The sequence below is a fragment of the Silene latifolia genome, chromosome 11 (genome assembly GCF_048544455.1).
Source record: "Silene latifolia isolate original U9 population chromosome 11, ASM4854445v1, whole genome shotgun sequence".
Lineage (NCBI taxonomy): Eukaryota > Viridiplantae > Streptophyta > Magnoliopsida > Caryophyllales > Caryophyllaceae > Silene > Silene latifolia.
In genome coordinates, this window is record NC_133536.1 from 37,525,434 (window position 1) to 37,597,522 (window position 72,089).

Genomic DNA, 72,089 nt, shown 5'->3' on the forward strand with positions numbered 1-72,089 from the left:
AGTCCTGTTTCCTGGCAGATTTATCAGACCGTGACCTATTATTGTCACGGCGTCTTTCACCAGACCGTGACCGATTATTGTCACGGCGTCCTTCATCCGGGTAGTCCTCCCGGCGGCTCTTCTTTTCTGAGGGTTTGGCCTCGCTAGGGCCTACCCAGGTTTTGTGATAGTCCTCCACTTTAAAGGCTTGATCAGCCAACTGTCTGGCGGCGTCAAAGGTCAGGCCGCCGCATTTGATGAGCTCGTTTTTTAGGTCTCCCCTTGGGAGGCCTTTCATCGCCGCGAAGGTCGCCGATTCATTGCTCACTCACGAATTTGCTGAACCTTGGCGTCGAACCTCTTCACATAACTTCGGAGAGACTCGCCTCCCTCCTGTCTGATAGTCAGGAGGCCCGACGTCTCCACGGCCCTCCTCTTGTTGCAGGAATACTGGGCTAGGAACGCGTCCTTTAGGTCGGCGTAACAGTATACCGACCCGTCGGGTAGCCCCTTGTACCAACTCTGTGCCATCCCATGCAGTGTCGTTGGGAAGATTCGGCACCAAACCTCATCAGGTTGCTCCCATACTGACATGTGAGACTCGTAAGCCTCGACGTGGTCGGTCGGGTCACCTTCCCCTTTGTATGCTATAGGTGGTAACTTCAGCTTAGTCGGCACCGGGGTATCTAGGACGTAGGCGCGGAAGGGGCTGTCTGACCACATGTCGGACGACATGCGGCGATCGGCTCCTCGCATTCCTAGTCCGGCTTCTCTCCTCGTAGCGAGAAGGACTTCTCCTCCGACTCTGGTGAGTCGGGCTTCTTCTCCAACTCTGACGAGTTGGGCTTCTTTCGCTCCTCCGGGGTGTGCCTCGTTCGTGCCGCGGCGACGCAGTCTTCTCACGAGTGCGAGAAGGACTTAGGTCTACCACGACCACTTTGGGCTCCCCCGGTGTCTTGACAGGGTCAGCTTCTCCTAATGCTCCGTTCAAGTTTCTTGGGGTCACATTTTGGGCCCTGGTCTCCTGGACGGTTTCCGCCGCTCTTGTCGGCGTGACAGTGTGAGCCGGCGTACTCCCAATTAGGTCCAGGAGCATCTTCGGTTTATTGCGTCAACCACATGTCCCATGATGGTGACCTGGTCGGCAGGCAGCGGAGTGTCTGGTATTATTGGCATCCCGTACTCCGGTTGAATCACTTGACCGGCGGAGGGTTGCACAACTCCAGATTTGTGGACGGTATCATCTTGGTAGAATTCGGTTTCGTCAGTCACGAATACCTCTTGTTGTTTCGACATCTTCTTAGCTTTTGGGGGTGGGTTTTTTGTGTTTATTATTATTTTTTTGTTTGGGAATGAATGTGACTAGCTTCTAGTGTCTCTCCCCACAGACGGCGCCAATTGTTCCGGGTGTAATTCCAGAGCAAGTATTGTTACCACCCGTGGCTTGTAGAATGATGTCTTGAGTTGGATCCCTCTTGTCTCTATCGTTCCTCTCGGCCTCTCCTGCAACAACGAACGAACTGAGGGCTTGGCTTTGTGCCAAGCGTACTCACTCCGACGCTCAAGTCAGTGAACTTAGAGGGATAAGTTGTTATTACTTGGCTAAGGATATATTGTAGAGAGATAAGGAAGATATTACCAGATGAATAGTGATTCTTAGGTTAATTTATGGATCCTTTCCTCAATGAAGGTTGAGGAGTATTTATAGGCTTTCACCTTTTGTCACGTAGTGGCCAAGTGGCCAAGTGGCTAGCAGGTGGAAAGACCATTCTACCCTCGGCCGATGGACCTATGGCAGGCCGGCCGAGGGTCTTGGATATGAGTGCGCGGATATGTGTCCCGGCTGGCTGGTTGCCAGGCCGAGACCCTAGGTGACAGGCCGATGGGTTGCATCGGCTAGACTGTCTAAGTCGTTGACTTTGCTGTGGATATCCTTGACCTTGCTCAATATGTTGACTTGGTCAGCGGTGCAGAATATGCCCCATCAGTATCATTACTCAGATGAAATTATTGTTTAAGGAAACAATTAAATTTGAATGAATTATTATAAATACGATTTATAAATTGGTAAATTATTTTGGTACAAGTAATTATGAATTACTAAGTCGATTTTTGCATATGACGTATTTTTATTAATACGTTGATTTTTAATATGTTAAAAATACATAACAAATTTATGTAACATATGACATGTGACATATTGACAAATTGACAAAAATAATATGGAATCCATATTATCTAATGTACCGAAATTAAGAGGGGTTTTAAGCTAAATATTGTGTTTACATTATAAGTGGAAAACATAATGATTACTTGCTTTAGTAGCCATGCAACCCTAGTTTACCTTGTGAAGATACACAAGTGCATGCATTGGCTCCCTTAATGCCCCCTACCACCCGGTTTTTGAGAGAGGAAAAACCATTTGGTTTTTCCTCTTATTTTATCTAATATACACAAAATGTTTTGTGTGATTAATTCATTCTTCATTATTCTAATACTTTGAGTTTTAGAGAGATAAAAAGCTCCCATTCTTCCTTCTCCCAAAACCGAAAATATTAAGTGTTTTATAATATTTTGGGTCAATTTTCTACAAAATTAATATTATCTAGTATTCATAGTATTAATTTTAATTAAGAGTAAGCTTTGGGTATAAATCCTTGGGAGAGATCCTACACTTGGGTCTTTGTTCATCCAAAAGAGAAAGCTCAAGAACAAGAGAGAAAGGTGATCTCTCTTGTGCCTATTAAACCGAAAATCACAATGTAAGAACAATGTTTCTTCCTTATTTTGTTTTAATGTTTGCATGCATAAGATCAATCATTAATTTTATGACAAATTAAATTAAAACATATATGAATATGTAAGTATATAGATCTACTTTTCCTTCAATAACATGATCCATTTGTCTTAGTAAGGCATTTTGCAAATATGGTTTGAACAGTCATCTGATCCGTCCTATATCCGGGTTAATCGGAGTCGGGATCGTCCTAGACTAATGCTGGAAGGGAACAGGCCCTGTACCAGACGGCTATATGAGGCGCGAGCCAGCCGGCGGTGTAAGGGGCCTCCCTCTGGTTTTGAAAATGAGAAATGGGGAGCCTATTTAGGCGCGGGTTAGCCCACGGTTTATGTGCCGTGTTCTGACCTTTTAAAAAACGTTATAAAACGTGTTGCAAATGGGTATTTGAACCCGGTTTGATTTGAAAGGGTCATTTAGACCGCATTTGTTGATTTGAAGAACTAGACTCGAATAATCATCATTATTTGATAATATTCAGCGTCGGGTTCGATTTGACAAACTTGACATGAATAGTTTTGAAAAATGATTATGGACTAATTGTTTTAAGTCCATTTGAATGTAATTAGTCGATACTCGTCATCGTACCCGGGTTAAAATCCGGCATGGTATGTAGCACGAAGGATGATTTTGTGTTGGTGACTAACATGTTTGTTTGGAAATGTAAAGAAATGAAATAAAAGGCTTTAAAATACCTTCTAAATGTCATTAACCAAATATTATCACCGAAACACGGATTTAACCGTCATGGTATGAGGAACCAAGGGTGAAAAATGCTTTATGGTTAAAACATGTAAAATGAAACAAAAAAGTTTCGAAAATACTTGAAATTGTAAAAACCGATTACAAATATGAAAAATGGATTAAGGGAAATGACGAGAACAAACATGGTTGATTTCTGGTTTGAATACCCCATTTAGGCGCGGGCCAGTTGGCGACCTAAGGCGGTTCTGCCTCAGACCAAAAATCAGTTTTGGCTCGTTTATTCCATGTTTTGGTTCATGTTATGCATGTTTTAGCATGTTAGAGTCATGAAACAAATGAAAACATAATGAAAGTGGATTTTTACACCCTCATACTTACATGTTTGGTTATGGCGAGTGACCGACGTAAGTGTAATAACTCGTTTGATCGGAAAAAACTCGGTTTAAAACCGTTTTGATAAGTAAAAGAGTGTTTTAAAAGTTTAGTGATGGTGTAGTGGTCAAAATGGTGGTCAAGTGGTTTAATGCATGATGACGGTACCAAACAATGTGTAAGGCTCGTGTTTACGATCGGTAGGTCGTAAATACGCGTCGGATTGTGACTTAAGAAGTCGAGTCGAGAATTTTAAGGGAGAAAAGAGGGGGGTGGACACTCGCGTAACTCTCAAATGGGTGGCATTTGAGGGGTATTTATAGGAGAATGAGTGGTTGTGTGAGTTTTGAGCGACGTGGCCACCTGGGATGCTCAAAGAGGCGCGAACCACGTCGCGGGTCTTCGAGCTGTGTTGTCGCTTTCACAACAAACGTAATCATGATTTGTTCTATCCTAGGTTTTGTAGTCACATGTTTGGTACTTGACCATTCATGAATCCGAGATAACTTAAGGTAGAAGGTTTGAAATGTTTGGTTTTTGTGGTTGACTCGGTTTGACTCGTTGTTGGAGTCGGGATTTGAATTTTTGAGTCGGTTTTTGGTCCGGTGCCGGTTTTGACTCTAGTTAGTGTCATTGCGACCCCGTCGCCGTGCATTAAACACTCCAGGTATTTTTGAAATGTTTTTAAATGTTTTATTTTCGAAATCGTTTTAAGTTTTCCGACGTAAAGTTGTACACAAACTGTCGATCAAACGCCGCGATTCCAAAACATGTTGTAGTCCGATAATCATCGGGTGTTTGTTGGAGTCTCGGCAGATATCGGGTATCTACAATGTGACACATGTTAATGTGTAAAAATTGAATGAAAAGAGTGACGTGTATAACGTGTTTCGAGAGTGATTATTATGTGTTAGTGTTTGTAAGGGGCATTAGCCCCATCCTTTGGCATTTTAATACTGCATATATGTTGGGATTCACTAGTACTATAGTTAGGGTGTGATTAGTAATGGTTGTTAGTAGAGTAGTCGCTAGTATAAGAGTAGTACTTCTTAGTCGGAAGTTGCAAGCCGAAAGAAGTCATTTGGAGGAGTGCGAGTCAGCACTAGGCCGAGTGACAGAGCACTCGATCGAGTGGACCGGTCACTCGATCGAGTGGACCAATCCAGAGTTTGGAACATATCTGGAGTTGGGCACTCGACCGAGTGAAAGGACTTCGTACTCGACCGAGTGCCATTTCCTGGGCTGTAAATTTCGCGAGATTTGTATTATTTATGTTTGTCGTGAATATATAGAATTTATATTCATATCATATTTGTAAATGTGTATCATGATGAGTCGGTAAATTATATATTATGTGGTATCTTGTATTTATTGTTTTTGTCATGTATATTGGAAGACATGACGGTTTATGGTTGGTTACTACTTGTTGAGGAGACGTGAGACGGTTGGGAGACCGTCTCACGCTCGGGTCGCCTCTTGGAGCTTTCCACTCCAAGAGGGATGTGCACATTAATGACTTTAGTACGGAGGGACTTGTGTGGTTGAGGCATGACGTCTGGAAGGGGTTTCGGTTGGCTTCCAAATCCGGTACGTCTGGGCGTGTCCCGGTACCTATTTGTGAGGTGAGGTGTTTGTCGTGGGCGTGTCCCGGGTACCTGTGGTTGTGGGTACGTCTAGGCGTGTCCCGGTACCGGCATGGTGATTGTATAATCGTGTCTCATTCATATCATTGGCATGTTACATATTTATTTATCACATTGTGTCTTATGTTTAATTATTGAAACTGACGTGTTGTGTGTCCGTGTAATTGTCACCTATTTCCGGGGTGGCATGTGTCGATCCATATTATATTTCGGATCATATGGGGAGCAGGTTGAGTACAGGTTGATTTGGTGTCACACGGGAGACGGGACGCACTTTGGGCTTGGAATCGAGTACTTGGATAGTTGATAGATAACATAGATGGTAGTCAAGTTGTATAGTTAACTTTTATTTTATTCATTCTTTATTTTGTAAATCATTAAACTTGTTATTTATATAAAGAGTTTCTTAATTGTAATTTCGATTTCATTGCATCGGGAAACCGAGATGATAACATCTCCCAATTATCTTGGTCGGGTAAGAAGGGGGTGTTACTCGGACTCGGATTGAGCGAGTTGCCCTTTGACTCGACATTCCTTGACTGGCTATTTTGTGTCGTTGGGAGGTACATACATTTCATGGAAATCGAAGAAGCAAAATACAGTCACTAAGTCGTTAGCGAAGGCGGAATATCGCGCGATGTCAACGCTGACAAGTGAGCTAATTTGGCTCAAAAGTTTTTTTTACTTGCACTTGGTATTGTTCATGACCGACCAATGAAAATGTTTTGCGATATTGCAAAGACTCCTGTCTTCCATGATCGTACCAAGCATATTGAGATAGACTGTCATTTCATCCGCAAGCATTTATAAGGCAAGTTGGGCATCAGATTGCCTAGTGCTCCAACTTGAACGGGAGTGTGAGAATATATTTAGCATATCATATAATTCATAATATATTTTTTATAATGTAGTGTCCCAAAATTGTAATATTGTATTTAGGAAACTATAGTTGGTAGTAGAGGTGATCATAGGCCGGGCCGGGCCAAGTTTGGGCCGGGGCTAAGCATTAAATTAAGCCCAAGTGTGCGGGTCGGGTCGGGCCGCGCTACAAGTGCGGGCCTATTTTGTCAGCCCAAACCCGGCCTATGCGGGCTTTCGGACCGATTCGGGCTAAATATTTTTTCTCTTGAAATAAGTTTAAAAATCTCATTATGAAGTTATATACTTTGTGTATTTGTTATCAAAATTTGCTTATAGAATTATGTGATTTTTTCGAGTATTATCAATTAAGAAGTAGTAACCTAATGTAGCTTTTATGAACCTACTGCTTAAGGTGACTCATACAAACTAATAGCAAAATTTTTAGTAGTGTAATAATATATTTTAGTGCGGTGCCCACCGTATGTTGTTGTAGTGTTGTAATTGATTTGATATTTGTTGCTCTTTAGGCTCAAAAACATTGACTTAGCACACCAATAATCAGGGGCGAAGGCAGGATTTAATATATGGGGTAGCGAAAATTTTTGTAACATTTCTTCGATCTCTTAGGAAATACACAAATGAACGTATTTTTGTTAGAATAATTGTATTTTTCAATTTCAGAAAATGAATTGTGTTCGCACTTATGCTTTGGGTTTTTTTTTATTGCGCCTGGACCCTAAGACCCTACTAGTTTAGCGCTTATAGTGACCGACCGTTATATACGTGAACAATTCGCATACCATTAAGTGTTACTAACAAAGGTGACAACTTGTATAACCAAAAAATTTATACTTCGTACATCATTTGTCTCAATCGACTGGGAGGGTTTTAAAATATCACTCACAAAATTAAACATGTAAATTAATGATTGAAACGGGGGAGTACCAATTAATAATTTGTGAAATAATATATTTGTATATAATAGATAGTACTCACACTAAGTATAAATTATTGGTAATAAAACAATATATAAAATCATGAAAACAAGAACGCAATTGCAACAATATCCCTCAATAACCCAAAAAAAATGAAAAATTGCTTCCAAGGAGGGTCGAACTCGAGTGGTCATGAAGAAAGCCATAAAGCCACAAGCAGAAGACTATACCACTGAACCACTTAGATGATGATGCTAAAATATCAGTCCTATTTAATTTTATACTTGTACTGCACTGGGGGTAGCGAGAGTCATCTTCTTACTTTTGTTTTTCTGGTTTTTCTGGGTTTGGGGTAGCAACCGCTACCCCTTGCTACTCACTAGCTTCGCCTCTACCAATAATGGTTAACAATTTATCGGCACTAGTGTGATACAAAATCATTAGCTCATTTTTTATCATATATAAATATTGGTAAAGGAAAATACTAAACCTTATCAAACTAATATATGTAAACAAGTGACTACGGCTGATTTACAATACAATAATTGATTGGTTAGTTATTTTACTAAATGCTTATTAACATTCGTAAATTTTGCATATGTTCGGGCCGGGCCGGACCAAAATTCGAGCCGTAAAGGCGGCCCAAACCCGGCCCTATTATATTGAATCGGCCCATGGGCTTCGGGCCGTGGGCTTTTTGAGCCTAAAATCGAGGCCTAAGCCCGGGGAAAAATCTGACTGGGCTAGGTCGGGCTAGCGGGCCCGTGCCATATGATCAGCTCTGGTTGTTAGGGTTTTGATATCCTCGGTATATATGTATGCCTCCAGCATCTGTATTATTCATTATTCATAAAATATAACACAAAACTTCTCCATCTCTTCTGTTTCGTTTATCAGAATCCCATTCCTTCCCCCTTATTTCTCTTTCCGGTTGACTTTCCCCGGTATGAACCAAACACCATAATGCTTAAAGACTTCCGCTGTAATTCATTTGAGTTTGGTTTAGGAATTATGTAAACCTTTTTTTTAAGTTAACATTTAACTATCAGTTGAGACAATGTTTAATTTTTTTTCACTGTCAAGGGTTACTCCGTAATGGTAATACACTCCATTATCTTTGATTCCCGTGTTTAGGTACTTGGATAATTGAGGGTGTTACAGGTACTTCCTTCCACATTTCCTAGATTGATAAATTAACAAAGATGTTCCACTTTCCCTGTTAGTGTATCATTTGTGGTTCTTATAGTTTGTGACTCCATATTCTCTTTTTTTACTTTCATTTTCCTTCACATATTCTAATTACTCTTATTATCTACCTAAAAGCAATATGTAGATGAAGTATCTTTTCGAATTGACCATTCTACTCGATCATAAAACTTAACAATCCAATATAAGAGCCATGACACCCCTTTGTCCACCTTTACTATTTTTCATGGCATGGAAAGTTTATGATGCAACAATAATATATCATAGGTTAATCTTTGTGGAACAAATGCACTTTGGTTACAACATATAATGGTTGATATAATTGATTTCAACCTATTTGTAACACCCTTATTTACCTAGGAGCCTTTAACAAGACCTTTCAGAGAAAATATGAGGGTTACCATCTCGGTTGCCCGAGGTAGTATATATCAAATCAACCATAATAGTACAAATTAAATAACATTATTAATGACAATGCAGAAGTACTGATTACAAAATCCAAATATTAAATAGTCCAACAACGGAAGTGTCAAAGTCTTACTATAACAATCACTAAGTGAGACTCGATAGCAACACGCGTCCTCCATATCCCAAAGCCATCCATAACAACATATGATCACCTGTCAAGACTCACTGCTCACCATTTGCCGGAAATATCAAATCGATCATCACGGAAGTTTAAAAGAGATTAACACAACAAAGGCACACTGGTCATTCACTAATCAATATAAGTAAACATACTCACAACATTGGATAACAAACATCTCATTGCCAACACCACCAAAACCATCCCAACCCCATCAAATCCACATCTCGCGTTGCCTGCTACGATCACAAGTTACACCCATTCGCGGTGCCGGCTACAATCACATGTTATACCCGCATTCTCATCATCATGCTATGCCTTCTACAATCACAGGTTGCTTTCGCCTTTTCGCGGTGCCTACTACGTTCACAGGTTCTCGCAACCCTAACCATTGATGTGCACATCCCCTTGTGGGTGGGAGAGCCACAAGTGACGATCCCAGGTGGAGTCAATCTCCGATTGACTCCTCAATCATCAATCAACCACAATTCGTATTATCAATAATCAACATTAAATACAATATCATCATTAACGATCCATCATAGCAATATCAAGTAAGAATACATGTACACCAATAAGTAAGTAAGGAAACCCTACCTTTAGTGAAACTCGATCGAACAACGCAACAATCAGAAACGGACCTCTACGAACTCATCACCTACAAAACTTAATTGTATACAATCACTATTGATGCTATAAAATTACTCAATACACTAATCTCCCAAAATACCTGTAACACCCAGGATTTGTAGGAGCGTTGTTGACTGACCATGTTGACTAAACAGACCTTAGGAATGATTGGTGAGAGATCAGACTGGTGATAGGAGACATTTTGATTAGTTACTCGACCTAGCGGAGGCCACTCGGCCGAGTATCACCAATACTTGACCGAGTGGAGTCTACTCGGCCGAGTGTTCTTATACTCGACCGAGTATGACGGCTGTCGACGCGTTATTATAAATGCGAGTTCGCGAGATTCATTTCTATTTTTCTCATTTCCTCGACAGTTTCTCTTTCTCTAACCCTAGACCATCACCCTACTCAATCACTCCATAGCCTCATACCTCTAAGGAGTTAGCCTAACCCCTACCATGGGAACGTCGGGACTCGCGGAGCAAGGAGATCGTGAATGGTGGTTGTCTATGTCGTCACCAATGGGCAAGGTTAGGTAAGTTGCTGCCTTGTGTCCTTTTTGTGTGATTATTTGAGTATAGTTGTGTAATAGGATATGGTTACCATTGTTAGGGTGCTTAATGGAGTTGTGCGGGGCTATAGATGGCAGTCTTTCATGCTTTGTTATGAGGTAGGGTCTCCCTACTCAGTCTACTGTTAATTGAATTGAATTTTATGATTGTATTGTGAATCATGACTATCCGCTGATCATCGGAGAATAGTGGTTGTGGTAATGTTGACGTTGTCGTGTGACAGCTGCGGTGTTGTGATTGAGATTGTGGTGGAGTCACTTGCGGGAGTGGCTCCACACCCTAGTTCGCCCTCCGTGGAACCCGCCACCGGAGGGGATGTGCACATTAAGGGACAGGGACTGTTAGTCGCTCGTTGAGGAGCTGGACTAGGTGGGGATAGGCTGCGGTCACCCACTGGCGGCGAGGATTACCTGTTGCGATGGGTAATCTGGCAGGGCTACGCACTTCGTGTGTAGTCGGTGTGTGTACGAGGTGGTGAGTTGGGATAGTGATTGATCAGCTATTTACTTTATTGTCTTATCTTTTATTTGATTGGTCAGTACTGACCCCGTGTTGTTTTGTGGTATCTGCGGTGATCCATTCGGGGATGGTGAGCAGTTGGCTTAGCAGGTATTGTTGATTACCGCTGCTGGGATTGGAGGGATCGAGTCATCACGCTACTGGTCTAGAGATGTAGAATCACAAGTGTTGTAATTGAACTGTGTTCTAGGGAGCTTGAATAGATTGGTATTGTAACAGATTCTCTAATGATATAATATTGTCCTTGTATTGTCTAATTTGATCTACCTCCTCGGGAAACCGAGATGGTGACACCGTCATATACTGGAATGGTCCTTGGTAAGGCGTTCTGGTGTACGGGGGTGTTACAAAGTGGTATCAGAGCCGACGATTTTGGAACCTAAACTAACGAAATTAAAGAACATAGGGTGTCAATTAAAATGAACCTGGTGTATGTACGGTGGGAGCCCCAGCCGATGCTAGATTTTGGGTGAGTAGGCGCCCTCATTTCAAAATCATGGCCCCATCGGACTTAAGCCAGACACGGGAAAAGGGTAGCTAGTGTGAGTCGGGGGTTGCTAAGTGTTGCGTGTTGTGTGCATCCATTGTGTGTGTATCTATTACTAGTGTGATATGTGTTAGTTAAATGTGTAGAAAAGTGGAAGTGAATATGGAATTATTGCAATGTGTGATCTATGACAACTTAATCAATTTGTTTCGTTTGGGACGTGTTAGGTGTGGAATTATTGTTTTACAAATGTGAATAAGGTGTATGTTTGGTGATTAGCAGAAGTGGAAATGATGTGATATAGAACTAAACCTGGTAATTATCGTAATTAGATTGTGACATGTGCCTTATGGGTACAGTAAAATAGTTTCTTGGTATAGTGAGGGATAAAGTGAAAGTAATGACTGTTTGGAGATGAATGTGCAAATATACGTGTTGTTGTGTGTTTACGTAGTAGGAATCAGCTTTAATTGTGACGAGCCGGAATCCCGGAACTCCGAACGATGTTATTTGGTTTTGCAGGAACAGTGAAAAGTTACTTATTTCGAAAATTAGATTGAGTAGATGCGAGTACTCGACCGAGTGGACCAAACTCGGCCGAGTGTCAGGTTACATAACCAAGTGCCATTTTGTTAGAATAATAATCTATTCTGGTCCTCAAAACTCGACCGAGTAAGAATGGTACTCGACCGAGTATTGCACACTCGGCCGAGTATCGTAAGCACTCGATCGAGTAGTGAACACTCGGCCGAGTATTCCCAACACTCGACCGAGTGTTGCTGTAGCAGGCCAATTGCGGGTTATACAAAAACCCTAAATTCGTGCCTTTCTTTCTTATTTCCGCCTCCCATCTTCATCTTTTCTTCTCTCTAAAACTCCATACTCCTCTTCTTTCAAGTTTTTGGGTGAAATCTTGGTGCCACACTTGTCCTTAGTTGCCAAAATCAGTGTAAGGTAAGATTTAAACTCAAAATTCCTTATTGTTTTCAAAGACTTTGTGTATCAACATGCTATATTTCGATTTCTTGTTAAAAACAATCTGAATCTTGTCCTAAACTATTTGATTTTCGAATGTGAACACATATAGAACTTGGGTACATCTTTGGCTGATTGATTTCATGATGTAAAATTCACTTTCTGAATTCTAGGGTTAGCAAAACGAAATTCTTCTTATTGTTGATGAATATTTCCTGATTTGAAGCAATTTGAAAACTTAAAACTAGGTGAATTGTAAAATACATGGTGATTTCTGATAGTTTATCTTCCAAAGCTTATTCCAAAATCGATATACAAGTAGAACAGTCCGTCTTTTGTGTTAAGAACTTTCAAGTGTCAATCCTTTGTTAAAAATGTTTTTCTTGCAGTATGGTGAAAACTAGAGGTTTACCCAACAAGAGACCTCGCGCGGAGGTCCAACTCGAGGTTGGGCAAGGTAGCAGTGGACCGGTTGTACCGCCGGTGGTGGCTCATCCATCAGTAATTTTCGCTAACTTTGATCATCGTAAGGCTTTCGTGGCTCTTATGCATCGTCCTTTTCGCCCCACCCGTTGTGTCAACCCTAGTATTCTTGAGACTCTGGGGATTAAGAAAGACATAGTTCACATTTTCAAAATTTTGGGCATGGAGGGGTTGTATCACTTGAGAAAGAAATCATACCCTCACTTGACCCTAGAGTTTTTGAGTTCTTTTGTGTATGATAAGAAGGGAAAGACCGTCTCTTTTCGTCTCATGAATAAGGATCATGAGCTTACCATGGATGAGTTGGTGATCATTTAGGTTTAGAGGTGAGGAGGATGACTACCTTAGTGACGTGGCCAAGAACAAGTGGCGCACCTCGGTACCTACCTTATTTGGTACCGGAGACCCGCCCCTACCGTCGGTGCCATGTTGATTAATGATATTCAAAGACGTTTCCCTTCGTATGTTTCTAAGGATGTTGACACATGTCTGCTTTACTCGAGAGAGGACGTGAGTAAGCTCAACTCTCACGAGGTCATGCTTCTTGTGTCCTACCTTAACCTCCACCGCGGGAAACCGTTTTACTACAAAGTGCCCCCGGTATAGTGTGCTCTAGTCCGGAGCGCATGGCACGATCCGAGACCCGATTTATTGCTTGCGGGGCCATAGTGACCCGCCTAGCTCAGCGTCTGGCCGACTTTGAGGCCCCACCTCCTGAGGGGAATGAGTATGTTGAGGTTGTACCTACCATGGACGCCCAGTATTGGCGTCAGAACCGATGGTTGAGGAAGATGGATGATGGGTCGTATGCTTGGAGGGTGAGAGGGACTATGTGGATGGTGCTTCCTGACCACTCATCTCCCCGTTGTTGATCATTTGGCCGAGTGGGAGCCTTGTGGCATCCCTAGACACCGAGCCCCAAGATTACCCGATTGACCCGCGGATCCTTCCGGACTTACCCGAGCCTGGCCACCGTGCCTCGAGGGGCAGCGAGGCACCTCCCCCACCTAGGGAGCGTCGTGGAGTTAGGCAGCCTAGGGGAGACCCAGTTGTGTCTGAGCCCTCTTACTCTGTCCCTGACTCTTACCCTTACCACCCCTACCAGTTCTCGCCGTACCCTACGGTGCATGACCCTAGGATGCAGCCTCATGAACTGGCTGAGCGGATCTCTTCTACTTTGGTGCTCCGCAACCTTCACGAGATGACCCTTAGTCAGGGCATCGGGACTGATTTGGCACAGCCTGTTTGGTGGAGAGGACCAGGAGTGGATACGGGAGTGTTCCACAGTTATGGGGTGGACCCGAGTTTCTGGAGACCTCCAGAGGAGACCGAGTTTGGCTACCTCGCGGGACCGTGGGGAGCCAACTCCGGCAGTCAGCTGGGAGGGGACTACTCAGCAGCAGCAGGTTTTCCAGGTGCAGGGAGTTCAGGTGCAGGTACCTCTGGCGCAGGTGGCGGTGATGACATGGAGGAAGGTCCTCATTGCTGATCTTGGATGTTACTCTTATTTAGTTGATTTCTTGGATGTTAGATTTATTTAGTGGTGATGGATTTGTTTTGTGGTGTCGGATTTATTATCTCTTCTTTAGATGTTGCTTTCGGTATTTGGTATTTTTCGTCGGATGACTGTATCTGGCCATAAGGCCGTTAGTTAGCTAATTATCGTAGGCAGATGTGTGAAATGTCGACTCTGGTTGGGATTTGTTATGTTTGTTACTGCTGCGGAAAGTATTGTGCAGGTTAATTGTGAATACTCTATGTTAAATCGTTAAAACGCCCTCTGGATATAAAAACTCGGCCGAGTATACGCCGTACTCGACCGAGTAGAGCTCACTCGGCCGAGTAAACAAATTCACTCGACCGAGTATTGCTCACTCGACCGAGTAGCCCTCATACTCGGCCGAATGTTGAGGTAACAGAAGGCACAGGTGAAGTTTATATGATAACTGTAGAGAGGAGTGGTCCATGTCTTATCACGTTATTTTTTTATACCATAATAATCCACATAGGTGAATGATAGTTATACCATGGATACGTGATTGAGAATGTTTTGTGTTACGACGTTGCTTGGATTGTCAGGAACTTAAGTGGTTTCAGGGAGGAAGACTCGAACCATTGAAATTATGTGAAAGGTAACACCTTACGCAACCAGCGTAGTGGTTGTAATAAGTTTTATATGGAGATATGTTTAGTTACAGTGATAATTACCTTAACGACTTTCGCGTCACACTGCCATTTCTCATTAATTATACGGACCGTGTCATACATTATTGGGTTGCTGTAATGTTTTGGTCCTTATGAGTCACGAGTATGTAGTGTCATAATCTGGGGTATGCTACAAGGGTCTATGAGTAATGTCACCGTCATGGGGTGCGCGTTAGCTTTAGTTAATAGTGAACTTCGGGGACGAAGTTCCTTTAAGAGGGGAAGAGTAATGTCGCAGAATTAAGTATTTAACTATGTAAGATGTGTGTTTAGTTATACCTAGATTTTGGAATCACATGTATGTAGTTAACATTCGAAATTTATGTTCATGTTTCCTTGAAGCGATAGCTTATGTCGATGTTTCCTTGAAGCGATAGCTATGTGGTATTCGAGTAATATAAAGATTATACTATACACGGGGGTCTCAACTCAAGTGTTATGACAAGTATTTTATTTATGAAAAATGTATCTTAATTATGTATAAGTAGTTAATTTTATGAAATATTTAGAATCATATGTATGCTAGGTATGCTCACATTCGGGATTACTGGTTTACAATTATGTTTTCTTTAAGCTGCATCTATGTTGTATTCAATTAATATGAAAAGTTTGATGGCGCAAGGGTATCAAGTAATATGAAGATTCGATTCAATTGATGATAAATGATATACGTGTTCGGAATGTGGTCATGGTGTATTTATGTGCTTCGCAATGGTGTATCGCCTTGCATTCGTGTATTTAATATATACGTATGGAACGTGGTAGTACAAGTGTGCATGGGTTTTCTTACATTGTGTAAAGTGTTGCAATTGCATATTTGTGTAGGTATAGGATGAATACTGTTGTGTGAATAGGTTAATGTTTGCGAAGGTAGCTGTGTTAGGTGATTGTTGTGGAGTAAGATGGCTAATGGTAATGTATGGATAGTGTGAATTTGTGTACCTTTGTGAAGGTGGTTAAGGTCATGGTACGTATTCTTGCGGGGAGTGTTGTGCGGGCTGAACTTCGGGGACGAAGTTCTTTTAAGGGGGGAAGACTGTAACACCCAGGATTTGTAGGAGCGTTGTTGACTGACCATGTTGACTAAACAGACCTTAGGAATGATTGGTGAGAGATCAGACTGGTGATAGGAGACATTTTGATTAGTTACTCGACCTAGCGGAGGCCACTCGGCCGAGTATCACCAATACTCGACCGAGTGGAGTCTACTCGGCCGAGTGTTCTTATACTCGACAGAGTATGACTGCTGTCGACGCGTTATTATAAATGCGAGTTCGCGAGATTCATTTCTATTTTTCTCATTTCCTCGACAGTTTCTCTTTCTCTAACCCTAGACCATCACCCTACTCAATCACTCCATAGCCTCATACCTCTAAGGAGTTAGCCTAACCCCTACCATGGGAACGTCGGGACTCGCGGAGCAAGGAGATCGTGAATGGTGGTTGTCTATGTCGTCACCAATGGGCAAGGTTAGGTAAGTTGCTGCCTTGTGTCCTTTTTGTGTGATTATTTGAGTATAGTTGTGTAATAGGATATGGTTACCATTGTTAGGGTGCTTAATGGAGTTGTGCGGGGCTATAGATGGCAGTCTTTCATGCTTTGTTATGAGGTAGGGTCTCCTTACTCAGTCTACTGTTAATTGAATTGAATTTTATGATTGTATTGTGAATCATGGCTATCCGCTGATCATCGGAGAATAGTGGTTGTGGTAATGTTGACGTTGTCGTGTGACAACTGCGGTGTTGTGATTGAGATTGTGGTGGAGTCACTTGCGGGAGTGGCTCCACACCCTAGTTCGCCCTCCGTGGAACCCGCCACGGGAGGGGATGTGCACATTAAAGGACAGGGACTGTTAGTCGCTCGTTGAGGAGCTGGACTAGGTGGGGATAGGCTGCGGTCACCCACTGGCGGCGAGGATTACCTGTTGCGATGGGTAATCTGGCAGGGCTACGCACTTCGTGTGTAGTCGGTGTGTGTACGAGGTGGTGAGTTGGGATAGTGATTGATCAGCTATTTACTTTATTGTCTTATCTTTTATTTGATTAGTCAGTACTGACCCCGTGTTGTTTTGTGGTATCTGCGGTGATCCATTCGGGGATGGTGAGCAGTTGGCTTAGCAGGTATTGTTGATTACCGCTGCTGGGATTGGAGGGATCGAGTCATCACGCTACTGGTCTAGAGATGTAGAATCACAAGTGTTGTAATTGAACTGTGTTCTAGGGAGCTTGAATAGATTGGTATTGTAACAGATTCTCTAATGATATAATATTGTCCTTGTATTGTCTAATTTGATCTACCTCCTCGGGAAACCGAGATGGTGACACCGTCATATACTGGAATGGTCCTTGGTAAGGCGTTCTGGTGTACGGGGGTGTTACAATACCGACCTCTAGGGTTAGTCTCAACGGAATAGGTAAACAATAATAGATTCTGAACTTGTACAACGGAGATGCCCTAAAAGATGAAGATCTAATTAATACTCATACAATTGCAAGGATTTCTCACAAAGGTGATTATGGAGGTGTTTAAAAATGTTTAAGGAAAGAAATGAGTGATTAGGAACTGTTTAAGCATAAATAGAAACCTTTACCCTAATCACGAAATAAAACATCGGAACTGCTGAACCGGGTCACTCGGCGGAGTGATCAAGTCCAGTTGATCAAGTGACAACTACTCCACACCGAGTAACGACCATTCTAGAACACCCTGACACAACTCCCAACCTACTCGGTCCACCCACTTGATCAAGTGCCCCCACTCAACCGAGTGGTAATACGGAGTATTACACTATTAGCTAAGAGTTTTAAAATTAAATAATTAAATTTAATTCATTGCGTAGTGGAATAGGTATGTAATATATTGGAAACTCTAGCTTATCCTTGTATGAGCACAATAAGAGTGTGGTTCAAACATTCGGGCATCCTTGCTACATTCATAACGTTCAGGATATAATCTCAGACTACTGTGTTTCCTAGAATTCTCCAATATCGCGGGTAAAAGAATGCATTGAAACTAAACCTGGTAACATTGACCAGACCTGAATGACTCGACTCGACTCGAATAACCCGACCCGACACCCAAACTCAAGACCTGAACTTGACCCGAGCTCGAATTGATCCGACTCAGTATAACTCGACCCGAATGTCAAAATGTTGCAAACTAATTATTATCCATAAATAACTTGATAACATTTGACCCGTAAATGTGCTGAAACCGAAACACTCAACCCGACCCGACTCAAATTCTTGCAAACAAGAATTGACCTGACCCAAACTCGACCTGATTGACCCGTTTGCCAGGTCTAAATTAAACCACCCGACCTTAGAGACTTATGTAGTTTTATGTGCCAACGCATAGATCTAAAAGCGACTCGTAAAACCATATACTTTTTAGAAACCATAGAGTTATGTTTTTAAAGTTACAAAACTATAAATTATTATTTGAGTCTGTTGTAAATATGAAACCTAATCAAAATATTTAATATCTATACATACAAGTTAACAATAAGCATTTAATTCAATAGTGTTATATAGGTTTTGTATCTGTTTTTATATTTATAATAATGGTTTTAAAAGAAACTTAACATGTTTAATTTTTGTATTTTCTTTAATGTTAATAGATAATTACGGTAATAAAGTTCACTAAAATTTCTTTGTTTTTCCGGGAGTAAAAGATCATTAAAAAATGATAAAAAGTACTCTCTTCGGCCCAATTTTTATTTACATATTTTATTTATCGGTATTTCTTTTATTTATTTAAGAGTAAATTGATAACTTATACCTGATATAATTTCACTTTTCAAATTTTATACCTAAGATAATTTTTTATCAAAACTTATACCGAACATCCTAATTTCTTCCAAACATAATACCAAGTTGCACCTCCGGCAAAAAAAATCACCGGATTTCGACTAAATTTAATTTTTAATCATAAAATATATTATTGTTTGCCAAAATTGTCCCTAGACAATATTAACCAACATTGTTTCAACCTTGAACGCCCCAACACCAACATATCATTACCGCCCATTACCACCATCATCTAACGCCACCACTGTCATCTACCATCACCACCGAATATCACCTCCATCTAACACCTCCACCAACACTGGATTTGACCCACCACTTAACACCAACACCGCCACAAGCATTGCCCTACACCAACACTACCACAAGCACACCCAAAACTTTCAGATCTGACCCACCATTTACAAACTCACCGCAAAACTTCCAAGTCGTGGACGGAGGTTCAGGGCAGCTCGGTATTGCGCCGAGTGGTGGCTGTTGGAGGTGGCTAAATAAGTGAGTAGGTGGTGATGAATGGTGACCGATTCTGGATTGATGGCGAGTAGAGGGAAGGCGCCGCTGACGAGGTGGGTAGAGAGGTCGCTGGCAAGGATTCCTAGGTGGTGGTGGTGGCGGTGGCTGAGTCTTGATGGTTAATGTGGAGGGAATGTGAGATTACTGGTTGTTGGTTAAAAATGGTGGGGGGTGGGTGTTGATGGGTTAAGTGGTAAGGGTAAAACGGTCACTTTGTTATTTTTTTTTGCCGGAAGTGCAACTTGGTATTATGTTTGGAAGAAATTAGGATGTTCGGTATAAGTTTTGAAATTTTTTTATTTAAGTTATAAAATTTGAAAAGTGGAATTATATCGGGTATAAGTTATCAATTTACCCTTTATTTAACTTTTTATATTGAGAATAATTTTTTAAAAAAAGGTAATTTGATCTTCTAGTACACTTGTCACATAATAGCAAGTTAAATAAAGGGTAAATTGATAACTTGACACATGGTGAGTGGTGAGTGGTGACCCTCACTCCCCTTACTCTTTGTGCCGGATTCAAAGGTAAATAAATGTCCGGAAATTAGGTGAAGGTTAAGAAATAGGTGACTTTTCAGTTTTCACCCGTTCCTTGTTCTTCCCTCTCCAACTACTCTCCTTTCAACCCCACTTCCCAGTCTCCATTCTCTCCTCACCACCCTCTTCTAAACGCAGCGTTTAAGGTGACTAATCAATCCTTCCTTACACTGTAAACCCTAACCCCTCTTTTCTCTCTATTATTTCATGTCTTACTAATTTCAATTTATTTAGGAATTAAAGGTCGTAACTCTCTTATTTACGTGATCAAAGTGGAATTATTTAATAATTTCATTAATGCACCTAATTACCATCGTTAATTCCGTTTATATTTTATTAATTTTTTTTTTGTGTGCAAACTTTGTTGATTTTAGAGGGATAATATGAAGCGTGGAGCTGCTGAAGTTTGTACAGGTACACTGTTTTTTAATTTGCATTTTATTATTCGTATGAATTATTGATCAAAATCAAACCTTTCATTTGTAATACATTTGTTGGGTGATGTTGAATTGTTAGTTCGTTTGATTTTATTTTAGAGGGAAGGTGTTTGTAGATTACTAAAATGGATAGTTGAACCGAGTCGGGTTCGAGATTGTTTAGCTTGTGTGTGTTTCAATAATTCCTGATTGGATTCGATGGAAACTGCATGCTTTTTTTTTGGGATGGTTGAGGGTAATTAGGGGAATGTTTTTGAGTTTGTTCATTTTTGATTAATGGTTTTGAGTTGCATATGTGGGTATATATCTTATCTTATATAGTCTCATTTGTGGAACATTGGCGAGGTTTTGGGAGGACTTTGGATGTTTTGCTCGTCAAGGGTATTGTAACTATGATGTGAAGAGACAGCGGTTGGAGCAACCGTGCTGGATGATTTTATTACTCCCTCCATTCAAGTTGAAATTCCCCATTTGCCTTTTTGACCCTATTCATGAGTGAAGATTTTTCATAATTCTTGTCAATATATAAGAAAAAAAGTAGTCATATGGGATCTAGTCTGGTTTTTCTTCACGAGTACAACAAGAGTCAAACTTTAATCATTTCTTATAATGTGAAATTAAAGATATTAACCTTGTCTTTTGTGCAAAAAGAAATTGGGTATTTGGACTTGACTGGAGGGAGTAACACGTTTTCTACGAGGTCTAGACTATAGAACTTGATTTTTTTTTTGTTTTTTAAACGGATTGATGATGAATGGGTTTAGATTCTGTCAGTGTACAATGTGAGGTCATTTAACACGATCCCTCGTAAGGAATAATTACCAGTATAGAGAGAGAGAGGACAATTCATAATGGAAATAAGTATCAACATTGACTCGAAGTTGAAAGTGTAGAATACACTCAGAATCTCAGCCTCATATGGGTGGCTGTGCTTTTGATTTGCTATGTAATTACAATCAATTAGTACCCGTAAGGATGACTTTTACCGTGTAGTTATTCGTGAACGCATTAAAGCTACTTATCGTAATCTTTTATGTTACTGAAGGTTTCTACATTCTTTGATTTTGATTCGACCTTGACGCCGATGAACATCCTGTACAAATTAGCGGTTGGGTATCAATATTTTTGTGTGTATGCTACTAGCTGACACTCACTCTATATCTTGATTGTAATGTATAGTGACCTTATGCACTGGACTTTCAACAGATTATTACTCTCCCAGTCTTAAAAGGCAGAAGTTGCCCAATGGAGGAAAAGATTCCAGAGTCACTGACTATTCAGACCCATTTGCATTTACAAATTTACTGCAATGTCTGGACACTGGTAAATATGGAAGTGTAACGAAAGAGGTGCATGCCTTGATTGCGCGCCAGATGCAATTGTCCAATGCTTTGTTCTTATTGTATCCTGAGCTGGAGAATGATCCTGGTCCGGAGGATGCTGAGGCCAAATCAGTTGCTCCAGCAACTGATCATGTGTTCATTATTGACTCTGATGAAGAGGATGATGCAAAAACGCCACCTGTATATCAATTTCAAGGGATCTCCTTCCCGAGACCCACTGTTGAACTCATTACAGATCACTTGCTGGTGAGGTTTTTTTGTCCTTTATGTTCAGTATCTGGAATCTGGATTACACTACACTAATGCCTTTTAACAGTTTGCAGGTGCATTGTAAATTTTACTATCATGATTAATTGCTTACTGTCTGTATACCCTTTGTGTGAGCTTGTGACTTCTCTTGAAAAGAGCTTACAAAGCTAACATGTATTTATTTTCTCTCTTGTTCCACGCTCTTAAATTTTCTACCTTATTTTGCATTGTCGTGTTTTATTTGTGAAAGTTTTTAAGGTTCATATTGCCATGACCTTTTTAACTGTACACGGTTCAATCTTAATACACTTTTCATTACGCGTTTTAGCTAGGAAATAATATGGCATTTAATCATGAAATGCCAGCTTGTTGGTAATTTATTTATGCTTGTACAAGGCAAATCTGTCGTGTATGAATAAAAATGTCTCATTTGTCAATAAATTGCACATGATATATATCCATATCCAATCTGTTCATACACCATATCTGTGTAGAAAATCTGGGAGCTTTTGGTGTGGATTTGTCATTAGCACCGTGTGCTGCCTACTAATCAGGTCCTAATTATGTTTTCATTTCGCTGGCTATCACATTCTAACTTCGTAACACAGATGGAATTTGTATGAGCTGTTAATATGTTGATGAATATGGTTACGTGCTCAACTCTAGATGTGGTTTCATAATTGTGCGGGGTAGCCAAAGCATTTTATTTTCTTATCTCTTCTGATATTTGTCATTGCAGGTTGATCGTGGAAAGGAAAGTAATGTTGTCAAGGCTGAGGCTGAAGAAGTTCACAAGGCTAAAGACAAAGGTGTCTACGTTGGTGTTGAGGATGAATTAAGTGATGAAGATCCTGAGTCTTCTGCCGAAGATGACGGCTTATCAGATATATGGAAGGAGATGAATTTTGCATTAGAAACTTCCAAGGTACTATTCCAAAGTTGGTGTTAGTTGAAACCTTTTTTTCTTGTGTATTTGTGTTTGTTGTCATCATTGCTTAGCTTCTTTTGGTATTGTACCTATAAGCAACTCCTTCTAGTTTGCTACTGATTTATGTTACCTATGTCAATGGATGGCGCTTATACATCTTCACCATTAAGTTTGGTTGGCTCCTGTTTCCAGGTGTGCATTGAATGCCTATAATCAGTTTAGGCAGAAACAGATGGGAAAGTTAGATGCTGCGGATGTATTCGGTGTGATTGATATTTTGCCATTCGTCATTCAAAATTGTCTTCTATTTTCCTACCACATGGTTGCTATTTAAGTTCCCATTTCTAATGGAGCCAAAGACTCATTATTCTGCTCTAGAATATGATTAGCAAAATTACAAACTGAACTACCTACTCTTCATTTTACTGTACAATAAGTCATTGGATTCAGTTATAGGTGCAATGCTTTTATATTATGGATCATATCAGAACAGCTTTTTGTGTTGACAACACAGAGGCAAGCCTGCTTACATCCACACTTCTCTTACCCCAACATTTACGGAGGCTCTTGAGACACTGGTGTTATGTTGGCGTTTTGGCCACTTTTAAACTTAAAGATAGATTGGTGTTACTCATAAAGTCAAAGCATACTCTATTTTGCATTCTACTTTTAGTTCATGTTCCAGGGTCTGATATAATGTTATTGCTACAGATGCTGTTTTGTGTTTGATTTATAGGGATGGAGGGGGGGTTTGTAAAAGGAAACTGTTCATTACTGTGATAAACAAACATGGAAATGATTTAGTCAGAGCATGTTGGCAATGTCGTTATTCTTGTTCCTGCTATTGAGAACTGTCTACATCTTTTACCCTAAGGCCTTATTTGGATACCAAAAATGGAGGGAAAGGAAGGGAAGGGGGAAAGGAAGAAGGGAAAGGGAGGGAAGGGGAGGGTAATGGAGGAATGGAATTTTATCTGCAAATCTTTCTTTTGTTGGTGAGAAATAATTTGCCTTGTAGGAGGGATCCATTTTCCTTACCCTCCAAATCTCTCCGCATCCATTTTGCTACCCAAACAATGGAATGGTCTCCCTCCAAATCCCTTTCCCCCTTTATTTTAAATTCGCTTATCAAAACAAGGCCTAAAGCTACTATATTTAGTGGTTCGTATGGTCCGAATGCTGTTTCATGAATGTTGTAGTCGGTATATAATTATTTCAGTTGTTGGAATCAGTCTCATTGAAACCAATTACCTATCACAAATGCTCCCCATAATAACATTGTTATATATTTATCAGTCTCTGGTCTCCTAGTGGAACTACAGAAGTTAAGTTTATTCTCATCCTGTTTGTTTTGCTTGTTTTCTTGTATCTCATTAGACAACTCCTTGTTATCTTTCTTGTCCGGAATTCGCAGCTATGATTGAAGTTATAATTGGAAAAATTTAGCTGCTCAATATGTTGCATTTTGTAGGAGGCTCCAGTTGATAGATCATCTGATGATTCAGAGGAAGATGAGGGATGTGATCATTCATTTGTCCTTAAAGATGATATTGGCTATGTCTGCCGTGTTTGTGGAGTCATTCAGAGGGCAATTGAGACTATATTTGATTTCCAGTACATAAAGGTCTTACTTATTCCTCTCTTTGTTGTACAATTTTCTATTAGCATTCTATATGTGTGAAAGTCAGGTATTTTCTATACTTGAAAGGGATATGTTGATGACTTGATGTAAATTTGAGGTCTGATCTAGGCTTTTGACATTACAATGTGAGTTGCATGCCCAAATGTTCTTTTTTTTACTTATATACATACTACTTCGTATATGTCCATATTTCCGATGGGGCCAAAGACTCGTTACTCTTTGGTTCTGGATTATGATGGAATAAATCAAAATGACTCACCAAAATTGTTGCTCTTCTTTCTTTTGTGAAGTAGCGGTCCTTTGATGCAGTTATCGACGCAATTCCTATCTCGAGTCATTCGGAAACGGCCTCTTTGTGTCCCTAACACAAGGGTAAGGCTGCGTACATCTGACCCCCTTACCCCGCAATTTGCGGGAGTCATTGGGGGCTTGAGGCACTGGGATGTTGTTATTATTGTTGTTGTTGGTGGTGGCGGCGGTGGTGGTGGTTGCTCGTCTATTCTATAAAATAATTCTTATGGTTTAAAATGAAATTTCAAGACTGCGACTGTCATACATGGGTGAGGAAGTGTCACTTTGTGTGCTAAGTTTAATATTTTGAAGATCTTTAAATCAGGACGCACGTAAAGTTTTTAACGTATTGAAACGTAGGACTGAAAGGACTGAAACTTATCCAAAATCTTGTTGTCAGGCGTACATATATGGCATATGTGTTTGAGTTATTCCATTTCTGCATTGTACTTGGGTCTTCTTGGTCTTAAAGTGACGCCGTGGGCCTTGTGGCTCTTAAAGACTTGTTACTTGTTAGATTACATTGTAATTTATGCACAGAATCTTTTGTGAGACAGTCTCACCTGTGAGATGAACCCATTAACCACATAACCCCAGATAAGATTCAGTGTGCTCCTATCAAAGTATGGATTCGTGTCTCAAACTCGTTACTCATGTTGTCAGCCTATATCTGTCCTTACTCCTTGCACATTTTTGAGCTGCAAATTTTGCGACTTCTTTCAACATTTAAATACAAATTTACAACTCTTAAGTTTTTTTGATCCCAGGCTGCTCGTATAAGAAGTTCACGACCTGGGTCTCGGTATGACAGAGAGTTGGAGAACTCTGAGGGCAATCTGGATGGTCTGAAGTTGTCTGGGCATGATTTGGCTGTTACTGAAATCTCTCCGCATCCTAGACACAAGAAACAGATGAAGCCTCACCAATTGGAGGGTTTTAACTTCTTATTAAGCAACTTGATAACCGAAAATCCTGGAGGCTGTATATTAGCTCATGCTCCAGGCTCTGGAAAGACTTTCATGATCATTAGTTTTATGCAGAGTTTCCTTGCCCATTACCCAGATGCTCGGCCGTTGGTTGTACTTCCAAAAGGGATTCTTCCAACATGGAAAAGGGAATTCCAGAGATGGCAAGTAGAGGACATTTCTCTGCTCGACTTCTACTCTATGAAAGCAGAAAATAGACATCAACAAAGTGAAGTTTTAAAGCAATGGGTAGACAAGAAAAGCATACTCTTTCTGGGATACAAGCAATTTTCTACTATTGTCTCGGGTGATCGAACTTGCAAAATGACTGCATATTGCCGCGAGGTTTTGCTTAAATGCCCAACCATTCTCATCTTGGACGAAGGTCACAACCCTAGAAATGATGACACTGACATGTTGAACACCCTTGCAGCGGTCCAAACACCTAGGAAGGTAGTGTTGTCCGGTACATTGTATCAAAACCATGTCAAAGAAGTCTTCACTATCTTAAATTTGGTTAGGCCGAAGTTTCTCAAGATAGACACTTCTAGAGCCATCAAGAAACGTATCCTGAGTCGTGTGGCATTTAATGGTTTCAAGAAGAATATGAAAGGGAATGCAGAAAGTAATTTTTATGATCTTGTCGAGCACACCCTTCAACAAGATGCTGATTTCAAAAGAAAGGAGGCTGTGATTAAGGACCTGAGGGAGATGACTAGTAGGGTCCTTCACTACTACAGAGGAGATTTTTTGGATGACCTTCCTGGCCTCTTGGACTTCACAGTTCTTCTTCAATTAAGGCCCCAACAAAAGCGGGACGTTCAGGAGCTGAAAAGGACAGAAAAGGCCATATTCAGGAAGAGTTCTGTGGGTTGCGCAGTCTACACTCACCCGACGCTGAAGCAATTTCTGGACAAAAAAGTTGGGCTTGAAAAAAATTCTCTACCAAGCGATAGCAGGGTTGATGAGCTCATTGAAACGATAGATTATCGTGATGGGGTTAAAGCAAAGTTCTTTTACAATGTGCTGTCTCTTTGTGAAAGTACTGGTGAGAAGTTATTGGTGTTTAGCCAGTATCTATTACCATTAAAGTTTCTTGAAAGACTGGCTGTGTGTAGAAAGGGGTATCGTGTTGGACGAGAGATATTTATGATTACTGGCGATACCTCAGCTGAGCAGCGGGAGACGTCCATGGAGAAGTTCAACACGTCTGATGATGCAAGAGTCTTTTTCGGGTCCATCAAAGCTTGTGGAGAAGGCATATCCTTGGTGGGAGCCTCCAGGGTGATAATACTAGATGTGCATCTTAACCCGTCTGTCTCACGGCAAGCAATAGGGCGTGCTTTTAGGCCTGGCCAAGATAAGAAGGTTTACGTCTACCGACTCGTTGCTGCAGACTCACCAGAAGAAAAAGACCACCTCACATGTTTTAAGAAGGAACAGATTGCTAAACGGTGGTTTGAATGGAACGAGTACAGCGGGAAGCAGGACTTTGACTTGGAGGATGTGGATCCTAAAGATTCTGGTGATAGGTTTCTCGAGAGTGAACTGTTAGCTAATGACATCCACTCGTTACATACAAGGTCAGTTCACTTTTCGATCTTGTATTAATCTTTGTTTTCCTTTCCTGCCCCTTTCTTATTTTCTCCGTATATTAATGCAATTTTCTCATTATCTGCAGGTAAGTATCAGTTCTAGTAGAACAAGGAATGCAGTAATGCAATTTTCACAATATGCCTGCATTCGAATGCAACTTGTTTGTAGCAGGAGACTTTTGTGAAGTAGTTTTTGTACATGTCTGACTAGTCCAGTGCGGAACTTTGGCGTATTGTAATCATACATTTTGCGACATGAACTCTTGGACCAGTAAAATGGATTGTGTATATTTTTAATAGTACTCAGTGTTGCCTGAATTTCATTTCCGGATTTAAGATTTTCGGGAAATATCCTCAAAGTCTGGTTGTAATGTTGTTGAGAGTTGAGACACCCTCACATCCACCTTTGCTCCTCAACTTCACCATCGAGTAATACAACATTATTGTATGTCCCGCTGCTATCCTGTAACGTGTAAACTACCCAACGTGGCTTTAAGGACCGCAACACCCCCAATTAATTTGATGTTTTCGGTGTCCTGTTCAACCGTTAAGGGTTCACCAAATACATGGAATACATAGTCGAAGGTATCTTGCACACAAATCCAGCGTCCCACCCGAGCAACAGGTTATAATATAGAGCATGTTGAAACAAGGTAAGGTCGGGAGCTGCGCCTCCAGCAAGGTAATTCCAGTAACCTTTGAAAAAACATACTCTTACGGACACGTCACTGGAACAATCTGACTTGCTGTTCCGTTCACAAGCAGTACTGATAATTTGACTAAGTTTAATAAGCAATGAAAATCAAGAAAAGGGATACTTCTCTTCCCTTTTTAGTACTGGTTCTCTAAACTCAACACCATCCACCATCCATCTAATATTCGCTCGTTTAGTCCCACCGCCCCATCTAATATTCTCGTTAAGAGGAGCAGCTGATGCAAAACTTTTTAACTCTTCATTCACCATCTTATAGTTTTCCTCCGTCTCATCTTCAATGCCACATTCGTTGCTTCCTCAACTTTGTCGTCGAAGTTTTCCCATTTTTTAGTTCATTTAGTTTTCTTATCTAATGACCAGTGTTTCAATTCGTTCCGAATAAGAGCACTTTTTCTAACTAATGTGAAGACAGGTGATCCATAAAAGTAGTTGCCCAACTCTGTTGAATTCATTCCAAACACTCCATATGCTTAAAGTTCCAAGATTTAAGCATATGGTTTCTTGGACGACTTTTTTACAAGATGGAAGTCGAACTCAATGGGTGCATGGTCAGAAATCCGAATTGAAAAACGCTTTAATCTCATTTCAGGAAAATGAGAAAACCAATCCCTTGAACCATACGCTTTATCTACTCTTTGGTAATCTCATTTCTTACCCTTGCAATTGTTACACACTTACTTACACCGGTGAACCCGAGGCCCCTTAAATGCAATGTTCACTAAATCATGATCCAATTTCCAAAGTTTAAAATTTTGTGAACCCTTGATGTATGTATCCCTTATTCAAACTTGAATTTGTGACTATTGGTATCACTACTTGTGTAGCTTGACATTCTTTCTGTTTGGTAGCGGCGTTAATTTTGCGGTATTACGTACAGTGAGTATGAACTGGTAGAGCTTGGTTCTGCATCTATATCAGCAGCAGCGATAAATTGTGGTCTACTGACCACTGGTACTGGTACAGTGGTACATTCTACCTTCAAAGCTACAGCAAAAGATTGTTGAGGTGCTCCAGTTGAGACTTTCCTTGCCCAATTGACGATTCGTAAGGTTCTGTTCACCTGTTTTCATTTATAACCCTATCATCCTTAGTCTTTGTTTCAGAAAATGCGGATCTTCGTGGGTCCTAATACTGTAGGACTCCAATTTGTCACCTAGCTATATTGCTGGTTCAATGTGGACCTGATACTGGTAGATGGAATTGCCAACAGTCTAGTTACGTTGTGACGTTTGGCCGTGGATTCTTAGGATGAACTAGGAACTCGAAAAAACAAAAGAACAAAACACATTTGAGATCCCCAAATAGCAATACTGATCTTTAACATAAGATAGAGTGATATATACAATATGATAGTGATGCATTACATGGTTTGCAATACTGCGGCTTTAACTTGAATCTCTCTTTCTATTGCCTTATTTGAGTAGCTACCGAATATGGGCACAAGTACGGTAGCCATCAAATCTGCTGGATGATGTTCACAATCCTACCTCTGTGTTCCTTACGAATGTTGATACCTCCATTAAACTGGTTACCAGGTCCATAATTAACATTCCTTCCAGAATTAACACTGCTAATTTCAGCTGCGCCTCCGTTATAATTAACCTGTTGCCCAATCTGAATAATACTACTACTCCCAGCTTGCTCGTTTTCAATAAATGGTTTCGGATTATTCAAAACTTTAACTTCCCAACGACACATCCCTTTACATATCCATCTCTCAAGCGCGTTGCTTAAGTAATCCCATTTCACCTTTCCCTCGTAGCTACTCATGAGGTAGTAACTCAGATTCTGTTGGCTTGGTCGGAGATACACCTTAGGAAATCCTTTCTCGGTCTCCTCCAATCTCCACGACCTATTCAGATCTTCCTTGAATTTGTCGGTTTGGATTAACCTGCTTGTCACCCCTTCCGCAGCCAGATACGTGTTGTATATGCTTACAAGTCGGACCCGTTTTTCCGGGTCTTTTCCCTTGATTATCCATTGAGCAGTTTCAGGGGGTGTAGGATTTTGATTGATTTTCGGTCATCGCATGCTACTAAGTAATTGCCAGACTCGTCCTTGACCTTCACTGCCAACTTTTTCTTATTTTTCAGACTCTGCATCTCATTTAGTTAAAATCCAATAAACTTTTATTATGAGATTGTTTAATTTGATCATCTACTTAACAAGTTGGAACCCATGATTAATTATACTCCGTATTATATTATTGAGGATTTGAGCATCTATACTTTTGGATTAGTAGTGTTTTTCCTTTTTAAAAGGCAGGATGAATATATTCTGTTTGCTTAATGTTGTGATAGCTGTAAAATACTTTGTTAAGCTAGCAAGTAACAACAAGAGCAAGGTAGTTATTATGTTGACGGAATTTGAACCGTGTACTACCACTCAATAACTTTGCTTGCATCAACGGTTTATTTTGATGATCATTTTTTTTATCAATCTTGCTTTGAATAACTCTATTATTCGAAAATGCCGATCTTCATGGGTGCAAATACTGTACGACTCCAATTTATCACCCCGCTGAAAACTGCGAGAAATTAATCAAGGGTGCCAGGCATGAAGATATATCCTGGCGGTGTTAATTAGTTCTTCTGAATTTTCTGATACAGAAAGTGATGGATCATTAATTGATGATCCTCTTGATTAATATTGAGTTAATTAGTTGTATCGATTCTATAATTATCGCTTCTCGCTGATTTCTGCTGCTGCGAGGCTGATTTGTGCCTCTGTCAGCAGCGCTGATTGATGAAGACATCTACCGAGTATTTTGTGGCACATTGCAGTTGTAACTTGTAATCTAAGCGCATCATTCCTGTACAATCTAAGTGCATCGTTTCTGAAGACATCCAATTGTATAATTTCTTCACTATACTTCAGCCCAAAATCATCGACACAAAAAGTGTCCACATTCTGATGACATCGAACTAAGAGTATAATTTCAGAAGTGTGATCGTAATTCAATCAAACATGACTTCTTCCCTTCAAAACCGGACTGAACATTAAGCATAATTACACTTACTACAAGTGAAAGTGATAGAGCAAGCATTCATCTACAGAAGTCTTGGGACTGGCAACTTAATAACACGGCCAAGTAGTTCTAGTTAAAGACATTCAACACAAAGCTTTAAGTGTGCTGTCTTTTACCATAAAGCCAGTCGGCGTCTTCCCCTTTGACCCCCCATAATAATTTCTCAGATTTTTCAGAAGGGTGATGAACCATATCACCACAGTATCGACAACCACCAACATACGCATTACCTGAAACACAAGCAAGTCAAACGGGTTAGAATGAGAACAGAGAAGACAGACGGACAGTGATGATCATTTGCACAGCAATCTGATAAGAGAAAAAAGATAAGTGGAGTAAGGACTCACGCCAATGAGGTAGCGTTTCACTAGGCCCCAAGGACACACAGAGATCAATAACGAGAGCCTTATACATCCTCATTTGAACAAAGAAAGTTTCAACTTGAGCATCTGGACAGTCTTTTGGCTTAGCTTTGAAATTGAAGTGAAGCATCGGACCACGGGAAATTGTTGCTCCATATACAGGTCCAGGCTCTACCAGCTCATACTTTTTACCACCCTCCTGAATGATAAACCCAATTAAAAAGATTACAACTGTCAGAGAAAATCATGTAAGATAAAGGTAATTTTGTTAGTAGCGCTAAAATTGGATAGAGAATGAAAACATGCCTGTTTATTCAAGTATTTTAAGGCAGCCTCCGCATACAAACGAACTTGAAATTCAATACGGCCGCCATCTAACCTGCAAGAAGTAGTTGATAGCATCAAACAGTAACATTTCGACATCGCCTGACTCACAATTATCAAAAAGGTAAACATAATAATAACTTGGATTACTTGTTGTACATACCATGGTTTTCGATAATCCTCCTCTTCACCTTCCATATCATCCTCATCTTCAGATTCTGCATCATCATCTTCAGACTCTAAATCATCATCATCATCATCTGACTCTACATCGTCATCTTCAGACTTGACATCATTTGCTGCATCTTTGGGTTTTACATCATTTGCTGCATCTTTGGGTTTTACATCATTTGCTGCATCTTTGGGTTTTACATCATTTGCATCTTCGGACTTCACATGATTCTCATCTTCAGGCTGCGTTCTGTTGATAAAGGAAGGATGATAACGCGCTAAATTAACAGTGTACACCAGTGTTTCCGTGCAAGAGTATGAAACGAACTTTGTCCACACTGATATTAATACTAGCATGTTACAGATTACCACGCCCATGTTTAGACAGAACCATTGAGGTGGTTTCCAAATTAAGACTTGAGTAAACAACACCATTAACAACAAGATATAATTTATAAACGTCGGTCCCATACACTACTATTGGTTCAATCACTGCCGCCTGATCGAACAATAACATGAATATTTCGTCTATATGCAATTCATAATCAGTAATCTTAATCTTGATTAGTCTTCACATACATACACAAGACACTTCAATATACTGTATAAGAAAGGGTAATTTTGGCTATTTTGCAACAACAAAAATCGAAAAGTACTACTGGATGAAACGACATAAGGAGCTACAAAATTGACAGAAAACCTGGAATCGTTTGCTGTAGGAACCATCTCAAAACTGGAATTCTCTTTATCCATAGTACGGAGTATCTGTGAAACCTTAAGGACTTTTAATACGGAGTCCAAAGGAATGGTCTGCAACCAATGCAACAACAGTACAACACCCGTCAAACGGATCTTTCGGTTTGGGTTGGATTTGGAGTTGGAGAATTAGGTCTGGACGAAAAATTTCTTCATCCAGGCCCCTTTTCAACAATTTTTTTTTTAAAAAAAATTATTAATTTCCGTCTTAAACTAGTTTTCGGTGCGTCGATCGATAATCGCTAATTAAAATAAGTTTCAATAAATTAAAAAATTAAAATAAAACGAACTATCCCCGAACGGGGTTTATTAGTAATTATTAATTATTTTTTTACGAAAACAAAACAAGACGGAAAAAATATAAGGGGGAGTGTGAGGGAGGGGTAGTTTTGGAAGTTCATTAAAATTGTCGACGATAATTAGTAAATTGTCGACGACCTTTAGCAGGCAGGAAATTTCGGGCTATTCACTTTATTAAATCCTAGTTTTTGTGGCACTTTAGTGGATAACTAGTATTGGCACCCTACTTCGCTCGGGTTACCTCAACTCAACATTATTTTTTTTTCATTAAATAAAATTAATTAAAGTTGCATTACCCACAAATTTATCATTAATATATTTTTTTATAACATATCCTAAAATTACGATGAAATACATTTTGAGACAAATTCACTACTCCCGCTATTAATATTTTACTCTTATTACTGAAACAATACTAATAACATTTCACTACTTGTCCGTAATCATTGTTACTTTCACAACTCCTGCCGTAATTATTGTTATTGTCACTACTGTCGCATTAATATTTATTATTTCACTATTTTCGTTGTTTTTCTACCACTTTCATTAATCTCGTTGATAATATTGTTACTTTTACTGTTCAAATGAGTAATTACTATCATATAAATATATCCAATGTTACTACAATTCTTTTTTTACTGACGGATTTACTTTTACTACTTAGATAGACATGCAATTTAAAGATAATTATATATTTATATAAATATATTATATATATGCATTAAATCGAAATTGACCATCTCCTAGTGTTTTATAAACATTTAGGAAAATTACCAAGCATCTTCTTTCTTTTAGTCTCTTTGAAATTGATCATCGTAATTAATTATTTTATTTTAAGGAAATTGACCATCTTAATTAATTATTTTATTTTAAGGAAATTGACCATGTTTAGGAAAATTACCAAGCTTCTATATAATTTAGTTTTAACCCAAACTATATAATATTTGCATTATGATCCCTTAATCGGGTCCATCACACGGTACTATTGATTTAAAACTATATAGTATAATTCAAACTATATAATATTTGTTGTTTTTGATATACTAACCTCGGGCAACCGAGATGGTAACAGCCTGTGGACAGCGGGGGTGCCCACGGGGGCGCTTGGGAGGAAAGAGGAACAAGCGTTTGCATTTTTGTATGGAGTCGCCACCAATTTTTATGGGAAATTGGAACCGTTCGAATACCTCGTGTCATGTCAAGACACAAAGTAGTGACATGAACACTAAGCAATCGTTACCCTTAGCATTCTATGTCTAGAATGACTCTCGTGGATGCCGATGAACACGGGTGCTCACGGAGATCTGGAGTAAGGGGTGAGGGTACGTATTAGGAAGCTCTTTTGATCGAACACCTAATCCCGCCCGCCTCGATAGCGGCCTCTACTAATGATTAGGGAAGTTATTCGTACTCGATATATCGTCGATTGTATGCATGCAATGCAACATCCAAGTTTTAATCCTAACATGTGAAGATTAGACTAAGTCGGTTGACAATTAGTTTAACATACAATTAAGGTCGAAGTAGGATTTAAGATTGATTATACGTGAAAACATACAAATGATACAAGAAATATGATAAATACAATAAAATTACAATAATGAAAATTACAATAATTACATCAGGATAGGAGGTTTATGTCGAAAATACCTTTAAAACGGATAATTTGAGAAAACGAATAAAAGAGTAAATCAACGAACACAACAGGAGGTGATAATACGGATAATAATTAATTAAACGTAAGCTAAATAAACTAAGTCAAGCAACAACAGAGTTCAGGGACATAATTCAACCCGGAACAGGCGCAGCAGAGCTGCGTCCTTTGGAATAGGCGCAGTGATTGCTGCGTCTGTTCCTGACCTGAATTCTGGGTGTGAAGCCGGAATTGCGTGTTGTTAATACTCGTCGGTAAATTTAATGATTGATTAAATTATATACTCGGATGAAAGTGATTAATAGGTTAATTACATATGATTAATGGTCATAAAAGCAATAAAACATGGATAAGACGGAGATAAGACGGATTATTTACATGAAAGAATGATTGATTAGTGACATGAGTGAATGAAATAAACTAAACATGATGAATTAATGACAAATTAATGACGAATATGACAATAAACAGATGAAAATTTATCAAAGGATCGAATCACAGAAACTCAATTTAAACAAATCGAATTTCTACAACCCGGATTGAATTTAATGACGAAAACCCGCAAATATCGATTACTTGGGATTTAAGTCGAATTTTATGATGAATTAAACATGTTAGAGGTGAATAATAATATACATGTGAAATATTATACTATTATGACGAAGAATTAACAAAAGAAAACGACGGAAACAAATAAGAAAGAACGAACTATAGAGGACGAAGGAAGAAGAAAGGAAGCAGGAACTGCGGCAGCCTCACGAAGAGACGCAGCAGGTGCTGCGCTCCTTCGAAGAGGCGCAGCAGTTGCTGGGTCCTTTCTCGACGGTCATCTCCTGGAAATCCGTAAAAAGAGGTTTTGAACATGGTTTTAGAAATCGGTTTTAATGAGGTATTTTCGACGTAAATCTTACATTGATGATTACGAAAAGTAAATACAATAAATAAACAAGGATTATACATCCTCAGACTTCCATGTTGACGAAACGAGAAGGATTAAGATATCGATTAGTGATGCTCGACGCGAATGCAAAGAAAGTGCCCTCGTAAGAGGAAAACGATTAATTAATTAAGTTGATTGATGTGAAGTTGGTCAAATTGGTCGGTCATGCAAACGAGGCTGGTACTTAGAAGGATCCGAGCTTACGTGGTCGAAAGTTCAAGCACGTAGACGCCAAAAAGTAAGAACAAAGGTCTAGAATGCAAAGGGAGAAGAGAAGGGCGGACACTCGCGTGAGAAATATGAGGAGCGAAGGCTCCTATTAGTACTAATCACATGAAGGAATTAGGGTTTCGGAGACTCTTTGGAAGTGAATCTCGGAAAGATATGAAAAAGATACGAAAACTACGCAGAATAGGACCTGGGAAGAGGCGCAGCGATCCATCGCGTGTCTCTTGGAAGAGGCGCAGACTGCGCGCTGTCGTGTTCCCAAGTGGTTTCCTCCTGCGGAAGAAAGATTTCCGTGTTTAAGTTATGGTAGGACGGAATAATTTGGTTTTCCTTAATATCTTATGTGAATATTTCGGGAAATTGTTTACCAAAGGATGAAAATTATGAAATATGGAATAGAAATATCCGGAACATTCCAGAACATTCTGACTCGGGATTTAACGGTTATCAGAAAATGGAGACGGTTTTAGGCCCGAACTCCAAATGTACTCTAATTACTGTCAAAACGACCGTATCGACACGTAGATGACAACTAAGAGGTAGACATTAATATTTGAGCAATCACTTGACGATAATCTTACGAATTGTCACAAATCGTTCCGCGTACCAAACATGCGGCCCAATCATCACCGGGTGGTTTGCGAGAGGTGCAGAAATGAGGTATCTACAGAGCCCCCACTTTGACTGAGGCTTGGACAAGGCGAATGTAACACCCCGTGTTTTTAATCGCATATTTACATAATTAATTACGATATTATAATCTTAGAAGAGAAACTTGAAATTTCTTTCAATACCTTTTTAGCCTTCGAAACAATCATTATATAAGTTACGACATTTCAACCGCGCGTAACTTTAATCCATCTTCGTATTTTGGCCCCTATTTGCTCATCCGGACTCCGATTGAGGTGAAACAAAAGCCTAAATTTATTATTTTTCCGAGCCCGACACCATGGTAATATTTTCATTAGCCATTAACAACTTCAAAATCTCAAACCTGCTCGGTTGTGCAAAGAGCCTTCATAAAATCATGGTGTTCATAATCAATTCTATGATGACCTTGCAAACAAACAAAGGTTTTGTTTTTACCTCCCATATTTAAAAAATGGCAGCAGCTTGTGACTATTTCTTCCACCCTAATACATCCATTCTTATGAGGAGTCTAATCCTTCATGAGCTTTTGTTTCTTTCTTCACCCTTGTGCATGGACTAGACCTCACTCTTACACAAACCATGACCATTGTCCTTTGTGATGGTTTCCACTAGCATGCAAATGATCCGTGAACTTATACACATGGAGTGAGTATTTTGACATCCTATTTAAAGCACCTAAGTTCACACCTTGCTCCACTTAGTTGCATACTCACATCTTCCATATCCCACAAAGCCTAAGTTAAAACTTGTATACTTTTCATTCCCTTTTTCTTTCCTAACACTTCCTTGATTATAATTACTAGATTAATTAAGTAGATAATTTATTACTAACTTGTTTGTTATTTTGTTGTTATCATGGAATCAAATTAGAGGAGGAAGAGGAGGAGCCTGTTGATCTAAGCATCTTTGATTACATTCAAGACCCGGACAACCTTTAAGGTAACCTAACCTAACCCTCTGCCTCGTAATTGTAGAATACTAGTAATCTAGTCAGGAGGCAAATAGACATATCTTGGTAGGATAAGTCTTTCTAACTAGTGTCATATATGTATTTTAGTGCAACATAGTATTGCTTGTTACATGCATGTTGTTGTCCACCTTAAATAAATGACTTAAATAAATTATTATGTGGAAAATTGACAATGTGCCAATCATGTCTATAAGATTTATAATTGTGTCATCACCTCACATGAGGAATATACCTTTGAATAATTCTTTTTTTATATGCACTCACATGTTGGATCCACTAAAACAAAGTCAAAATGAAAATTTGTATGCATATGCTAACTTGTATGAAAAATGATGAAACTTCTTATTTGCACTCATTTCGTCTCATGCATGATATAGAGTTGAAATTTTTATATGTTTTACCTTCTGATTTATAGGATTTTTAGGCGTAGACCTTGCATCGATACGATTTTTATTTTATTTTATAAAATTCCTACAAGCCTGAATAATGTACGAAATTCAGTAATTTATATACCCTTTTAAAAATCATAAAAAAATTACAGGAGTTCAATTATATTATGGGGAATAACCCTGCAAAATCTTGTAATAAAATACTTAGTTTATGACCCTTTTCGAAAATAAACAAAAAGGCCGCTCTATGGTCTAATACGATTTTAATACCTTAAATTTATTTGGTGAAGCTACTTTATAAAAATAAAGTTTTATTCAAGTGTAATACAGTAAGGAGAATATACAAATACCTTATTAAAAAAATTATACTAAAATATTCTTTTTAAACTAAAACTACCTTGCTTAGTTATTTTAAATGATTGTTTTAAGAGTTTGAATAAATTTTATTCTAAAAACCGTTTTAGAAATAACCTTTAAAAATCTTAACAAGTGTAAACATGATTCTTAGCAATTTTGATGAAATTATTAAATTTTTGGACTCAAATGCCTTTGAAGGTTTTATTTTAAAATACTTGTCTTCACCTTCAAATTTTAAGTAAATCAATATAATAATTATAAGGACCTTATTTGAATATTAAATAAAACTTAAGGACTTGTCTCTAGTCATGCCTTGACTAATTAAAATATTAGTTAAGCTGTGAGTTGACTATGACGACCTTGGTTAACCATTGACTAATTAATTAGTCAAGAGTTACTAAGTCAAAGTAAATTTATACTTGAAAATAATGTATCTAGTAATTCCAATCCTTGAATAACGAATTAGAAATAATGAATACTTTCTAATATATTACTTGAATAAGATGTTCCAAATCTCAAATACACTACCCGGTTAAGATTAATACCCATGAAATTCTCATGGGGTAAAAGCGTTTTCCACACTTGGACTAGGGCCTCATGGAGTCTCAAAGTCCGGATCTTTTTACCGCCATGTTATCCCAGCTGCCGAACATGCCACTTAAATGGGACCTCTGAATCGGTATGCTATTTCCGGTTATCTTGGGTATGCCCCTTGAATGGGACCTCTGAGCCAAGTGTCGTTGTATTGTCGATATGTTGGGATGGTCCGCATATCGATGTATCATCGTCTCTATGAGACACATGTGAGTCTTTCGTGCTATATGTTGGGCGCTACCTTGGTAATTTTTAGGGATCGACGTGTCGGAAGAATGCTTAGAGAGCTTATGCTATACAAGTACGGACAGCATATCCCGAAGCTGCGTGTGGAGGGATTGTCGTTAGGATAGTAGTCGACCAGCTGCCACTGAGGAGCTGCGTGTTCCAAGAAGTGTGGAGTGGGTATATGCGCATATATTGACAGGAGCTTGATCAGCTTTACTACCTTTCAGATATCTTGGCAAATATTATTTCACGGTTGCGATCGTGTGCAGACCTTGACAGTTATGATTGTCTTGGTGCCTCGAAGTGTTTGGGACATGTCACTTAAATGGGACCTCTGAGTCCATTCATTAGCCGTCTGTTCTTCCCCACGATTCTGGTTGCTAAACCAAGTCAATTTAGTCGTCCGGTCCTATTGAGCACTAGGGGTGAGATGTAAACCTCCTAGTATCGATATGATCGACGGGATTGATGCTCCCACTCGTACTCAAGGTGAGATGCAAGCCGTGAGTATGCGTGTGACATTAGTAGTCACGTCCCGTGCTTTTTATGAAGAAAATAAATATTTTAAAAAGAAATGACTACAAGTTTTTATCCGCATAATATCTACTTGGATTTACTATATGTTGATTTATATAACATGTTGTTGAACAATGTCGTTATATTCACATATTTACTATGTCATATGCCAATATGAACCACTTGTTGGGGTTGGTGTCCTTAACAGTTAGTGCAAGGACTTATAAACCTCTAAAAGGATCAAAGGGCATACTTTGGTATTATTATCAGTTGATCCACGTTTATCAATAACGGTTGGCTTGCTAGATAAGTTTGACGTTATTGTCATACAGATGGCGGTGATCAACTGGTCCCTAAAAGTCACACCTATAGGATACGTTCGAGAGATGTGACGGTATGAAAATACTGTCATGTAGATGCCAAAATTGACTAACCAGTTAGTCCGAGTTATTTGACTAAGTAATTAGTCAAATATGTGATGTTGAGATATTATATTTAATACGGATTAAATATCATGGGCTAAGGCGAATTAACCAGTTAATTCGTAAAATTAAATATACGTGATTTATATTTAATTAAATGTATATTAAAATAAATTATACAATACTGTTTTGTCGGACACGTATTAATAATTCAGCTAACTCGTATTATTAGCTGATGCCTTAATTTCCAATAACCGATAACAGTTTATAATATAAACCCGTCATATACATTTTAGCGATTTTGCGAACCAGACCATGAGCCAAGACTAAAAGGAAGTGGAAGCCCACTTCCCTAGGTAGCCCATGGCCGGCCGAGTGAGAGGGAACAAAAGGGAGGGTTTCTCCTCCCTTCTAACCTAATCAAAACATTTGTAAAAAAACTAGGGTTTCGAGAGAGCATTTTTCTCTGGAGAAACCGAGATCTCACATCTCAAGCAAAACTCACATCAGTTCTCCCTATATTGCAAGGCAATCGGAGAACACTGTTCTAGCACAAGGGCATATCTCGGACAAGGTCTTGGGTGCAACAATTAGGAGGGAATCTGGTTTGATTTCTGTTCTTTACGCCGTTCATCAAGGACCCGAGGTTGATTTCTTGTTCCTTATCGTTTTTATGTTTTATGACTATATTCACATGTATATTTTACGTTATAGTCCTACAATAAAGGGGTAGTATACGGATATTAACCCACAAGTGGTATCAGAGCGAGGCCACGTAAATTTTATATATGTGTTTTTCATAAAACGTTTTTTGATACGATGTTTTGTGCTTCGAATTCCGTGCCATGTATACACGGCAGATTTTTTTTTTTTTTTTTTTTAAAAAACCGTGTCATGTATTACACGGTAATTTCATGTTTTTTCGATTTGGTTTTTGCATATTGTTGTTTTATACGGAGATTATAACAATATGTCATGTTTTGTAAATTGTCAAATTTGTTTTGATGCAATTTTGATCATATTTGCAATTGATTTTGTCTCGAAATATGTTTTCACGAGGGTTTTTGAAGTTTCAGCCTTTTTAGCATTCGATCGAGCGTATTTCTACTCGATCGAGTGCTGTTTTTGTCTTGTTTTTGATCGATCGAGTCCCTGTTGTACTCGATCGACCTTGTCTCAAAACCTTTTGCTCGATCGAGTCCCTGTTGTACTCGATCGACCTGTTTTCAAAACCCCTCTGCTCGATCGAGTTGTCCTCGTACTCGATCGAGTAGTTTTGCTGATATAGGTACTCGATCGACCTCCAGTTTAGTCGATCGAGCACCTCCTGATTAGCATACCTCTCCATCGACTTGCAGTTCAGTCGATCGAGCCCTCCTGTCCCTCGATCGAGCACTCATGTCCCTGGATCGAGGGATTTCGTCTTTAACAGCTTTGAAAATTTGTTTCTTTTGATTTAAATTTTCTTTTGGCTTCAATATGTACTTTATCCGGATATAGTACACTCGCTATGATTGTGAAACGGTTCACACACGTACCATTAAGTTATTTTAAATTATATTTAAAGTAACGGATTATAATAGATTAAAATTAAATGATAGAAGCGGTTTTATCACACGAATTTTAATCATTAAAAGGTGGTTTGGATAAATTTAACATAATTACGGAATTATGTCATGAATAAATTTGTTTTGTTTTTAGTTGATGCATCTTTATTTATCGTTTTGTTGAATGCCGTGAATGCCATTTTAATTACGTATTTAAATTTTTGCAATCAGTTGTAACTTAGTGTGGCCTTAGTAGAACGTGTTACCGTAATGATGGAACACGGTCTTGGTTGTATTTTGAGATCTTGTATCTCCGTTTTGGATTTTTCACTTGTAATTACAGTTTTAATTAGAATGTAAATAGGTTTATATTTTGTAATTTTAATTGTAATTTTTTGAGAAGACCAAAGATGGAGACCAGATGCTCACTCCCGCTACTTGGATCAAGATGGAACATCAAGACAAGCTTTTCGGGTCCAACGGTGGATTCCAAAGTTGTATTATGTTCTTATACTAGGATAGGCCACACTAGGAAATTTTTATTTACGTTTTTGCATTCATTTATTTATTTTTCGCAACGATAATTTGCATCATTTTCCGCCTAAAAACCAAACCACCTAATTATTGCATGAAAACTGACACATATAGAGGTCACGAGTTAGTTTTCATTGACATTCTCATGTCACACGTTTTAAGCCATCATCCAAATAAATTCATTCACGACAGACGCTAGTTATTCGTTCACTTAAAATGAATTATAATTTTGTTTGATGGGATCTTCCTCGTATAAACCAAAATTGGGAACGGTCTTTATAGGTCAAACTCCAATGAGTCCCTTCTTCGTCGGTAGGCATACTATGACCCCTTCTACGTCGGGTAAGTTGGAACTGATTGACCTATTTTATCTCAACACTATGGTCACTCGTACGATCCTGTGATCATGGTGGACTATAGATAGGATTTACGGAAATCTATCGACCAAGAGTTCTTCCGGAAGAATTAGCTAAACAGTTGGCTTATCAATTTACTGAAATTGAGTCTTGGGATCACTTGTATCATTCTTGAGGGAGATCAATTATGCAAGTGTGAGAGTCTACATGTTTAAAATGAATTTTAAAATAGACTTAAATCACCTCGATGAGTTGCTTATTTCGTCTTGTTTTTCTTTCTTTTTCGAAGTGTAGATCACGTTTTAAATCGCTAAACATCAAATGGCTGGTTCAAGTGATAACCCAATGCCAAGTGCCACATTGGACCGTGAGTCCTGGCTTAGGATCTTCATGAATCGGATGAATCGATCGACTCGATCGAAGAATGATGGATCAAACTTCGCGGACCGGGAGGCGGCATTACGGAATGCTGCCGCTGCCGACGGAAAGCTCAAATATCTACTTGAGCCCATGCCGCCACACCCAGTTCCCACGGCGGGAGCTAACGAGATCGCTACTTATAACGATTTCGTCATGGAAGCGGTGCGATTAAAAACGTACTCATTTTTGCAATGGAACCCAATTTGCAGAAACGCTTCATAGCCCAAGGTGCAAACAAGATTTTCACCACGCTCACTAAGGAATTCTCGAAAGCACCGAGAATCGTGACCTATGAGCATACCACTCGCTTCTTTGATGCGAGACTCCAGAAGGGCCAACCGGTTAGCCCACACATTCTCAGCATGATTGAGAATGTCGAGAAACTGGAGACCTTTAACTGTAACATCAGCGAGAATATTGTTATCGACCGTATTCTTCACTCACTCCACGATGGTTATTCGCAATTCAGAGCGAATTACTATATGAATGATTTGAAGAAAACTCCCCATGAATCGCACTCCCTCCTCGTACGCACCGAGAAGGACATGAAGTTCAGTGGGAGCTTGAAACAGGATGTTCTCGTTGTGTCCAACAAAGGGAAAGGTAAGGGCAAAGCTCAGGCAAACCTAGCAGTAGGTAAACCGAAGTTCAAGAAGTCAGGTTCAGGGAAGAGTGGTCCTGGTGAGGCGAGTAACTCATCAGGCATGACAAAGAGCAAGAGTGAAAACATGGAATGCCATCATTGCCACAAGACTGGGCATTGGAGACGCACATGTCCTGTTTATCATGAGGACTTAAAGGCAGGTCGTGTTAAACCTGTTGGTATGTCTTCTCTCTCTTCTACTTTTATTCATATGATTGAGATTAACCACGCAAGTTACGGAACTTGGGTACTTGATACTGGTTGTGGTTCTCATCTGTGTAATCATGTGCAGGGGCTCCGAAACATCGAACCCCTCGTAAAGGGTGAGGTGGACCTGCGTGTTGGGAATGGAGCAAGAGTAGCTGCCATCTCCAAGGGGACATATGTGATCCAGCTTCCTAGCGGATTTGAGTTATCATTATATGATTGCTATTATGTACCCAGTCTTTCTAAAAACATTATTTCTGTTTTTGCGCTTGATAAACTTGGTTTTTCATTTGTAATAGAGAATAATTCTTGCATTTTCTCATTACACAATATGATTTATGGCAAGGCGGTCTCCATGAATGGAATTTATGTTTTAGATCAGACCAACGAAATATTACACGTAATGAATAAAAAGTTAAAGGTTGGTGACAAAGATCAAACATATCTATGGCACGCCGCATGGGACACATTAATGAGAAACGCGTAAAACACTCATCAAACATGGAGCTATCTCGGCCTTTGATTTTCAATCATTTGGCACGTGTGAATCATGTCTCATCGGTAAGATGACTCGGATTTCCTTCAAAGGTGTTGGAATGCGCGCTGCTGACCTATTAGGGCTCATACACACGGATGTATGTGGTCCTATGTCAATCACCGCACGAGAAGGCTATAGGTATTTCATCACTTTCACGGACGATTTGAGTAGATATGGCTATGTCTACTTAATGAAGCACAAAAGTGAATCCTTTGAGAAATTCAAGGAATACCAAAATAGGGTACAGAACCTGTTGGGTAGAAAGATAATAACACTGCGTTCGGATCGTGGTGGCGAGTATCTTTCTCACGAGTTTGATCAACACCGAAGGACCGTGGGATTGCCCTACGCTTAACTCCACCGGAACACCTCGGTTGAATGGTGTGTCCGAACGGAGAAATCGAACACTACTTGATATGGTTCGATCCATGATGAGTCACACGGTTTTACCTGATTCATTGTGGGGTTATGCTCTTATGTCGGCCGCTCTAATACTTAACCGAAGTCCGTCTAAAGTCATTGACAAGACTCCATATGAACTATGGAAGGGAACGGTCCCTAACTTGTCCTTTATACGGGTTTGGGGCTGCGAGGCTTATGTCAAGTGGAGACACGAGGATAAGCTCGGCCCGCGATCGGTCAAGACATACTTTATAGGTTATCCTAAAGGAACACGTGGTCATTACTTTTATTCGCCAACCGAACAACGTGTTTTTGTTGCGGCTAGTGCGACATTCTTAGAGAAGGAATTTCTCGAGAATGCAAAGAGTGATAGAACCTTCGACCTGTCGGAGATTCCAGAACCAAATACCGAGCAACTATTGGAGGAACCTATTCCTTCAATCCCGGCTGTGGTGAACATTCCCGAGGAACCTAGGAGGTCGGGAAGAGTCTCTATTCCTCCGGACAGATACATTGGTATGGTCGAGGAACATGACATAGATGACATTCTACTCTTAACGAGTAGTGAACCCGCAACCTATAAAGGTGCCATGACCAGCTTCGACTCAAAGCTATGGCTTGAGGCCATGCAATCCGAGATGGACTCCATGTATGAGAACAACGTGTGGGATCTTGTTGACTTACCTGCTAAGGTTCGTCCCCTTCAATGCAAATGGCTTTACAAGATAAAGCATTCTCGTGGAAGGTCGAAGATATCTACAAAGCACGACTAGTTGCTAAAGGTTTCACCCAAGTGCCAGGTTTGCACTACGATGAGATTTTTGCACCCGTAGTTATCTTTGCGTTCCATTCGGATTATCTTAGCGATCGCCGCTTTTCATGACTATGAAATTTGGCAAATGGACGTGAAAACCGCCTTCTTAAACGGCTTTTTGGAGGAAGAGTTGTACATGGTACAACCCGAAGGTTTCATCGATCCTGAACATCCTAAGAAAGTGTGCAAGCTTAAGCGTTCCATTTATGGACTTAAGCAAGCATCAAGGAGTTGGAATCATCGCTTCGACCAAGTGATAAAAGACAATGGATTCATTCGATCGGTCGAGGAACCATGTCTATATATCAAGTCGAGTGGGAGCAAGATTGTCTTCCTAATATTGTATGTTGACGACATACTCCTGATTGGGAATGACATACCTCTCTTAACTTCGGTGAAAGTATGGTTGAAGAACCATTTCCAGATGAAAGATCTGGGTGTTGGGGTTGGTGTCCTTAACAGTTAGTGCAAGGACTTGTAAACCTCTAAAAGGATCAAAGGGCATACTTTGGTATTATTATCAGTTGATCCACGTTTATCAATAACGGTTGGCTTGCTAGATAAGTTTGACGTTATTGTCATACGGATGGCGGGTGATCAATCGGTCCCTAAAAGTCACACCTATAGGATACGTTCGAGAGATGTGACGGTATGAAAATACTTGTCATGTAGATGCCAAATATTGACTAACCGGTTAGTCAAGTTATTTGACTAAGTAATTAGTCAAATATGTGATGTTGAGATATTATATTTAATACGGATTAAATATCATGGGCTAAGGCGAATTAACCGGTTAATTCGTAAAATTAAATATACGTGATTTATATTTAATTAAATGTATATTAAAATAAATTATAAAATACTTTTTTTGTCGGACACGTATTAATAATTCACTAACCCGCATTATTAGCGATGCCTTAATTTCCGATAACCGATAACTCGTTTATAATCGGACCGCGTCATATACATTTAGCCATTTGGGTTCGGATTACGAGTCAAATAGAAGAGGAAATGGAAAAGCCCATTTCCTCCCCATGGACTCGGCTTGGCCGAACTAGGAGAACAAAAGGAGAGCCTTCTCCTTGAGTTTAACCTAATCATCATTAGTAAAAGAATTAGGGTTTCGAGATTAATTTTTCTCTCTCAAACCGAGATCTTCATCTCGACAAAACTCACAACAGCTTCTCCCTATATTGCAAGGCAATCGGAGAACACTGTTCTAGCACAAGGGCATATCTCGGACCAAGTCTTGGGTGCAACGATTAGGAGGGAATCTCGCTTAGATTTCGATCTTTACGCCGCAATTAAAAGGACCCGAGGTTGATTTCTATACACTTATCGTTTCTTTTGTTTTATCGTTTTATGACTATAAATTGCATGTAAATTTTACGTTATAGTCCTGCAATTTAAGGGGTAGTATACGGATATTAACCCACAAGTGGTATCAGAGCGAGGCCACGTAAATTTTTCATGTGTTTTTCATAAAACGTTTTTTGAAACGATGTTTTTGTGCCTGAAAACCCGTGCCCAGTATACACGGCAGTATTTGTTTGAAACCGTGTCATGTATTACACGGCAATTTCATCTTTTTCGTTTTGTTTTGTTGAAACCGTGTCATGTATTACACGGTTTTATCATCTTTCTCGATTTGGTTTTATGCATGTTGTTGTTTTATACAGAGATTATAACAATATGTCATGTTTTATCAATTATCAATTTTGTTTTGATGCGTTTTGATCAAAATTTTAATTGATTTTATCTCGAAAATCAGTTTTCACGAGGGTTTGGGATTTTTCAGAAATTTTTGTACTTGATCGAATAAAGTTTCAATCGATCGAGTGTTTTTTCTGCTTGTTTTTGTTCGATCGAGTCCCCGATGTACTCGATCGACCACGTGTCTAAAACCTTTTCTCGATCGAGTCCCTGTTGTACTCGATCGACCCCTTTCTAAACCCTGCTGCTCGATCGAGTTGTCCTCGTACTCGATCGAGTAGTGTTGTTGATATAGGTACTCGATCGACCACCGCTTTAGTCGATCGAGCACCTCCTGATTAGCATTCCTCTCGATCAACTTGCGCTTCGATCGATCGAGCTCCCCTGTCCCTCGATCGAGCACTTATGTCCCTAGATCGAGGGATTTCGTCTTTTGACTTAGAAAATTTGTTTCTTTTGATTTAAATTTTCCTTTGGCTTTAATATGTACTTTATCCGGATATAGTACACTCGCTTAATAGTGAATCGGTTCACACACGTACCATTAAGTTATTTTAAATTGTATTTAAAGTAACGGATTATAATAGATTAAAATTAAATGATAGAAGCGGTTTTATCACACGAATTTTAATCATTAAAAGGTGGTTTGGATAAATTTAACATAATTACGGAATTATGTCACGAATGAATTTGTTTTAGTTGATGCATTTTTATTTATCGTTTTGTTGAATGTCGTGAATGCCTTTTTTTTACGTATTTATTTTTACAAGCGATTGTAACTTAGTGTGGCCTTAGTAGAACGTGTTACCGTAATGATGGAACACGGTCTTGGTTGTATTTTGAGATCTTGTATCTCCGTTTTGGATTTTTCACTTGTAATTACAGTTTTAATTAGAATGTAAATAGGTTTATATTTGTAATTTTACATTGTAATTTTTTGAGAAGACCAAAGATGGAGACCGGATGCTCACTCCCGCTACTTGGATCAAGATGGAACATCAAGACAAGCTTTTCGGGTCCAACGGTGGATTCCAAAGTTGTATTATGTTCTTATACTAGGATAGGCCACACTAGGAAATTTTTATTTACGTATTGCATTCCTTTATTTATTTTTCGCAACGATTATATGCATCATATTCCGCCTAAAAACCAAACCACCTAATTATTGCATGAAAACTGACACATATAGAGGTCACGAGTTAGTTTTCATTGACATTCTCATGTCACACGTTTTAAGCCATCATCCAAATAAATTCATTCACGACAGACGCTAGTTATTCGTTCACTTAAAATGAATTATAATTTTGTTGATGGGATCTTCCTCGTATAAACAAAAATTGAGAACGGTCTTTATAGGTCAAACTCCAATGAGTCCCTTCTTCGTCGGTAGGCATACTATGACCCCTTCTACGTCGGGTAAGTTGGAACCGATTGACCTATTTTATCTCAACACTATGGTCACTCGTACGATCCTGTGATCATGGTGGACTATAGATAGGATTTACGGAAATCTATCGACCAAGAGTTCTTCCGGAAGAATTAGCTAAACAGTTGGCTTATCAATTTACTAAAATTGAGTCTTGGGATCACTTGTATCATTCTTGAGGGAGATCAATTATGCAAGTGCGAGAGTCTACATGTTTAAAATGAATTTTAAAATAGACTTAAATCACCTCGATGAGTTGCTTATTTCGTTTTGTTTTTCTTTCTTTTTCAAAGTGTAGATCACGTTTTAAATCGCTTAAACATCAAATGGCTGGTTCAAGTGATAACCCAATGCCAAGTGCCACATTGGACCGTGAGTCCTGGCTTAGGATCTTCATGAATCGGATGAATCGGTCTACTCGATCAAGAATGATGGATCCAACTTCGCGGACCGGGAGGCGGATTACGGAATGCTGCCGCTGGCGACGAAAGCTCAAATATCTACTTGAGCCCATGCCGCCACACCCGCCTTCCCACGGTGAGCTAACGAGATCGCTACTTATAACGATTTCGTCATGGAAGCGGGTGCGATTAAAAACGTGCTCATTTTTGCAATGGAACCCAATTTGCTGAAACGCTTCATAGCCCAAGGTGCAAACAAGATTTTCACCACGCTCACCAAGGAATTCTCGAAAGCACCGAGAATCGTGACCTATGAGCATACCACTCGCTTCTTTGATGCGAGACTCGAAGGGCCAACCGGTTAGCCCACACATTCTCGGATGATTGAGAATGTCGAGAAACTGAGACCTTTAACGTAACATCGGCGAGAATATTGTTATCGACCGTATTCTTCATTCACTCCACGATGGTTATTCGCAATTCAGAGCGAATTACTATATGAATGATTTGAAGAAAACTCCCCATGAATCGCACTCCCTCCTCGTACGCACCGAGAAGGACATGAAGTGCGGTGGGAGTTCGAAACAGGATGTCCTCGTTGTGTCAAACAAAGGGAAAGGTAAGGGCAAAGCTCCGGCAAACCTAACAGTGGGTAAGGCGAAGTTCAAGAAGTCGGGTTCGGGGAAGAGTGGTCCTGGTGAGGCGAGCAACTCATCGGGCATGACAAAGAGCAAGAGTGAAAACATGGAATGCCATCATTGCCACAAGACCGGGCATTGGAGACGCACATGTCCTGTTTATCATGAGGACTTAAAGGCAGGTCGTGTTAAACCCGTTGGTATGTCTTCTCTCTCTTCTACTTTTATTCATATGATTGAGATTAACCACGCAAGTTACGGAACTTGGGTACTTGATACTTGGTTGTGGTTCTCATCTCGTGTAATCATGTGCGGGGGCTCAAAACATCGAACCCCTCGTAAAGGGTGAGGTGGACCTGCGTGTTGGGAATGGAGCAAGAGTAGCTGCCATCTCCAAAGGGACATATGTGATCCAGCTTCCTAGCGGATTTGAGTTGTCATTATATGACTGCTATTATGTACCTAGTCTTTCCAAAAACATTATTTGAGTTTAAGCTGCGCTTGATAAACTTGGTTTTTCATTTGTAATAGAGAATAATTCTTGCATTTTCTCATTACACGATATGATTTACTGACAAGGCGTTTCCATGAATGGAATTTATGTTTTAGATCAGACCAATGAAATATTACACGTAATGAATAAAAAGTTAAAGGTTGGTGACAAAGATCAAACGTATCTATGGCAATCGCCGTATGGGACACATTAATGAGAAACGCGTTAAACACTCATCAAACATGGAGCTATCTCGGCCTTTGATTTTCAATCATTTGGCACGTGTGAATCATGTCTCATCGGTAAGATGACTCGGATTTCCTTCAAAGGTGTTGGAATGCGCGCTGCTGACCTATTAGGGCTCATACACACGGATGTATGTGGTCCTATGTCAATCACCGCACGAGAAGGCTATAGGTATTTCATCACTTTCACGGACGATTTGAGTAGATATGGCTATGTCTATTTAATGAAGCACAAAAGTGAATCCTTTGAGAAATTCAAGGAATACCAAAATAGGGTGCAGAACCTATTAGGTAGAAAGATTAAAACACTGCGTTCGGATCGTGGTGGCGAGTATCTTTCTCACGAGTTTGATCAACACCTGAAGGACCGTGGGATTGCCCTACGCTTAACTCCACCTGAACACCTCGGTTGAACGGTGTGTCCGAACGGAGAAATCGAACACTACTTGATATGGTTCGATCCATGATGAGTCACACGGTTTTACCTGATTCATTGTGGGGTTATGCTCTTATGTCAGCCGCTCTAATACTTAACCGAAGTCCGTCTAAAGCTGTTGACAAGACTCCATATGAACTATGGAAGGGAACGGTCCCTAACTTGTCCTTTATACGGGTTTGGGGCTGCGAGGCTTATGTCAAGTGGAGACACGAGGATAAGCTCGGCCCGCGATCGGTCAAGACATACTTTATAGGTTATCCTAAAGGAACACGTGGTCATTACTTCTATTCGCCAACCGAACAACGCGTTTTTGTTGCGGCCAAAGCCGACATTCTTAGAGAAGGAATTTCTCGAGAATGCAAAGAGTGATAGAACCTTCGACCTGTCGGAGATTCAAGAACCAAACACCGAGCAACCATTGGAGGAACCAATTCCTTCAATCCCGGCTGCGGTGAATATTCCTGAGGAACCTAGGAGGTCGGGAAGAGTCTCTATTCCTCCGGACAGATACATCGGTATGGTCGAGGAACATGACATAGATGACGTTCTACTCTTAACGAGTAGTGAACCCGCAACATATAAAGGTGCCATGACCAGTTCGACTCAAAGCTATGGCTTGAGGCCATGCAATCCGAGATGGACTCCATGTATGAGAACAACGTGTGGGATCTTGTTGACTTACCCGCTAAGGTTCGTCCCCTTCAATGCAAATGGCTTTACAAGATAAAGCATTCTGTGGAAGGTCAACAAGATATCTACAAAGCACGACTAGTTGCTAAAGGTTTCACCCAAGTGCCAGGTTTGCACTACGATGAGATTTTTGCACCCGTAGTTATGCTGCGTTCCATTCGGATTATCTTAGCGATCGCCGCTTTTCATGACTATGAAATTTGGCAAATGGATGTGAAAACCGCCTTCTTAAACGGCTTTTTGGAGGAAGAGTTGTACATGGTACAACCCGAAGGTTTCATCGATCCAGTACATCCTAAGAAAGTGTGCAAGCTTAAGCGTTCCATTTATGGACTTAAGCAAGCATCAAGGAGTTGGAATCATCGCTTCGACCAAGTGATAAAAGAAAATGGATTTACTCGATCCGTCGAGGAACCATGTCTATATATCAAGTCGAGTGGGAGCAAGATTGTCTTCCTAATATTGTATGTTGACGACATACTCCTGATTGGGAATGACATACCTCTCTTAACTTCGGTGAAAGTATGGTTGAAGAACCATTTCCAGATGAAAGATCTGGGAGAGGCACAGAGAATTCTAGGCATCCGTATCTATCGAGATAGATCACGACGGATGTTATCTCTCGATCAGAGTCTTACATAGACAAAGTCCTTGAGAGATTCAAAGATGACTAACTCCAAGAAGGGGTTCCTTCCCATGTCCCCAGGGGTGCATTTGAGCAAGTCTCAGGCACCAGAGACACCGGAAGAGAAAGAGCGCATGACACGGATTCCTTATGCTTCGGCAATAGGATCAATCATGTATGCCATGATATGCACACGTCCGGACGTAGCATATGCATTGAGTATGACAAGTCGATTCCAACAAAGAACCAGGTGAACCACATTGGTTGGTTGTCAAGAACATTCTTAAGTACCTCCGGAGGACTAAAGATTGGGTATTGACTTATGGAGGCTCTCAAAAGCTATGCGCAACCGGTTACGCAGATGCTAGCTTCCAAACGGATCGAGATGACTCGAAATCTCAGTCTGGATTCGTTTTTACTCTTAATGGCGCTGCAGTCAGCTGGAAGAGTTCGAAACAAACTGTTACATAAAGAGATTCTACGACCGAGTCCGAGTACTATGCCGCGTCCGAAGCAACAAAGGAAGCGATATGGATGCGTCAATTCTTACATGGACTATCTGTAGTGCCTAGTTCGAATGACCCGATCACCATCTATTGCGACAATAGTGGTGCCATCTTCCAAGCTAAGGAGCCAAAGTCTAGCAACAAGTCTAGACATGTACAACGGAAAGCTCATCTAATCCGGGATTACGTGGAGCAAAAGATAGTAGTGATAGAAAAGATTGCTACAGATGATAACATAGCAGATCCTCTCACTAAAGCATTACGACAAGATAAGCATGAAGGGCACGTAAATTCCATGGGAATCAAACATGTTCCTGAGTTGTAGTACTCTTTTATGGATCAGATTCATTCTCCTTTGTACTCTATACGACATCATCGTTTTGATATTTTATATATATTTTGTTTTTCATGTGGAATTGTACGACAATTTTGAACACCACAAAGTGAACTGAACAAACATCATATCTTGTTAGTCCTTAATTGCCCACATGAGCTGATAACTCTGGCAATTATTCTGTGACGTTGGTTGATGGTGGGTTCAACGAGCCATAAGTCAACAGGTTGACTGACCAATCACAGAGGCGATTTATACGGATATTTCGTAGGACACAATTGTGACATCGACGTGGAGTCCTAAATGTTTTATAACATTCGTTGCCCGGTCGTGGATAGGACTTCCATGGTGATCCTAAGAGTCGATTCTTTGACTATCGACTGTCTCTTGAGACTACGGCAGATTTTGGGTGACTTTGGTTTCTTTCTCACGGTCATCCGTAACAGGGGGCCAAGTAGATTTTTTCTGGGTCATTTCATGCTGTGCTTAGATCGGAAGGAGTCGAGTTGAAGGAAATATTCAGCCTTTATCAGTACTCGATATTTCTCGGGGCCACTCGAGGAGTCAGAATCGAAATGCATGGCCATGCTCGGATACGGATTCGTTTTATCAGTTAAGTTACTCTCTAGTCGGGGAAACCACTCTAGATACAGATCGATTGTAAAATACGACCTTTGTGGATCCAGATCTGCAAATTGTTTTACATTGAGTGGGAGAGATTTTAAATGAATATGAGAATCGGTTATCGCACATACACTTGTTCGGACAAGTGGGAGTTTGTTGGAGCTTGTGTCCTCCAGTTAGTGCGGATAACGTCATTGCACATACACTTGTACGGACAAGTGGGAGCTTGTTGGGGTTGGTGTCCTTAACGCTTAGTGCAAGGACTTGTAAACCTCTAAAAGGATCAAAGGGCATACTTTTGGTATTATTATCGGTTGATCCACGTTTATCAATAACGGTTGGCTTGCTAGATAAGTTTGACGTTATTGTCATACAGATGGCGGTGATCAACTGGTCCCTAAAAGTCACACCTATAGGATACGTTCGAGAGATGTGACGGTATGAAAATACTGTCATGTAGATGCCAAATATTGACTAACCAGTTAGTCCAAGTTATTTGACTAAGTAATTAGTCAAATATGTGATGTTGAGATATTATATTTAATACGGATTAAATATCATGGGCTAAGGCGAATTAACCAGTTAATTCGTAAAATTAAATATACGTGATTTATATTTAATTAAATGTATATTAAAATAAATTATAAAATACTGTTTTGTCGGACACGTATTAATAATTCAGCTAACCCGCATTATTAGCTGATGCCTTAATTTCCGATAACCGATAACTGTTTATAATCAGACCGCGTCATATACATTTAGCCATTTGGGTTCGGATTACGAGTCAAATAGAAGAGGAAATGGAAAAGCCCATTTCCTCCCCATGGACTCGGCTTGGCCGAACTAGGAGAACAAAAGGAGAGCCTTCTCCTTGAGTTTAACCTAATCATCATTAGTAAAAGAATTAGGGTTTCAGAGATTAATTTTTCTCTCTGAAACTGAGATCTCTCATCTCGACAAAACTCACAACAGTTCTCCCTATATTGCAAGGCAATCGGAGAACACTGTTCTAGCACAAGGGCATATCTCGGACCAAGTCTTGGGTGCAACGATTAGGAGGGAATCTGCTTAGATTTCTGATCTTTACGCCGCAATTAAAAGGACCCGAGGTTGATTTCTATACACTTATCGTTTCTTTTGTTTTATCGTTTTATGACTATAAATTGCATGTAAATTTTACGTTATAGTCCTGCAATTTAAGGGGTAGTATACGGATATTAACCCACACTGGGAGAGGCACAGAGAATTCTAGGCATCCGTATCTATCGAGATAGATCACGACGGATGTTATCTCTCAGTCAGGAGTCTTACATAGACAAAGTCCTAGAGAGATTCAGCATGACTAACTCCAAGAAGGGGTTCCTTCCTATGGCTCCAGGGGTGCATTTGAGCAAGTCTCGTGCACCGAGACACCGGAAGAGAAAGAGCGCATGACACGGATTCCTTATGCTTCGGCAATAGGATCAATCATGTATGCCATGATATGCACACGTCCGGACGTGGCATATGCATTGAGTATGACAAGTCGATTCCAACAAAGAACCGGGTGAACCACATTGGTTGGTCATCAAGAACATTCTTAAGTACCTCCGGAGGACTAAAGATTGGGCATTGACTTATGGAGGCTCTCAAAAGCTATGCGCAACCGGTTATGCAGATGCTAGCTTCCAAACGGATCGTGATGACTCGAAATCTCGGTCGAGATTCGTCTTTACTCTTAATGGCGCTGCAATCACCGGAAGAGTTCGAAACAAACTGTTACATGAAAGAGATTCTACGACCGAGTCCGAGTACTATGCCGCGTCTGAAGCAACAAAGGAAGCGATATGGATGCGTCAATTCTTACATGGGCTCTCTGTAGTGCCTAGTTCGAATGACCCGATCACCATCTATTGCGACAATAGTGGTGCCATCTTCCAAGCTAAGGAGCCAAAGTCTAGCAACAAGTCTAGACATGTACAACGGAAAGCTCATCTAATCCGGGATTACGTGGAGCAAAAGGAAGTAGTGATAGAAAAGATTGCTACAGATGATAACATAGCAGATCCTCTCACTAAAGCATTACGACAAGATAAGCATGAAGGGCACGTAAATTCCATGGGGATCAAACGTGTTCCTGAGTTGTAGTACTCTTTTATGGATCAGATTCATTCTCCTTTGTACTCTATACGACATCATCGTTTTGATATTTTATATATATATTTTGTTTTTCATGTGGAATTGTACGACGATTTTGAACACCACAAAGTGAACTGAACAAACATCATATCTTGTTAGTCCTTAATTGCCCACATGAGCTGATAACTCTGGCAATTATTCTGTGACGTTGGTTGATGGTGGGTTCAACGAGCCATAAGTCAACAGGTTGACTGACCAATCACAGAGGCGATTTATACGGATATTTCGTAGGACACAATTGTTCCGATAACCGATAACAGTTTATAATATAAACCCGTCATATACATTTTAGCGATTTTGCGAACCAGACCATGAGCCAAGACTAAAAGGAAGTGGAAGCCCACTTCCCTAGGTAGCCCATGGCCGGCCGAGTGAGAGGGAACAAAAGGGAGGGTTTCTCCTCCCTTCTAACCTAATCAAAACATTTGTAAAAAAACTAGGGTTTCGAGAGAGCATTTTTCTCTGGAGAAACCGAGATCTCACATCTCAAGCAAAACTCACATCAGTTCTCCCTATATTGCAAGGCAATCGGAGAACACTGTTCTAGCACAAGGGCATATCTCGGACAAGGTCTTGGGTGCAACAATTAGGAGGGAATCTGGTTTGATTTCTGTTCTTTACGCCGTTCATCAAGGACCCGAGGTTGATTTCTTGTTCCTTATCGTTTTTATGTTTTATGACTATATTCACATGTATATTTTACGTTATAGTCCTACAATAAAGGGGTAGTATACGGATATTAACCCACACCAATGTGTTACTTCATGTACATATCACATGTGTGCATGTCGATTTTGTAATGTGACTGGAGTTGTATGTTTGACCGCCTAATTGCATTACTAATAATCTCCATGATAAGAGGCCGTTGATAGAGGACGGTTAGGTTACTCCCACTAAGTGGGGCAGTTTTATTTTAATGATGTTTCAGGTAACATGGATCTTGAAGACTTGGACTTAGGAGGGGACTGTCGAGAGAATAAAACATCTTATGTTGATCTTTCATGAGTTTATGTAGCAAACTTTTATTAAAGTCGGACCTTGCTTTAATTTGTAATTCGGATATCAGACCTTGTTTTATGTTCTAAAACATCCAGTTTTATGAATCAACTCATTATGAGTTGACGGTTTTAAATTTTACTGATTTTTATGACTTATCTTTCTTTCCGCTTTCGTTAATTAAGTCATTAGAGAAACTGGGTTGTTACAGCGAAAGTCAAAGTATAGCCATCAGGTCAATCGAAGATTACAACCTGACGACTATGGCGACGCGAGGCGGCTCAAGGGGTCTGAGCCAAGGACCTGTCGTCGGGAACATTTTAGAGTCTGTCGACTATCGGGGAGGGTCGTTTAAAGTCCATTAGACTACGTAAGGAAGCTCGCCAGCCATAAGAAGAGACCATACCTGAGACTTCTTCTCGAAATACTTCCGGAGGTACATGGGAGCTAAGGAGCGAAGATCAAGCGTAAGGATTAAATAAGGTGAGTAGCAGGACACGACGGGAACTGCTGAAAGAAGACTGCTTGGGTAGTCTTCGAGAAATAATCGCGAATAGCAGGACACAGGCGGGAACTGCTGAGGAGAAGACTGCTTGGGTAGTCTTCGAGAAGCATTATAAATAGCAGGACACATGCGGGAACTGCTGAGGAGAAATCTGCTTAGGTAGATGTTAATCTTCATGTCTTGAGAGGGACAGTACGTCCGCTTACTCTCGCTGGGGCATGATTGGGAATTAATCTCCATGTCGTGAGAGGGAAAGTGTATCCACTTACTCTCGTTATAATGAAGGCGTGTCGAATTCCGTGAAGGAATAAATGCTCGTTGCGACAAGCAAAGGTCTTGAAAGGAATAAATAATATGCAACAGTCTGCTGTTGGCTTGAGAAAATGCGGGTCGGAATGAAAGAAAATCGTCAAACGGACCAAAAGGATAAAATAGCATCGGGGAAGAGGTGCACCAAAGATGGGCCCACAAATAACGAACTCATAACGAATTTTTGAAAATCCATATGGAGGGAACACAAGGAAGAGGCGCAACAAGAGCTGCGTCTCTTGGAAGAGGCGTAGCGCCTGCTGCGTCTATTCCCCAAAGTATTTTTTCTGCGTAAAAACGCGATAATCAGGAGGCTTATGTTCATTTGTTCGAAACAAAATTTCACATATTCTCTCTCAAATCTTTACCATTTTCGCCAAGGTTTGATTCAAAAGCTTGCATTAATCATGACTAATCGAGGTATGTGTCTCATTCTTGTATTAATCTTCCGTATTTGCTCAATTTTGAGTCGAAAAAATTAGGGTTTAGGACCCATTTGATCGAAAATTTGGGGCTTTTCCCCCAAATGCATTTGACTTGTGAAATTTACATTAGAAATGGATAATTGGTAGCATTAGGAACATAACCATGTATTTGCCTCGGATTTTCGTCGGGTTTTGAGCCTTTGAATGAAATTTGAGACGGTTTCACAGCTAAACATTAAATCGCTTCGAAAATAGCCTTAGGATCGCCCATTTGCGATGAAACTTGATATTTGGGATCCTTAAATGATGGTTAAACTTTCTACCTTCTCAGAATTTTGGTTTGTGACAACTCTTTCAGGACACTTTTCTAGGGCATAATCGCTGTTATAACGAAATGCTGCCGAAATTTCGACTCGAACCCGGAACTAGGCTTCAAATTAGGCTTGACTTGACCCAAATTACCACATGAGTGATCGGTTTGGTGAGAATGTGGCCAAAGATGGCGAGAAAAGAGCGATTTCAGGGCTTCCGAAGGCTCGGAAATCCTTTAACCAAGGCTTGTCGTCACACGACGCGGCCTAAATTTGCTTTAACGTTGCAGGTGATGTGGCTTCTACTTCTGGGAGGACTCCCATGGAGATAGACGTTGCTACTATCGAGGAGGCTTTAGAGCAGGCCTTCGCCGCCGCGGTGCTGGCTGCTGGGGACGAGGTCCATGAGGAGGAGGCTGTTGAGGAGGAGGAGGCCCCGAGACGGGCCAACGTTAGACGAGGAGGTCGTCAGCTGAGAGGAGCTCCTGTGTGGACTGAGACTTGGGAGAGTAGGCACCTGCTGTGGGCTGCAGAGGGTCACCTGTCCTACAGGACGGTGAAGAGCTTGGTAAATAGGAATTCACTACTCATTACTCATCCTCTTTCATTCATTTATATCTCTTTCGATTTTCATTCAAAATTAAAGATAGCTTTTTGTTTCAAATCACAATAGGAGGCCGGGAACATCAGGTCGTTCTCGGGCTACACGACAGCGATGGAGCACTACGAGCGGCTGTCGGCGGAGGAGCGGGCCATGATTGAGCGTGGAGCGTTCGGTCCTTTGGTGTAGGCCTGGAGGGATATCGCGAAGAGGAAGTTGCGGGCTAACCTTAGCCTGGTCCGCGCTTTCTTGGACCGATTCTGGGATACGACTTCCACGTTTCACATGCCTTTTGGTGAGGTGGGAGTCACTTTGGAGGATTACGGCATGATTTCTGGTCTGCCGTGTGGGACCGAGGAGGTGGAGTGGTCGGAGACTGCCATGAGGGTTGACTCGGCCGAGGCGAGGAGATTGATCGGCTGGAACCTGTCGCCGAAGACTGTCACAGTGCCGGGTTTGGTGCCCAGCTCCTACGTTTGAGACTACTTTGCGGGAAAGATCCCGGCGCTGGTGACGATTGACGGGAGGGAGACGGCTCCTCCTCCTGTCTGGTGGCGAGAGGGGGCTCGTTTGTGGCTCTGGTTGTTTCTGTCTTCGATTTACCTCGGAGACAAGGGCGGGAGGCTGTCGACGAAGCTTCTTCCCTTCCTTTCTGACCTGAGTTCCCTAGGGCGTTGGGACTGGGTCACTGCTGGTTTTGCGGTCCTCATCCGCTTCATGAGGGCCATGGTTCATCCGGAGTTGATGGAGAAGGGGACTTCTCCTGGCGTTGTCGGACCTGGACTACTGCTGGAGGTATGAACCTTCATTGAGGCTTGAAATGAATTCCTTTCTTTATCAAATCACGAATGATCGTTATTGATTATCTTGCTTCACAGGCGTGGGTGTACTCCTACTTCCCGAGCCTCGCGCCCAAGAGGACGGAGCCGCTGAAGAAGGCCTATCCCGTGGTGAGGGATTGGGTGATGTGCAGGACGAAGAGCAAGCGTTCTTCTCACGGTGTCTACCGGCGGGATGTGAACGCTCTTCAGCTAGACAGCGTAAGTATCTTGCTTATATTCATTTGCTTCTATATTGCTTTTAAATTGATCATAAGAATGATTCCTTTGTTTATCTTATCCCAGTGGGTGCCCAGGCCTTGGGCGGAGTACGCTGGAGCGCCTCCTTTTGTGGCTGAGGTCCTTCGACCTAGGAGCTCGAGCCGGCTGCTGTTGAGGACGTCGATGGGTCCGGTGTGGTACTTGGGCGAGCGCTTGGCTCGTCAGTGCTCTCGGGATGTGTTGACGGTTCCCATCGATCCTCCTAGGACGATGTTCAGGGAGCCTTCTGAGGCAGAGAGGGAGGCGGACTTGGCTGGCGCTAGTGGTGACGCCCCCCTTTTTCCTGGCGAGGACTACTCGGCGTTCCTCTACGGGAGGTTGGCGTACTGGCCGGTAGTGGTGAGTATATTTTACTCTTCCTCTTGATTTGATTTCCTTTTGAGAATTATGATGAAAGATCACCAATTAACGAGAAATATTTGGTTTTGTAGGAGGTTGAGGCGGCGGGCATCGAGCCCCCAGAGTACCACGAGACCCTCGAGTACACTGACGCGATCGGGAGGACGACGATCTCCGAGCTGCGTGACTTTAACGTAGCTGTGACGGATGCTGGCCTAGACGATTGGCAGCATCTGATTCGGAGGGTAAATCCTCTAACTTTGCATAACTTTTGTGTAAGAACACATTTGATTGAGTTTGTTCAATTATTGAGACTTCTTTTTGAAAATGCAGGTTGCGCCGTCTCGGTTCGTGGCGTTGTGGAGGGTGGCCAACCGGCTGCGAGCTACTGCCGTCGAGGCACTTGTCGGCGGTCGAGGTCGTCAGGTATGAACCTTATGCCTGTTTCATTTTTGAATTTTGATTTTCCGATTTTGCTTGAAACGATTGATATGAGCCATTTTGTTGTTTACAGGGGAACCGCGAGCTGGAGCGAGAGTTGACCCAGTCTTGGGAGGAGACAGCTCGCTTGTTGAGGGAGCTCGAGGTTCGGGACGCCGAGATTGCCGCTCTTGCGGCAAGAGTTGCAGAGCTGGAGGGCGACCAGCAGTAGTTTTGTTTGTTTTTTTGTTTGTTTGTTGGCTGTATTTTGCACAGTTGTACATTTGGACCTTCATTTGGAACATTCTGGACTTTGTTTGGGGCTCGAGCCCCCAGTTTGTTGTACATTTCCCTTTTTGGTTGTATATATGACGACTTAGTGCCTTTGTTGCTGGGTTGCATTGTTTGTACCTGCAGGTTAGCTTTGAACAGGTTTGGTGGATGACGTTTACGCCGTCATGCCGCAGAAATTTACATAGAAAATCACGCAAAACATACATTTATATATACATATGGCCTTAATTAGCGCAAAACGAGTGACTCAAAAGAATGCAAAAAATGAAAAAATCTGTCGAAAAATGACCGGATGGTAGGGAGGGTTACCCCCTAAAAAAAGAAAAAAATAGAAATCTATAAGTTAGAGGTGAGATGATGAAATAAATGAAATGAAATCGAAATGAGATTTATTTCCTAAAATTAATGAAAATGAAAATTATTTCCTAAAATGAAAATGGAAATTATTAAAAATGAAATTTATTTCCTAAAATGAAAATGGAAATGTGCAAGTGCGGTAAAATGGCAAAAATGTCGATGTCGCCTCAAAATGCGTGCCCGCGGAATTAGGAAACCTGAAACATGGTAATCTACACGTATTTACCAAAATAACAACCCGTAGGAATAGGAAATTATTCGTCATGGAATTAGGAAAGATCCAACGCGGAAAATCACGGAAGTGAAGCTGAGGAAGAGGCGCAGCATGAGCTGCGTCCCTTTGAAGAGGCGCAGCAGGTGCTGCGCCTGTTCCCAAGTTGCTTTATTCTGGCAGATTTTTGGAAACAGAAATTAGTATAAATAGAAACGTCGATGGAGCTTTTATTCACACAATTCTTCCGTCTCTGCTTCGTCTAGTTACATAAAATTCTCAAAATAATCTTTTCATCATGAATACTTTGGAGATTCGCTTGAAGGAATGGACCAACGAATTTTCGAACATGGAGAAACATGATATGAGTGCTTATAATTTTGGGTCTTTGTTGAGTTTAAAACTCATCAAGATTGTTAAACCGTTCTTGGATGCTTGCCTTGACTATTGGGACCCGAATTACCATGTTTTTGCGTTCCCTAGGGGCGATATTTGCCCATTTCCCGAAGAAATTGCTGCTGTTGGTGGGTGGGATCCCGAACACTTGCCTGTCATTCCTTCTACTTTGCAAGGGTACAAGAGCAAATTTAGAGACTTGCTTGGGTTGACTAGACTTAAGGTGGACCGTCTAGTGACTTCGAAGGGAGTGCGAATGTTGGACTTCATAGATCGATTCATCAACAGGGCCGACCCCATTGTTTCTCATGTTGCTAGGCGGAGGGCATTTGGCTTTTGCTTGTTACATGTGTATGTTCGCCAAGGGCATGTTGATGAAGACTTGAGAGGTGATCCCCGTCTTCTGGGCCTTGTTGAGCAAATGGAGCTGCGCAGGAGCCCAACTTGTTTATGCTTAGGAGAGATTCTTTTGGGCTTGGATAATAGGAAAGCCAACCGTGACTTACCATACTTGGGAAGTCCCGTCATTCTGCAGGTAAAAGACATTTTTCTTCTTCTTTTTGTTTTCGTTTTTTTTTTCTTCTTTTTTTTTTGTTTTTTTGTTTTCGTTTTTTTGTTTTCGTTTTTTTGTTTTCGTTTTTTTTTTCTTTTTTTTTGATGTCTAATACCTGCTTTTGGTAGGTTTGGCTTATGGAAAGGCTTCGATTGATCGAGCCCCCAGTTCATATTCCTTCCTATCATGCTCGTTCAATTGCGATGAGGACTAGGCTTTACATGGTGGATTTCACCCGAGTCTGCAATTATTGGGAGAACAAACTGACGAGCGATGATGGTCCCTTGACTAGGTGGATTGTGCCGTGGTGGCACCTCAAATCTGTCACTGGAGTGTCTTCCTTGGATCCGACTCGGTCCGTGCGCATTCCTGGATTGGAGTTTATGGTGTGCATCTTCCCGGAAAGGCTGATGAGACAAGTTGGGCTGAAACAGACGATCCCGAAGCTGGATACCGTCCCGCAGACTGCTATGGCGCTTACTACAGAGAGCCGAAGGGAGTGGGCCATTAAATGGGCTCAAAGAAATGTATGGTTCTTGAACTCTTCTGCAAATGCCTTATGGGTGTCGGATTCTTATCTGCGATGGAGAAAGGCTACTACTCCGGAAGAGCGCGAGAGATTGAGGAAGCGCGAGCCCGTTGACTACAAGGTGCGCGAGGTAGAGAAAGAAAAGGAGACGCATCTGTCGGAAGGAGAAGAAGAAGCCGGGCTTCGAGTTATCCATCCTTCGAAGAAACCGAAGATCTCTTCTGTCGCGGAAATGGTGATTGGCAAGAATGGAAAGTCTAGGCCTCGAGAAAGACCTTTGGTGATTAGGTCTGAAGTGGCGCAAGAGCGTCCGGCTCGAGGTCGTGACAAGAAATATGACAAGAATGACGAGGGCAAGGGGAAGATGGAGGAATAGCCCGAGTCTTTATTTATTATTTGATTATTATTATTATTTATTATTGTAATAAAAAAAAAGGTGGGGTTTTTTAGAATCCTAGCCTCTTCTATTTTTATTATGTAGCGTACTATTATTATTAGAAAATGAATGAAATAATAAAAAAAGGTTAAATGGTTATGAAACTGTTGTGACTTTCTATTTATTATTCTTGTCGAATTCCAAATGCAATGCAAATGTCCTTCTATTTACATTTTAAAATAAGTGGGTTGTATCCTGTGAAGGATTGCCTACGTATTCACTTAAAAAAATGAAATCAAACCCTTGCGCGTAGTTCGAGTAAATGTAAAAGAATAATTGTTCTAAGCATGAGCTTGTAATGAACTTAGAAAATAAGCATGAGCTTTTTGCTTACTCTGGAGGTGCAAATTTAGTTTATTTGATGATACGAGGATGATAAATTTGTCAAAATACAAGAGTACAGTGACATTGGCTTATTTCAGCTTGGCCAGGGGCCGTTTATTTAGTGCCACAAGAGCGACACGTGGGGTTACGCGAGGCGCGTTTTTGTCCCTATCCTAGGCATAGTACCGTTTTAGTTGGTCAAGGTTTGTTGGGTTTGAAAACTCATTCCCATCTAGGTCAGTGATTCTAACCGCACCCTTTGGGAGTATGGATTTGACTAGAAATGGTCCGGCCCAATTAGGTTTGAATTTTCCCCGTGGGTCAACAGGTAAAAGAGCTCTAACCGATTTGAGCACTAAGTCTCCTTCCTTGATGTTTCTGGGCTTAACCCTTTTGTTGAAAGCTTGTTTGATACGGGCTTGGTATGTTTGGACATTATGCAAGGCGCGTAGCCTACGTTCATCCAGGAGGATGAGTTCTTCATATCTATCCCTCTTCCAATCAGCTTCCGGGATTTGACTTTCGAGTAAAATACGCAAGGATGGTATTTCTAGCTCGGCTGGTTGTACAGCTTCCATGCCGTAGGTCAAATAGAAAGGAGTAGCCCCAGTGGGCGTCCTAACAGATGTACGATAACCCCACAAAGCAAAGGGTATCTTGCTTGGCCAATCTCTATAGTTGTCAATCATTTTCTTGAGAATCGTGACAACATTCTTGTTTGCCGCGTCTACCGCGCCGTTAGTCTGTGGTCTATAGGGCGAAGAGTGGTGATGCCTAATCTTGTATTTGGCTAGCAATTGCTCGGTCTCTGCTTGGAAATGTGATCCATTATCACTAATGATCTCACGTAGGCAACCGTATCGACAGACGATGTTGTTTTGTATGAACTTTGCCACATTTTTAGCCGTGAGACTGGTGTAGGAAGCCGCTTCTACCCATTTGGTGAAATAGTCAATTGCCACTAGGATGAAACAGTGGCCTCCTGTTCCGGCTGGGGTTATCTTCCCGATTATGTCAATTCCCCATGCAGAAAATGGCCAAGGAGATGTCATTGTATAGAGCAATGAAGGAGGGACATGTTGTACATTCCCGAAGATTTGGCAATTGTGGCAATGTCTTACGTATTTGATGCAATCGGATTCCATTGTGGTCCAATAATATCCCAAACGTGTGATTTTCTTTGCCATCATGGGCCCACTCATGTGAGGACCGCATTATCCGTCGTGGACTTCTTCCATCACCTTTCGTGCCTGTGAATGATCAAGGCAACCTATGATTACACCAAGAGGTGTCCTTTTGTATAACTCTCCTTGCATGAGAACATATTGGGAAGCTAGTAGGCGTATAGCACGTTGTCCCCTCTTATCCATATCGGGTGGATAGGTACCATTGAGCTTAAAATTCAGAATTGCTTGGAACCAGGGTTCCTGCGCGATTTCCTCTTCGTCGGTGATTTGATGGACATAAGCCGGCTCTGATCGTCGTTCGATGCACAAAGGCATTTCCACCATGTGATCTGGCATATTAATCAAAGATGCAAGTTTCGCAAGAGCGTCTGGAAATTGATTTTCCTCCCGAGGTAGGTGTAGGTATGTCACGTGATCAAAGAATTGGGCAACTTGGTCTATTCTGGCTTGATAAGGTGTGAGGCTTTTGCTTCGAATTTTCCAAGGTCATGTAACTTTGTTGATGATCAAGGATGAATCTCCATGTACTCGGAGGTTTTTAATGCCTAAGCTTACTACCGCTTATAGTCCAATTAGACAAGCTTCGTATTCTGCGGCATTGTTTGTCATCTCGAAGTCGAGTTTGACAGCAATTGGTGTATGCTCACCTTCAGGAGAAATGAGCAACACCCCTACTCCAAATCCTCTTAAGTTTGATGCTCCATCAAAATAAAGGTCCCAGGAATCTACATCAGTTTGGAGTATATCCTCGTCTGGAAATGACCAAGTGTCTATTGTTTGTGTGTCATTGATGGGATTTTCTGCGAAGAATTCGGCGACGGCGCGACCTTTTATAACTTTCAGCGACACGTATTTGAGGTCAAATTATGAGAGCATCAGAGTCCATCTTGCTAGGCGTCCGTTGAGGACGGGTTTCTCGAAGAGGTATTTGACTGGATCCATTTTAGAGTATATTTTGACGGAGTAGCTAAGTATGTAATGACGTAGCTTCTTCGTTGCCCACACAAGAGCGAGGCATGTCTTTTCGAGTTGTGAATATTTGCACTCGTACTCCAGGAACTTCTTACTAAGGTAGTAGATAGCTCTTTCTTCATTTCCTACAGTTTGAGCTAACATAGCACCCATGGCTGTGTCGGTTACTGTGAGATATAAACCAAGAGGTTGATCTCGTTGTGGCGGCATTAGCACTGGCGGTTTGGCCAATATCTCCTTGATTCGGTCAAATGCCTTTTGACAATCGTCGTCCCACATGGTGTAGTCCGCTTTCTTGAGCTTCTTGAAGATAGGCTCACAAATCATGGTAAGTTTCGATATGAATCGACTTATATATTGCACTTTGCCCAGGAATCCTCTGACTTCTTTTTCTGTTTGAGGTTGTGACATTTCGATCAAAGCTTTGATCTTGGAAGGGTCTATTTTTATACCTCGTTGGCTAACGACGTATCCCAGGAGTTTGCCAGATGTTACCCCGAATGTGCACTTCTGAGGATTGAGCCTCATACTGTACTTTCGTAGTCTTGCGAAAAATTTGCGAAGGTTCGCAATATGCCCCTCTCTATCCTTGGACTTAACGATCATGTCGTCTACGTATACCTCAACTTCTTTGTGCATCATGTCATGTAAGAGTGTAGTTGCGGTGCGTTGATATGTAGCTCCGGCGTTGATCAATCCAAACGGCATCACTGTATAGCGGTAGGTTCCCCATTGAGTGACAAAGGCGGTCTTATGCATGTCTTCTATGGCCATCTTGATTTGGTTATAACCCGCATATCCATCCATGAAGGACAGTAATGCGTGGTCTGCAGTATTGTCCACCAATATGTCGATGTGAGGTAGAGGGAAGTCATCTTTAGGGCTTGCTTTGTTTAAGTCCCTAAAATCAACACAAACACGGATTCTCCCATCCTTTTTGGGTACGGGTACTATATTGGCTACCCAATCAGAATACTCGAAAACTTTTATGAACCCGGTTTTGAATTGCTTGTCAACTTCTTTCTTAATCTTTAGAGCCCATTCTGTCCTCATTCGTCGAAGCTTCTGTTTTACAGGTTTGAAACCTGGCTTAATCGGAATCCTATATTCATCGATATCCCTGTCGATCCCTGGCATGTCTTTGTAGGACCAAGCGAAGACGTCTTTGAATTCATTTAGGAGGTCTATGAAATCGGCCCTTTCGTTAGAGCTCAAGGTAGTCCCTATCCTAAGTTCTTGGGGTTCTAGTTCGGTTCCTAGATTGATGGGTTCGGTGTCCTCTATTACTGGTCCCCCCTTCCCCTTCCTGTAGTATTTCTTTGGCTACGTAGGGAGGTATTTCGATCGAGTCTGGGTCTTGGTCATCCTTAGTATCATCGTAAATAGAATTGCACTCAAGATAACACAAAGAGTAAGCAGAACCTGATTTATTCATATTAAAGTTTGAGTAAAGTTGAAACAAAGAAGCCAACTGATCCATGGTCAGTGGCGGCAAAGGGACAGTGGTTGGGACATTTCCCGAACTACTGTGACTACTCGAGGCTAAGCTAGGAGAAACAAAGGGAGTGAGGATGACGACAGGAGGAGACTCTCTAATGACTTCTCTAGACTCCGACTCTGACTCCGACTCGAAGTCATCGTCTTCTGGTTCTCTTTTGAACATCTCTCCTTCTCCAGTGGTGAGCTTGAAGAGTCTTCCTTGATTGTTGGTCTACTTGATTGATTTTCTCCATCCTTTCCGTTGACTTGCGTTGGTTTCTGTGATTAACGCGGTAGGGTTGAAGCGATCGTCTTGAAGTATCATGGTAATGATCTCATCCTGCGCGGCCCTAACAAATCGATCTTCTCCGAACAATAGGCTAACAGCTTGTTCGTCTAAGCAAGGTGCTTGACGGGTTTTGACGGTAGGAACCGTCTCTGGAGGGATGAAGTAGCAATCGTGAAAGATCTCGATTCCGGCTAGCTTCCTCTCGAGATAATGCCAAGGTTCGGGAAATCCATGAAAGAGTTCGAGGCTTCCTTCTTGAACAAAGTACCCATTTAGAGTAGGGAGATAAGGTCGCATTTGGACTCCTACGTGCTTGCGGTTTTGGACTTGAGCAAGCATTTCGAGAACCTCTTCTTTAGTGGGCTTGTACCCTAGTCCAAGTGGTATCCTCTTTGAGTTGCCTTCCTTATATGGTGCGAAGGTATTTCTTCGGGTAGGGTTTAAAGGCATTCCAGGGAAGTATCCCTGGGTTTTGAGTATGTGGTTGACCACCAAGTTGGAGTAGGGATCATAGTATAAGGGTGTCAACTCACTTTCTATGACACTTATGCTTTGGAATCCCCCAAGTTCATATACGGGTTCTGCAAGGACTTGATTGTTCGACTTTTTTTCGATTATTGCCTTAATGGGTGACGAAGTGATCGTCACTACTTTGCCATTTAGTGGGATCTTGATCTTTTGATGAAGAGTGGATGTTACTGCTTTGGAAGCGTGAATCCAAGGTCTTCCTAGAAGTATGTTGAAGGAAGCTTCGACGTCCACTATTTGGAAGTTAACCTTTCGCTCAATTGGCCCTGTGGCTACGGTTAGGTTAACAAGTCCTACCACCTTTCGTCGTGTATATGCACGCACACCTTGATTAGTAGGGGTCCAATCCGATCCTTTCATGCCTAACTTGTATGCCATTTTGAGGGGTATGACGTTGACCGCGGAGCCATCATCTACCAAGGTCATTGGCACGTTCCTCTTTAGACAAATTACAGTGATGTAAAGAGCTAAATTGTGACTAGCGCCAAAAGGTGGCAAATCTTTGTCTGAGAAAGTAATATGATTACTTAGCTTCGGTGATTATTGGAAGACCAAGTTGACTACATCTTCAGGTGTCGAGTTATGTGCTATATTTAGTTTGGCCAAAGCTTGCAGTAAAGCTTGGCGATGCGGGAATGAGCTTGCTACTAATTGCCAGACTGAAAGATCAGCCTTAGTCTTCTGTAATTGCTTGAGCAAATGGTCAGTGGAGTCTTCTTCGTTATCATTTGGTGTGACAACGTTGGTTGGACCGCTTTGAGCAATGCTTTGATATGGACGACCCGAACGAGTTAAGTGGTCCACATCTTGGTCTTCACCATTTTGGACTATTTCTTTGACTAGGGAGTTCTCAATGAGGTACTCGTCCTCGTCATCGTCGGCCCAAACCCCATTGATTGTAGCTAGTCTTCTCATTCTCATGATTTCATCCTCTAGTCGTATGATTTGGTCGACTAGTTTATCAACCATGGTGACTACCTCTTGCATAGTAGTGTCTTGAGAGAATATTAGTGGCACATGTTCCTTAGGTGTTGCGTTGGGATCGCGTAGAGTTATCACCACATTTTCCAATTCCCACACTTGCCTATCTATACTCCTTGCCCATGTGACGAAGTCGGAAATGGTAGGGGAAATAGTAGAGTAGAAGCCTTCATTCTCGATGGCATGGATATCATTTTCGATTAGAGAAATGAGGTGTGAGAAATCTAAGGTAGATTCGTCACTTGTAATCACTAGAACTCCAAGAGGATTCTGAGTGTTGTTGGGTTTACCTCCCGGCGGTATTGGCAATCAACCATCTTCAATCATGTCTTGAAGCACATTTTTCAACTTGTAGCATTTTTCTGTGTCGTGCCCCTTGCCCCTATGGTATTCACAGTACGAGTTCTCGTCCAAGAATTTGGATTTTCTTTCGGGTTCGGGAGTAGGCCCAATGGGTTGGAGTTTACCTTGCTTCATTAACCTTTTTAGAGCGTTGGAGTAAGTGTCCCCAAGATTTGTGAATTTCCTTGGTGGGGTACTTCTCTTGGATGGCTCGAGAAGGTTAACTTCATCGGTCTTGCTAGTGGAGCCGTATGAACGACTTGTTGAGCCTTGATATCCTCGACCTACCGTTTTGGACAAGAGTCCTTTACGGATGTCATCTTCAATCCTTGTCCCTAGTACGGTTAAGTCCTTGAAAGTTTTGATATTTTGGTATCTCAAATGATTGGCATAGACGGGTTTGAGATTGTCCACAAACTTCTCCACTAGGGTAGCCTCATCCGGGCGTTCAACTAGTTGGGTACTAGTCTTTCTCCACCTACTTAGGAAGTCGGTGAATCCTTCTTTGTCATTTTGGGTAAGAACCTCTAGAGTGCGCATGTTAACTTGGATCTCGGCATTATCCGCATATTGTTTAGAGAACTCGATTGCGGTATCTTCCCAAGTAGCGACCTTCTTATGATCTAAGGAGTAGAACCATTGCTTCGGGATGGTGTCAAGAGATGAAGGAAAGATCCTTAAGAACATCTCGGGTTTGATGCCTTTGATAGACATATAATCCTTGAAGGTACGTATGTGGTTCAAAGGGTTCTCGTGCCCTTTGAATTTAGGGATATCCGTCATATTGAAGTTGGTTGGCAATTTGGAATTGACGGCCTCATACTTGCGATTGTTCTCCCTATAAATGTCATCCCCCTTACGGTACATCAATTGCTCCTCTAAGTATTGGAGTCTTTTCTCAGCTACAATCATCCCCATGAGAGGATTTTCATCCTTGGATTCATTCTCGGAGTCACATATTACTTCACTTTCCTGAGGGGGCAATCTCCCCTCTACGGCATAGATCCGGCCCTCGATGGTCTCAAGACGGTCATAGACTTGGTCTTGGGTAACTTGCATTTGGGCTAGCGCGGCTAGGATTCGATCATTACCATCTTGAAGTTGGTGGAGGTTTGTTTCACTGGATCTAGGCATCTTGAAAACTGGATAAGAGATCGAGGACGAATCCAAACGCGATCGACCATTCTAACACACTTGCTAAAAGAAGAAATGTTTTGACTCGTGAAGTGGGTGTGTGCCACTTGTGTTGAGTGAGCTTTGAAGAAAGACAAGGTTTTTGAAAATGCGTGTCCTAGTCAACTATAGTGTAGTTGTAGGAGTGGACTCAAAGTGAGGTTTTGAAATGGGCTTGTGACCCGAATTTTGACACGACAAATGGACAGAGTTTTGACTCGGTTTTGTGCTAATTGAAGGCCTATTTCGAAATTTTGATTAAGAAAAAAAGAGTTTTTGATTTTTGAAAAATTGTCATGGTTTTGTTTAGAAATGGTGATCACGTAAGGTACAAACATTTATACAAGCATTATAACGGGATGCTGAGTGCATTTAAAAGGGTTTTGGTTTAAAGGGTGGGTTGCCATACCGAACCATCAAACCCGAAGTCTGTGGAGAGGCTCGTACCAAACAAGAGTAAGGCCGATTCCTAGTCCATTTCCTCAAGTAGTGAAGGCCCTTGATACAAACAAGAGTAAGTGATGCGTGTCTTTTATATGATGTTTTACATCCCATTTTACACGCATTTCAGAGCTCATTCATGTAGTTTATGCTACATTTCTCCCTATTTCCGTCTACTTCCGTATTTTTGTACATTATTGCAGAAATGTGAAGAATCCAGCGGAAATCGAGCTAAATCCATCCCCGAATATCTTGCATTGCATTTGACGTGAAGTATTCACTTAAGGAACGAGCTTGGTGCGCAATTCAAGGCCCAAAAGACAAATCCACGAGATTATAGAAGTCAAGTAGCAGCTCAAGCAGTCGATCGACCATTACCACCAGTCGATCGACCAACCATCGGGTTCCAGAAGCTACTGTTCATTGCTATTCAGTCGATCGACCAGTCCTAGCAGTCGATCGACCAAACTGCTATTCCAGACGAGAATTAAAAGACCGTGAATCTTGAAGCCCAAAATTATGTTAGGTTTAGGAAATAAAGTTACGTTAGTTGCTATATAACGTAACCTAGAAACATCAATTTATCATCAAGTCTATATATTAAGTTTTACATACAGTTCTTTAGAAATAATTAGGGTTTGGGAAACTATTTCGCATTGGATTTTCGTTGTGCTTTCAATCATTCCGTTACGACCCTTCTGCAATTTCGGTATTCACTTGCTCTATTTTCAGTTCATCTTTATTGCATTGATAGTATAGGAATTGTTAGTTAGTCTCCCGAAGCCGTATTCATGAAAGAATGATTGATTAGTGACATGAGTGAATGAAATAAACTAAACATGATGAATTAATGACAAATTAATGACGAATATGACAATAAATAGATGAAAATTTATCAAAGGATCGAATCACAGAAACTCAATATAAACAAATCGAATTTCTACAAC

The 72,089-nt window shown here is 40.9% G+C and overlaps 2 protein-coding genes and 1 long non-coding RNA gene across 6 annotated transcripts; 2 read left to right on the forward strand and 1 right to left on the reverse strand.

Annotated features, from left to right (window-relative positions):
* Positions 1 to 19,763: 19,763 nt before the first annotated feature.
* LOC141611535 (protein CHROMATIN REMODELING 35-like) lies at positions 19,764 to 27,565 on the forward strand. 4 transcript variants are annotated; one of them, XM_074430099.1, is made up of 7 exons: positions 19,764 to 19,962; positions 20,191 to 20,230; positions 21,460 to 21,842; positions 22,585 to 22,770; positions 24,245 to 24,397; positions 25,474 to 27,254; positions 27,353 to 27,565. In XM_074430099.1, the coding sequence occupies exons 2-7, from the start codon at positions 20,200 to 20,202 to the stop codon at positions 27,354 to 27,356; spliced, it is 2,538 nt and encodes an 845-aa protein (XP_074286200.1). In that variant the 5' UTR covers positions 19,764 to 19,962; positions 20,191 to 20,199; the 3' UTR covers positions 27,357 to 27,565. The 4 variants fall into 4 exon arrangements, with proteins under 4 accessions (XP_074286200.1, XP_074286198.1, XP_074286201.1 ...); XM_074430097.1 differs by having other exon boundaries at positions 19,767 to 19,962; positions 21,433 to 21,842; XM_074430100.1 differs by having other exon boundaries at positions 19,844 to 19,988.
* Positions 27,566 to 30,895: 3,330 nt separating this feature from the next.
* LOC141611536 (uncharacterized) lies at positions 30,896 to 32,742 on the reverse strand. The gene is made up of 5 exons (XM_074430102.1): positions 32,567 to 32,742; positions 31,859 to 32,116; positions 31,678 to 31,750; positions 31,357 to 31,570; positions 30,896 to 31,239 (listed from the first exon to the last, which is right to left on the reverse strand). The coding sequence occupies exons 1-5, from the start codon at positions 32,617 to 32,619 to the stop codon at positions 31,106 to 31,108; spliced, it is 732 nt and encodes a 243-aa protein (XP_074286203.1). The 5' UTR covers positions 32,620 to 32,742; the 3' UTR covers positions 30,896 to 31,105.
* A 4,155-nt stretch (positions 32,743 to 36,897) lies between these two features.
* On the forward strand, positions 36,898 to 56,781 carry LOC141614796 (uncharacterized). The gene is made up of 3 exons (XR_012529376.1): positions 36,898 to 37,143; positions 37,266 to 37,334; positions 56,573 to 56,781. It is a non-coding gene; the product is annotated as an uncharacterized LOC141614796 (long non-coding RNA).
* Positions 56,782 to 72,089: the final 15,308 nt, after the last annotated feature.

Bases quoted from the DNA above. Each gene is read 5' to 3' on its own strand.
- LOC141611535 (XM_074430097.1), top strand. From the start codon at position 20,200: ATGAAGCGTGGAGCTGCTGAAGTTTGTACAG. The intron at 22,771-24,244 runs GTACTATTCCAA...TGCATTTTGTAG, and splicing joins TTGCATTAGAAACTTCCAAG to GAGGCTCCAGTTGATAGATC. The intron at 24,398-25,473 runs GTCTTACTTATT...TTTTGATCCCAG, and splicing joins TTGATTTCCAGTACATAAAG to GCTGCTCGTATAAGAAGTTC.
- LOC141611536 (XM_074430102.1), bottom strand. From the start codon at position 32,619: ATGGATAAAGAGAATTCCAGTTTTGAGATGGTTCCTACAGCAAACGAT. The intron at 32,117-32,566 runs GTTTTCTGTCAA...CTTTATCAACAG, and splicing joins CCTACAGCAAACGATTCCAG to AACGCAGCCTGAAGATGAGA. The intron at 31,240-31,356 runs GTGAGTCCTTAC...CTTGTGTTTCAG, and splicing joins TGAAACGCTACCTCATTGGC to GTAATGCGTATGTTGGTGGT.